The sequence below is a fragment of the Rattus norvegicus genome, chromosome 11, assembly GCF_036323735.1.
Source record: "Rattus norvegicus strain BN/NHsdMcwi chromosome 11, GRCr8, whole genome shotgun sequence".
Classification (NCBI taxonomy): Eukaryota; Metazoa; Chordata; class Mammalia; order Rodentia; family Muridae; genus Rattus; species Rattus norvegicus.
The window spans coordinates 34252909-34324997 of NC_086029.1; the positions used below are offsets into that span (position 1 = coordinate 34252909).

The following is a 72089-nucleotide window of genomic DNA, read 5'->3' on the forward strand; positions in this document are numbered from 1 at the left end:
AATGTCCCTTACAAGAGTTGCTTGGGTCCTGGTGTCTCTTCTCAGCAATGAAACGCTACCTAAGACACAATTTAATGAATAAAACAATTTATAATTTTAGGAGTTGATATATGTTTAGGTGATCCTCATGTCTCCTGTGGTTTCTTAAAATGGAAAAATAAATTGACTTGGTCTCTGAATCTTGAGGGCTACCTCCTTTTTCTTACCAATCCTACATTCACCACATTCATACATGTTGCACTATGACTAAAAATTGTTGAAAGCAAGAAGAGCTGAAACATATTATGCCTTAAAAATGATTTCAAGTGAAAGTGTATAGGCAAAGTTATATTAGGAAAATGCATTGAAATAAATCTTCCCATAAGACTCAGTGACCAATGGTAGGATAAGACATTTGAGGAAAAAATAATAACCAGGGAAAATGATCAAACACCCTGTTTAGGGGTACTAACTCCTTAAAAGAGCTGAAATTGAAAGCCTTTGGAAGGAATGTATAGGGAAGTTGTTAGAAATGACAGGAACATTATAAGAGAGTTTTGTGGATAAAAAATTCTTCTATAATTAGACATATTTTCTCAGGTAATAGAGAACACTGGAGTTTACAAAAGTATGTAATGACTTAATTGATATTTTAGAAATAACATTTCAAGAAAGGGTTATAAAAGTCAGAAAGATTGTTTTATTGACCCAGAGAAGTGATGACTGTTAGAAAAATATTCAAAACATTAAAAGATTACAACAGACTGGAACTGGTTGTTATTATGGTGGGAAGGGCAAGGATAAGAGAGTTAAAAGATATTCAAAATGGATGAACTGCCTGAGGGTCATTATTTCAAGCGTTCTAATTTGGACCAGGGTAGCACAGCTGTATCCAGAAAATGAGTGTGGAAAGATTAGGTAACAAATCAATGTGGCCTAGTTTGCATCAGGTGACGTTCCTCTGCTCCTCTAGTTTCTCAGAATCAAAACCCGCCCTTACCTTTATTTCCCTGTTAAACCTGTTATGCAGAATATAAAATTCTGTTTGAAATCCAGGATTAATTTTGTCACCCTCACTGATGTATCTCAGCTCTCAACTGAAAATGGATAAATTGATATGTGTTTGAGTGTCCTGCCCTACGCCATCAAGTCAGTGTGAATATAATTTAGTACATAAGAAAATCAGACGGCGGACTCTGTCAGGGACATAATCAGCATTGAGCCCTTTGGCTTTACAAAATGTGAGGAATCATTTGTAATTTAGCTAACATTTGAAAAGAAGCTACTGGGGTCTGTAGAGTAGCGAAGTGAAAGATCTGACAAGGTTTTCACACAAACATTGACCTTTAAATAGGAGAACTGTGTGGCAGGGATAGAGTGTCTAGGATACTCTGTTGAAAATCCTTGAAACCCAAGGATTGAGTTCCTTTCTGGTCTTAGGAATAAAATTTCTTCAAGTTTCTGGATATTTTTACTGTTATTTTGTTTTTTTGTTTTTGTTATTTTAATTAGTTGATTTTCCTTCTGTTTTCACACAGCTTAACCTTGGTCATAGGGTCCATTCCCATGAAAACCGCCTTCTTGCAATATTGTTCAAAGGAGCTTTGCCTCTTTCAACGAACTGACTAATAAACCTGCTTTGGTTGTTCAAGGCCCACACAAAAGTATTGTTCATTCGTGTTTCAGTTCTGTATTCTTACATTAGAGGATAATCTAGAAAGGCACAAAATACAGTTCCTTTATTGCTGCACGGTCCATGATGCCCAGCACAATGTGATACCATGATATACATTTATCACATTTGTAGCCAGATCAACAAATGAAAATAAAATGAGAGGTTCCTTTAAGTGAGGAACTATTTTGACAATTGAGATTAAAGAACAAATGATTTGTTCTGGACTTGTTGAAAAGGGGGAGAACTTGATATGCATTGGCAGTAAAAGAAAGTTATAAGTAGAGAGACATTCTGTAAATTATGATTAGAATAGAAATTAGCTAAACATATATATCTTAGTTATGAGAAACTACATTTGATAAAATGTAAGTATTCATAGAATAGAAAAAAACACATGTAAAATACAAAAATATAATCACCAAATTCAATTTTGTTCTTAGCATTCATAACAAATCCAAAGTTATACATTTGTCAAAAATATGATTTCTTGAATATATTGGCCACTAAACTATGAAATCATATGTCACACAGTTTTATGTTAACTGCCTCAAATGAATCTAGATTTCACTAATACTGTTTTTTTGTTCAGTTCCAGGGCTCCTGATGTTCATACTAGATAACCACACTTATGTCACCAGATCATGAAGAAAGCATCAAACTTTATGTTGCAGAGACACCTTGTTCCCAGTGTCATTACCATAGCATATTATAATGCCTTATGCTGTATCAAACTGTAATTCAGACAATTATTATAATTTGACAACTATTCTAAATCTAAAAAGATTGTATTTTTCTCCTCAAAAGCAGTTATGTACATATTTCAGAATAAAAAGTAGTTTCACTGCAATACCAACCAATTAAGATTCATCATCATTCAGAGCCTGCCCCACATGTGGCCCATACATATACAGCCACCCAATTAGACAAGATGGATGAAGCAAAGAAGTGCAGACCGACAGGAGCCGGATGTAGATCGCTCCTGAGAGACACAGCCAGAATACAGCAAATATAGAGGCGAATGCCAGCAGCAAACCACTGAACTGAGAATAGGTCCCCTATTGAAGGAATCAGAGAAAGAACTGGAAGAGCTTGAAGGGGCTCGAGACCCCAAAAGTACAACAATGCCAAGCAACCAGAGCTTCCAGGGACTAAGCCACTACCTAAAGACTATACATGGACTGACCCTGGACTCTGACCCCATAGGTAGCAATGAATATCCTAGTAAGAGCACCAGTGGAAGGGGAAGCCCTGGGTCCTGCTAAGACTGAACCCCCAGTGAACTAGTCTATGGGGGGAGGGCGGCAATGGGGAGAGGGTTGGGAAGGGAACACCCATAAGGAAGGGGAGGGGGGAGGGGGATGTTTGCCCGGAAACCGGGAAAGGGAATAACACTCGAAATGTATATAAGGAATACTCAAGTTAATAAAAAAAAATTTAAAAAAAAAAAGATTCATCATAATTCCATTGAACATATTATAAGTGAAATTCTGGAAATAAATAAATAAATATGTCCCTGAAGCATGGAATGAGCAAAGATTTTCAAGTTAATGTAATGTGAGACATGAAAATGTGACTTCAACAATATAGGATGGATTTGACATTTCTTGCATTTCTTTTTTTTTTATTATTAACTTGAGTATTTCTTATATACATTTCAAGTGTTATTCCCTTTCCCGGTTTCCAGGCAAACATCCCCCTTCCCCCTCCCCTTCCTTATGGGTGTTCCCCTCCCAACCCTCCACCCATTGCAGCCCTCCCCGCAACAATCTAGTTCACTGGGGGTTCAGTCTTAGCAGGACCCAGGCCTTCCCCTTCCACTGGTGCTCTTACTAAGATGTTCATTGCTACCTATGAGGTCAGAGTCCAGGGTCAGTCCATGTATAGTCTTTGGGTAGTGGCTTAGTCCCTGGAAGCTCTGGTTGCTTGGCATTGTTTTACATATGGGGTCTCGAGCCCCTTCAAGCTCTTCCAGTTCTTTCTCTGATTCCTTCAACGGGGGTCCTATTCTCAGTTCAGTGGTATGCTGCTGGCATTCGTCTCTGTGTTTGCTGTATTCTGGCTGTGTCTCTCAGGAGCGATCTACATCCGGCTCCTGTCGGCCTGCATTTCTTTGCTTTATCCATCTTGTCTAATTGCGGGGCTGTATATGTATGGGCCACATGTGGGGCAGGCTCTGAATGGGTGTTCCTTCAGTCTCTCTTTTAATCTTTGCCTCTCTATTCCCTGCCAAGGGTGTTCTTGTTCCCCTTTTAAAGAAGGAGTGAAGCATTCACATTTTGATCATCCGTCTTGAGTTTCATTTGTTCTAGGCATCTAGGGTAATTCAAGCATTTGGGCTAATAGCCACTTATCAATGAGTGCATACCATGTGTGTTTTTCTGTGATTGGGTTACCTCACTCAGGATGATATTTTCCAGTTCCAACCATTTGCCTACGAATTTCATAAAGTCATTGTTTTTGATAGCTGAGTAATATTCCATTGTCTAGATGTACCACATTTTCTGTATCCATTCCTCTGTTGAACGGCATCTGGGTTCTTTCCAGCTTCTGGCTATTATAAATAAGGCTGCTATGAACATAGTGGAACACATGTCTTTTTTATATGTTGAGGCATCTTTTGGGTATATGCCCAAGAGTGGTATAGCTGGATCCTCAGGCAGTTCAATGTCCAATTTTCTGAGGAACCTCCAGACTGATTTCCAGAATGGTTGTACCAGTCTGCAATCCCACCAACAATGGAGGAGTGTTCCTTTTTCTCCACATCCTCGCCAGCATCTGCTGTCACCTGAGTTTTTGATCTTAGCCATTCTCACTGGTGTGAGGTGAAATCTCAGGGTTGTTTTGGTTTGCATTTCCCTTATGACTAAAGATGTTGAACATTTCTTTAGGTGTTTCTCAGCCATTCGGCATTCCTCAGCTGTGAATTCTTTGTTTAGCTCTGAGCCCCATTTTTAATAGGGTTATTTGTCTCCCTGCGGTCTAACTTCTTGAGTTCTTTGTATATTTTGGATATAAGGCCTCTATCTGTTGTAGGATTGGTAAAGATCTTTTCCCAATCTGTTGGTTGCCGTTTTGTCCTAACCACAGTGTCCTTTGCCTTACAGAAGCTTTGCATTTCTTGCATTTCTTTTTTCTCTCCATCTTACTTTTTCTCTTTGTTTTTCTTTCCAACTTAAAAAAATGACAATATCTTATCTCATGGAAACAACCGTTTGACTGAACAACTGAGATAATAGGCAGCAGTGAGAATCAAAGTTACTCAAGTCAAAGTCGTTTGTCATTGCTAAGACTGAAGAGGTACAGAGTTCAGTACCACAGTCCATATGTGAACAAACATGTGCTCAAGTGACCATGGAGGGATCTAAGTAGTCTAGAAAGTGGGACCTGTATTTGTGAAGTGACTGTTGAAGCTGATGTGTTAGAGTGCTGTAAAGTATATGGATTTAGAGGATAAAAATCTGAATGATTACTAAATTAGAAAAAATGAGAAAAGGTTTCATTTTTGTTACACACACACACACATAAACACACACACATATTTTACAAATATATAAAATACAGATGAATGAACAATATAATGTTAACCTTTTGTGTGGATGTTGAACAGTCAAAGCAAATTTATTAGTCAGTTCATTGCAAGCGGCAAAGCTTGTTTGAAATGTATGTGCAACAAGAAGCCAGTTTGGTGGGAATGAACCCTATGACCAAGGTTAAGCAGTCTGAAAATAGAAGGAAAACCAATTAACTAAAATATTATATATTTTGTAGATATATTAATACACCCACATATGTTGTGTGTGTACATGTGTGTTTGTCTCAGTTTTTTAGTTACTTGAGAATTTCATGCATGTTTACATCATGTTCATTTTCCCCAGCTCAACTTTTCTAGGATCAAAGAGTTCACTCTTCTTTTCACACCAAATTTTGTTTCTTTTTTTCCCCATTTAAATCATTTTGTGATGTCCAAATACTCTGTGTGGTATGACTTTCCACTGGAATGCAGTAGACAAGTCACTGACTATACTCTTAGAGAAACCTTCCGTTCCTCTCCCAGAAGCTTTGTTTTGTGGATAGTTCCTTTGTTAGGGATGGAACTTGGTAAGCAACATCTCTCTCCATGTTAGGATAAACTACAAGGAAGATATCTTCCAGGCAAAGCAGGGCAGCAGCACATGTGGAACCACACTGGTCATTATGACATTCACAAGATGTATGAACTCTGGCTATAGCATAAACATTTCTGTTTCCATTTTTCCTTTGATCCATCTGACTTTTCTCTAAGCAGAAAAAGAAACATCAAATTGCATTATTTGTGTCATTCAAAGTTAAACTTGAAAACGAAAGTCAATGTCAGCTATACAGTTACCTTTATTAATACTGATTTTTCATTTGGCACAAATCAACAACCTGAAGTCCATATAATGTGCATTCTAATGATGAATTACTATTTTTAAAGATTTATTTAAATGTTTATTATGTGTATATGTATGTCTGTTTGACTGTATGCTGCATGTTTGTGTATGCTACATGAGGAGAGAAGCAAGCGCTCATAGGAAGCTGGAGTCATGGGTGGTTTTGAGCAAACTAAATGGGCATTGTGAATACAACTTGGGTTCTCTGCATGGAATTAACATTAATTTTTGTTTCATATAATATATTATGGTGATAGTTTACCATACATACCTCAGCTTCCCCCAGAGCTTGTACACTGCCACACCCACCCAAATCTATGTACTCTCTTTTTCTACCTTATTAGAAATAAAGAGGCAACTAAATGGCAATAATAATAAGGAGAAGAAGAAGAAGAAGAAGAAGAAGAAGAAGAAGAAGAAGAAGAAGAAGAAGAAGAAGAAGAAGAGGAGGAGGAGGAGGAGGAGGAGGAGGAGGAGGAGGAGGAAGAGGAGGAAGAGGAGGAGGAGGAGGAGGAGGAGGAGGAGGAAGAAGAAGAAGAAGAAGAAGAAGAAGAAGAAGAAGAAGAAGAAGAAGAAGAAGAAGAAGAAGAAGAAGAAGGAGAAGTAAGATAAAATATGGACAATTCTTGATAGAATGAAACAAATAAACAAAAAATGGCAAAGATAAAGTACAAGAATCACATATAGATATTAGCACATACAGAAAACCCATTAAAAATACGAGAAACTACAATATATAAGAAAAGTATCTGTAAAGTTTAGAAAAAAACATAGAAAAGGCATTGAGAGCATTTTTGATTAATGGGTTTATTGTAACAATCTTAGTTATCTGAAAAGAAAACTAAAATGATTAGCATTATCAAGTTCCCTCTCTTGCTTCATGACTGCCTCGTGACTGCTTCATGGATTCCCTTCTATAATGCAGTATGAAAGCCCACTCCAGACTCTATCCCAAAGCTTCTGTAAACAGTCGTTCTTGACAGGAACGACTTTCTCTCATCTACTGATATCTCCAGTCATACTGAACCCATAGCTATGCCCAGCTCTTACACGCTCCCAATCCCTTCATTATAAAAGTCTTTTAAAGGTCATAGAAGTGCATTTGTAAAAGATCTCAGTAGAAAAATTGGTACCAGTTTAAGTAAATGTCAAAATAAAGTATCTTTCTATATTAATTAGATTTAGCTAGAACAACTGGAACCAAAGTGCCTACCCTTGAGAAATTCACAGGTAGCAAGACATATTTGGCAATCCAGGACTCTGTTCTATTATTTGTAGAATGTATAGTTAAGAAAGTTTACAACTGTAAAGTACATTTATCCATTTAATTTGGAATGTCAGTTTACATTTTGTTTTGCATTTATTTATTGAACGAAATTAAAAATATTTTAAATTAAATATACTTTACTTGTTAATTTTACGTTTTTATTAAATGTGTGTGAGTAGATGTGTATCAAATCATATATTATATATGCAAATATATGCGTGACACTCCCAGACAGAGATGGGGAGAGACAAAGAGACAGACAGAGAGAAAAACAGACAGAGAAACAGACAGAAGGAGATACACTCCAGGCTCTGCTTAGGCATGATGAACAAAACAGCCTAAGGAGATCTAAAATGCTTTTGCATTGTAAAGGAATGCTCACATTTATCCCGATTATTTTTTAATTTATTATTATTTTTTAATTTTATTTAGTTAGATCTCAGAGGCTGTCCACCCTGCCAGTAGCCCCTTCCCACAGTTACTCATTTCATTCCTCCTCTTCCAGAAGGCCTCCCCCTTCCCTGGGATCTCAAGTCTTTTCAGCATTAAGCACATCCTCTTTCAATGAGACCAGATCATTGGACCACCTTTCCTTCAGTCTCTTTTCCATTTTTTTTCCCTGAAGTTCTATTTTAGACAGGAACAATTCTGTGTCAGAAATTTTGACTGTGAGTTAGAAACCCAGCTCCTTCACTTGGCGTCCTACATACTCGAGGTGTTCTCATCGAGTTCTCTCTTCCCAAAGTTGGGCATTTTCTCTAAGGTCAGTCCATTGAGTCCTGAAATTCTCTCATTCCCCTGTCTCTCTGCCTCTAGTACTTTCTGGAGAGTACCTCCATCTCTCAACCCCCCAACAAACCCCAAAGGTGTTTTTTCCATTCATTCTACTGTCTCTGTGGGCTTTTCTCCTGTTCCTGCTTACTCCCCCATACCCGATCCTGTTTCCCCTTTCCCTTCCACTTTTTTTCTCCTTCTGTCTCCCTTGATTATTTTCTTCGACTTTCTAAGTGGGATTGAAGCATCCTCAGTTGTGTCTTTCTCCTTTTTCACTTCGTTCAGTCTGTGACTTTTATCCTAAGTATTCTGTACTTTTGGGCTAATATTCACTTATCAGTGAGAGCACACCATGCATGTCCTTTTGGGTCTGAGTTACCTACTTCAGGATTATATCTATTTGAATAAGAAATTCATGATGTCCTCAGTTTTAATAGCTGAAGAGTATTCCATTGTGTAAATGAACCATATTTTGTGTATCCATTCTTCAACTGAAGGAAATCTGTGTTGATTCCAGGTTCTCTTACAAATAAGGCTGCTATAAACATAGTTGAGGGACATGTCCTTGTGGTACCATGGGCTTCTTTTGGGTATAGCTGGATCTTCAGGTATAACTATTTCAAATTTTCTGAGGAATCTCCAGATTGACTTCCAGAGTGGTTGTACCAGATTGTAATCTGACCAGTAATGGAGGCATTTTCTTCTTTCTCCTCCTCCTCACCACCATGTTCTGTCACTTGAGGTTTTGATCTTAGCTATTCTGATTGGTATGAGGTAGAAACTATGGCTTGTTTTGAATTGCATTTATCTGATGATTAAGGACTTTGAACATTTAAGTGTTTCTCAGCCATTTGAGATTCTTCTATTGTGAATTCTGTTTAGATCTGTACCCTATTTTTTAATTGGGTTATTTGGTATTTTGGAGGTTAAATTATTGAGTTCTTTGCATAGCCCTCTTTAAGATGTAAGGTTAGTGCAGATTCTTTCCAAATCAGTAGGTGGCTGGTTTGTCCTATTGTCCTGTGGTTTGTTGTAGAGAAACTTTGCAGTTTTATAAGATCCCATTTGTCTATTCTTGATCTTAGAGCCTGAGCCACTGGGATTCTATTCAGGAAATTTCCCTGTGTGCCAATGAGTTTAGAGTTCTTTCCCACTTTCTCTTTTATTATATTCAATGTATTTGGTTCTAGGTTGAGGTCCTTGAACCACTTTGGACTTGAGCTTTGTACAAGGTAAAACATATGGATCTATTTTCATTTTTTTACATACATACTGTCAGTTATATTGGCACCATTTATTGAAAATGCTTTCTTTTTTTACACTATGTTTTTGGCTTCTTTGTCAAAGACCACCTGTCCATAGGTGTATGGGTTAACTATGGATCTTCAATTCTTTTTCATTGATCAACCTGTCTGTCTATATAAGAATACTCTGTGGTTTTGATAGCTATTGCCTGGTAGTATAACTTGCAGTCTGGAATGCTGATTCCCCGAGAAGATCTTTTATTGTTAGGGATTGTTTTCGCTATCCTGGTTTCTTCATTTTTCCATATGAAGTTGAGAATTCCTCTTTCCTCTTGGAGACAGGGAAGGAGGAATGGGTGAGGAACAGAAGAGGGTAGGCTGGGAGAGTGATAACTATTGGACTGTAAAGAAAAATCAAATGATTAATAATATTAATATTAATGTTAGTAAATGTGTCTAGAGAGATTGCTCAGTGTTTAGAGTCACTGATCGTTGTACTAAAGAAGCCATGTTTAATTTCTAGCACCCACCTGGCAGCTAATTACTGGCTGTAACATCAGTTCCAAGGAATCTGGACTCTGCAGACACTGTGTGCACAGTCATGTATGTAATAAAACATTAATACACATAACAAATAAATAAACAATGAATAAATTGTAAAAAAAAAAAAACCCTTGCAATTACTCAGTACAATCTCTGTCTTGTCAGTGTTAGATAAGACTAAGCAAAATTCTAGAGTTTGACACAATGTGAGTTAAGTCAGAGTTTTGGGAGGTGGTATGTGGTCTGTGACATGTCTGGGTACTTTGACATTCAGCTTGGATAATTTCTAAAGAAAAGACTTTTGAATATGATTAGTATTTTATATGATAAGAATATGGAAAAATGTTAATAGCCATAAGATTTGTAGGATGTGAATAGTTCATATTGAGTTCATTGCTGTAGACATGTGAAAATAATACAAAGAATTTACAAAATACAGAGGGAAGTAAGGATTGATACTTTAACTAGGTTACATACAATTTTCGGTAAAAGAAATCTAAAGATCTATGATTTTTGCTTTTAATCCTTAACTACTCAAACCTGTCAATCCCATCGTGAATAAAAAGTTCTTATTGTACCCAATATCCATTTTAAATATGTTTATCAGTGTGAATTTATATTCATTGTCAAATAGCAGTTAATACTGAGGCCCGTTTTGTAAATTATATACCAAATGAACAGTTCTAAACTTACTGAAACTTAAGTACAGTGACAAATTTTTACAGCAATATCTTCATATGCTTTTTGGGATGCCATTTTAAAGGTTTCCTTCAACATTCACACAACATCTGTTAAGGTGTTTTTGAAATAAAATATAAAACCAATGTGAAATAAAACTATTTTGTTTAACATTTATTTTGTTCAAATGTTTAAATAACTTTAAAAATTACAATCAAATTTTACAAGATGACAATTAAAATTTAGTTTTTAAAATGCATAAAATAGAAGCTGTTTTCAAAGATTAATACAATTTATTCACTAATGTAGTTTAAATATCCATTTATTGACAAAAGCAATAAAGGCAAACGAATTACTTCATTTCTGACTTCTTTGGCAAAATAATATGAGCTACTTTCTTCAGCTCTCTAGGCCATCTTTAAAATTCAGTTCTACTTTTTTTTTGTAAAATAATCCATTTCCTTACTGTTGTGTTTGCATAATTAATGTCCCACTCCACAATTTTCATGCACTGATTTTCAAAGACTAATTTCAAAGCTTAGCATTTTATTGCTTCTTGTTCAAGTCTTATTCTGTCTGTTTGCAAATATAATTTGCTTCTGATTAACCTCATTTAAACTCCATATTCTAGGAAGTGATAATTTATAAAAGATGAGCTACATGTAGCCTTTGAATGTAGAATGGCATTGTTAAGGTTAATAGCAAAAGTGCATTTAAAGAAGGTCAGAAAATCGTGAATCCTGGCAAACTTACTCTCAAGATAAATGTTTGAATATAATTCTCTACATTTGGCACCAAATATACAAATGGAAATTCACTATATTAACTTATTAGCTCTAATACTGAACATAATATTAACATAAATTAAAGTTATGATGAATGCAGGAGCAATTATTTAGCACTTAGCTAACACAGAAGTACAGATATGTCAGAACTTTTTTCTCTCCTTCTGAAATCAGAACCTTTAAGTTATATTGCATAATAGGCCGATATTAATACCTGAATGATACAGCTGACCCATGCTTTTCCTTTTATACCTATGGTTTTTATTTTGACTCACCCACCTTCATGAGTACCCAGATTCGTCTTGCTCAATCGCACAGATTTGTGTCATTCCAGTCTCTGCGTTCACTTGCAGCAATGGTTCACTGGTAAAGTGATCCAACTTTTGATTTACAACCGAATGACGGCACATGAGATTCTATACGTTTTTCATTGGGATATGTTACGGTAAAAATAAAAAGCAGCGGAACCAATTCCTGCGCATACCCTGGAGGTCGCTAGTTCCAGCTCCAATGGGCCATTGGAACATTTATCTCAGATTAGTACCTCTACGGCTGTCTGCTAGCCGAGAAATCTCTGCTTCCAGCTACTTGGTAAAATCATGGTTCTAGTAGTCCAGAAGCAGCTGGCCTATAGGGGTTTCCTACAACGGACTCTGCCCACATTCCTGCAACTGCCCCCTGGTAGTTAAAGCAGAAATTCCCAAATACCCGGTAAAATCAAGATGGGACAAACTGTAACCCAGCAATCAGATTTATGTGTTAAATTCTCAATCCACAATATACCCACACAATAAACTTACAACCAATTGTTAAGGATATAAACCGTCCACCTAGATAAGAAATTTGCCTACAGAAATCCATCCCAGCTACCTTAATAATTCAAGATTACCAGGATCTGGGTCATTCTTTCCCATCTCCATCTAAATTCTTCCCTCTTCTCTTTCTCTCCCACCTTACAGAAGCTTGGTCCACACCTTATTTTTCACTGCCCAATCATGGCCTTGACCTAAATTGTCTGCCTTCACTGGCATAATAACATAAGCCTACAGGAATACTGGAAAAATTTCTCTGAAAACTTTGCTGACATATGTATATAAGGTATTTCTAACATAAAATTATTTATATTTGTTTTTATTGATAAAACATTTTAGTAAACTTTCTGAAAACATAAGACTTAAGCATAAAATTATGAACAGCAATCATAACATATTTGAAATATAAAAATCATTAAGCACAAAACACACATATATCACACAACACAAAATGCCAAAACAAAACAGAAAACAAAAACAAGAAAAAACTGTTGTGTGAAACTAACATCTCTCCTGTGTATAAGACAAAGTGAACCATTTTTAATAAATTTGAAATAGAGTTGAAAAGTTGACCACTACATCCTGGGTAAAGCAAGTAGGAAGCTTTTCAATATTCTTTATCTAATTCTGTGGCCCATACAATTATATTGTCTGCTTAATACCATATTTTATGTAACTACTAAAGAAGTCAATAATAAATAAGAAAAGTAAGTGTGAGTATGATGAGAGAATGCAGGAAAATTATTTTAAATGTTGCTTTCCCTTTCTTGGTATTTTCACTGATTCTGGAAAGTTTGCTATTGAGAAAAATATGCTTAGCATTTAGAAGATGAAGGAAAAACACCACACAATCAGGTCAAGGTGAGCTAGTAGATTATCCGGCTTTTGAGGAATGGTAGCAATGCTTTGTTCCCACAAGCAAAGGAGAGTTTCCTAACAAATATTTAGTATATGAACATAGTTGAGCAAGTGACCGTGTGGTGTTGTGGGGCATTATTTAGTTAAATGTCCAGGATTGGTACAGTGGGTCTTGAGTAGAACTATTTTCAAATGTCTTATAAACTACCAAATTGATTTCCAAAGCAGTTGTATAAGTTTTTGCTCCCATCAACAATGTAGGCGTGCTCCCCTTTCTCCACATCTTCCACAGTATGTCGTGCCACTTGAGTTTTTGATCTTGGCCATTCTGAGATATATAAGATGGAATCTCAGATTCATTTTGATTTACCTTAGGATGTTGAACATTTATTTAACTGTTTCTCACCTATTACAGAGTCCTCCATCAAATATTCTGTTTAGCTCAGAACTCCATTTTTAGCTAGGTTATTTGGTTTGTTTGTGTCTAATTTATTGAGTTCATTATACATTTTGGATATGACTCCTCTGTGAGATGTAGGGTTGGAGAGCTTTTTCCATTCCATAGGCTGCCATTTTGTGCTATTGATGATGTCCTTAACTTTACAGAAGCTTTTCCGTCAGACTTAATAGTCAGAAACTGGAGAAACAACATATGTGCCTCAACTGAAGAATGAATATGGCACATTTACACAATGGAATACTATCCAGCTATTAAAAACAAAGACACAATGAATTTTGCAGTCAAATATATGGAACTAGAAAAGATCATGCTGAGTGAGGTAACATAGAATGAGAAAGAAATATATGGCATGCACTCACCTATAAGTTGATATTTGCTATAAAGTACAGGATAAGAATCCTACATTCTACAGATCCAGAGAAACAACATAACAAGGGTCCAAAGGAGGAAGCTTGAATCTCACTCAGAATGAGAAATAAAATACAAATAAGAGGTGGGTGCAGGGAGGAAATTGAGTTGGAAGATTGGATTAGGAGTGGAACAGGGATATGGATCAGGTGGTGGGGTGCTGGGTATGGGTACGGAGATGGCAGAGAGAGAGAGCAGAAATCCATGGACTGAGCATCTCCGTGAAGAGCCACAGACCTGGGACAGGGAGACTCCTGTAGAACCTATGGGGACGACTCTAGCTGAGACGCCTAGCATCTAGGGAAATGGAGACTGAAGTGGCTACCTTTTATAGGCAGTACTTCCAGTGGTGGGAGGGCCAGGGATAGCAAGCCACCCATACAAACTTCAACCCAAAATTTGTCTGGTTTACAAGACATGCAGGGATAAAGATGGAGCAGAGATTGAGACAGTGGCCAACCAATGACTGGCCCATTTGGGATCCATCCCATGGAAGAGAGGCAAGCCGTGACACCATTAATGGTATTTTGCTATGCTTCTTGATGAGAGACTAGCATAACTGTCTCCTGAGAGACTTCAGTGAAGCTAATGGAAACAGATTCAGACACCTACAGACACATATTAGGGGAAGTATGGTGGGGGGGTCTTGTAGAATACTGGTCTATAAGACTGAAGGATCTGAAGCAGTCAAGAAGACCCTCAGAGTCAACTATCTTGGGCCCTTCGGGCACACAGAGACTGAACCACCAACCACAGAGCACACAGAGACTGTGCTTAGGCTCTCTATAACTTTGTAGCAGATATGTAAATTAGTCTTCATGTGGACCACTTAACAATTGGACCATGGGCTATCTCTGATTCTGTTGCCTGTCTTTGGATCTGATTCCCCTTACTGGACTGCCTTGTGGGGCCACAGTAGGTAAGGATATTGTTATTCCTTCTGTGACTTGATGTGCGTGGACAGTTAATACACATGGGGCACTTACACTTCTCTGAGGAGAAAAGGAGAAGATAATGCAGAGAGGGGGTTTTAAGCATGGGACTGGAAGAAGAGGGAGCTGGTCTTCAATCTGAATCTAAAGTAAATAAATAAATTAATTAATAAGGAAAAATTAAAAGTGTTTAGTGCAGTTTTCATTATCTGGTTGTATGTATATACCAATTTTATGAAACTATGTATTTTGTGTGTATTCATTTATCTAAATGGTGAAAGAAATGGTAATATTTGAGAGTTTCTAGATTTGTCATAAAACAAAAATTAACATATTCTGAGGTTAAGAAGAAATTGCACTTTTAATTTTAAAGATTATGATAATTAGCTAGGAGTCCAGGATAGCTCTGAAAACATGAATATAAAAATATTACACAGACTGAGCAGGTTATACTTAGGAATATATATATATATATATTTATTTGTTGAATATATACACACATATTAACACTGATTCAATATTTATAAAAATCTTTGGAAATGAAATTTTCTTATTTCACATTTGAATCATTTCAAATTAAAAAAATCAAAGCAACTATAGACTTTCTGAGGTACATCTACCCCTTATCACAAAATTATTTAGGAAAATATGTAATAGCACCTAAATAGGATTAATTGATTCTTTTTAAAATCTTAACAAAATATATGAAATTGTGTTCACGTTATACATTTTAATATGTACAGATATAAAAGTAAATACACCCACTCTGACCAACAAGTTATGTCGGTGGTGATGGTTTTGCTTCAATTTAAAAACATTATGGCTTGATTTCTTAGACACAGAAAAAAGCAGGTCTTAGCTAGGACCAGTGGAATTTTCCTGATGAGGTAGTCTGGTCTTCGAAGTGTTTTAGAAAACAAGTAAAGTGCAAAGTTTCGCTAAGTCCCTCAAGTAAAAATGATGTAAGCCCACAGATGACAGTTTAATGGGCTCAGGCAGGAGGATGGGGATACATGCTATCAAGATAAATGGTGCTGAATTCCATGGACAGATTCAGTTACTGATGCTACAGATCAATAGTGGCCATGATGATGAGAATTTACTGTTAGGGAATCATATTTTGGTAGTATCTGTGGCTGCCTGACAATGCATATTCCAAAGACAAATTATGTGCCCTGGAATGTTAACCTTGTCACTGATGAGTTTGGTAATTTTTTGAGGTATACTAAAAACATTGATCCCTTTTTTTGTTTAAAAATTTACTGTAGTGATTATAGTATTCATTCTTAAAGAATTCAGTATCCCTCAAATTATGATCAAATAATTAATAGTTTTTAACTCACAATATAATATTAATATTCGATTTGTTCACTTATCTACTTATAATCTAAAGAGAAAAATGCTGATACCTGTATTTAATATTTGCAAAGACAAAACATGACATTGAAGGATATGCACTGAAATAGGACTGAAAATGATATATTATATTATATTCAGGGAAGGTGTCAACCTTGCATAAACTGGGCAACACTGCATCTGTTAGCAAAACAGTCATTGACAACTTTGCTTTAAGAAAAATTGCACTTATTGGTATGGAGATTAAAAAAAAGAACAATTAATCAAGTGTCAGTTTCTCAGTTTGTAGTGTCCATTCTTTCTATAAAATAACAAAGTTATTCAGAATCTTATTCATTCAGATTGTCAGTTCCATTTTTGCGTGCATTGGAATTATGTGACACGATCATACTGCTGTATTAAATAATATTGCTTTCATTTGAATTTGAAATGTCTTCTGAAGATTTCATGGAATGAAGCGTGGGTTATTAGTTGGTGGTGGGATTTGGGGGCACTGATTGAATCCTGAGGTCAGAATTGTAATCAACAAATTCTTTCCTTGGCAGATTAAAACCGAATGGTTTTCCAGAAAGATGATGAATGTCAGCTGTAGAAAAGAAGTAAATACAGCCATGGTTTGGGGAGATCTCCCATGTCTCTGGGTAATTTGGAACTGTTCTAAGCTGCCTGTTCCTCCACATACTCTCTACCATGTTTTGTTATTGTACATGTCTTTTATTTTTTGTCGGTTATTTTATTTATTGATATTTCAAATGTTATCCCCATTCCCAGTTTTCCCTCCACAAACCCTGCATCCCCTTCCTTCTCTTTGCTTCTATGAGGGTGCTCCCCCACACACCTACCCACTCCTGCCTCAGCGCCCTAGCATTCCCTTACCCAGGATCATCAAGTCTCCACAAGACCAAGGGGCTCCCCTCTCAGTGATGTTCGACTAAGCCATCCTCTGCTACATATCCAGCTGGAGCCATGAATCCCCGGTGTGCACTCTTTTTGGTTGTTTAGTCCCTGGGAGGTTTGGGGGTCTGGTTGGTTGATATTGTTCTTCCTATGGGGGATGCATCCCCCTTCAGCTCCTTCAGTTCTTGCCCTAACTTTTCCACTGGGGTCCCCGCCCTCAATCCGATGTTTGGCTGCGTTCATCCTTATCTGTATTGGTCAGGCTCGGGCAGAGCCTCTTAAGAGACAAAGCAAGGGCTTCTTGGCATCAGCAATAGTGCCTGGGATTGGTGTCTGCAGATGGGATGGATACTACATGTATCTATCTATAGCACGAGACCAAGTGACCACAGCCTGAAACATCTGAAGCCATGAATCTAGGAAACTTTCCTCATTTTCTCTTAGTTTATGTTTCAAAGTTATATAAAATGTGATGAATATTAATGTAGAGACAAGTTGAATACGCCCCATGAAGCAAAATCTTTCTCATCTCATATTCATATGTAGGCATCCGCTGTTACACTCACAGATGATCGATAGCAGAACACATAGCCACAATGGAGATCTTGTGCTTTGCCTTACAATGATTTTTCAAAAATAGTTCTCATAACCCAAACCTGGACATGTAGCATTTTATTTTATGTGATTTTTTCTATAATTACTGATGAGGTTACCTACTTGACAAATTTCATGGGCAAATTAAAGGAAACGTCTACTATCACCTTAGGGTTGTATAATTGAAAAAGAAAATACAAGCTGATTATAATCTTTGTTAAGCTGGATAATGTGGATTTTTCTCCTACTAGTGCAACATTTAATTATTACTTATATTAGTTTTTATGTTTGAAAAATTGTCAACAATTATACATTTGTATCATAAAAAACAGTTATATTGTCAATGTTTGTAAAATATCCCTATTGTCTTCATTATTCAGACTTTTCCCTTGTGATTAATGTCAGGATTTAAATTTATAATGAATGTATATACTTTTTCAATCATGTTTTTTGATGTATCAAACACAGATTATATTAATGTCACACATTTTTTAATGCCTCCTCACTCTATTGAAATTTTTTTAAGATCTGTGAATTTAGCAATAATTACAATTATTCTCTTGTCTATGTAGCCATAAATGTTTTCAATCATTTAAGTTCAAATATTTTGAGAAATTTAGTTAATCTCTACATCCCAAGATTATTTTCATTAATTAATATATTAATTTACATACTTATAAGAGACCCCCGTCCTTCCTGTCTTCACAATCCCATCCACAAAAGCACCCCTCCATGTTACCACCTGCTCTTCTCAGAAACAGGGAAGTTCCTTCATGGGTACCAAGCTACTCTGGCATATCAACTAACAGGAGAACTAAGCAAATCCTTTCCAATTGCCATCAGAGGAGGTAGTCCAGCTAGGGGAAGGGGATTCAAAGTTAGGCAACAGAGTTAGAAACAGCCTCCCCCCCATTGTTCAGCTATAAGGAAACCCACATGAAGACCAAGTACACATCTGCTACAAATATGTAGGGAGCTTAGGTCCAGCAAGAGCTGTATGCTGTGTGGTTAGTAGTTCAGTCTCTAAGAGCCCCTCTGGCCAAGGTTAGTTGACAATGTGTGTCTTTCTGTGATGTCATAGAAGAATTCAGCTCACTCATTCCTCTCCTTGACTCTTCCACAAGACTCCCATTGCTTGCCTGATGTCTGGGTGTCTGTCTCTGCATTGGTTTCCATCAGACACTCAGTGAAACCTCTCAGGAGAAAGTTATGCTAGACTCCTGTCTAAAATCATAGCAGAGTATTATTAATAGTGTTAGGGTTCTCTCTCTTCAAGAGGATGGGTCTCATTTGGGGCATACATTGGCTGGTCCTTGACTCAATCCCCGTTCTGTCTTTATTATTGTACATCTCATAAGCTTGACAAATTTGAGGTTGAAGATTTTTTTAGTATGTTGTCTTCCTCCCACCACTAGAAGTCCTGCCTGGCTACAGGAGGTGGTCACTTCAATCTCCATACTGCAGCTGCTAGGAGTCTCAGCTATGGTCATCCCCACATGCACCCAGGATCCTCTCTGTCACAATTCCTTCTAGCTCTCTTCTGCACTTCCTCTCCACACTCTGTTTCCCACTCTCTCTTGCACACAGTTCCTTCCCTTCATTCATCTCAGGTGTCTTTTATTTCTAAGTGAAACTCCGGCATCCTCCCTTGAGACCTCCTTGTTACTTAGCTTCTTTAGGTCTGTGGATTATCAGGGTGATCTTGTACTTTATGGTTAATATCCACTTATTGAGTACATACTATCAATTTCTTTCCGGGTCTGGGTTATATCATTCAGAATGCTACTTTCTAGGTCCATTGATTTGCCTGTAAATTTCATGATATTCTTGTTAATCTGAGGAGTGTTCCATTATATAAATGTGCCACATTTTATTTATCCATTCTTCAGTTGTGTGGGATCTAGGATGTTTCCAGTTTGGGGCTGTTATGAATAATGCTGCTGTGAACATAGTTGAGCAGATAACCTTAGAGTATATGGGATATCTTTTGGGTGTATGCCCATAAGGAGTATAGCTGGGTCTTGGCATAGAAATATTTTCTATTTTATAGGAAACTGCCAAATTGATTTCCATACTGATTATACAAATTTGCAATCCCATCAGCAATGAAGGAGTGTTCCCTTTGCTCTACATCATCACTAGCATGTTCTGTCACTTGGGTTTCTGATTTTAGCCATTCTGACTTGGGTAAGACAGAATCTATGAGTGGTTTGCTTTGGTTTACCCTGAACATTTCTTTAAGTGCTCTTCAGCCATTAGATATTCTGATGAGAATACTCTGATTAGCTTTCTATCCCATTTTTTCAATTGGGTTATTTGGTCCATTGTTTAATTTATTGAATTCTTAACATATTTTAGATATTAGTCCTCTATCTGACATAAGGTTGGTGGAAACCTTTTCTCATTTTGTACAGTGCCATTTTGTCCGACTGATGATGTCCTTAGCCTTGCAACAGTTTTCGGTTTCATAAGATCCCATTTAATGTTTACCTGATTGCCTGAGCTATTGGTGTTCTGTTCAAGAATTTACTTCCTGTGTGAATGTGTTCAGGGCAGGTCCTCGCTTTCTCTGTTATTAGATTTAGTGTGTTTGGTTTTTGTTGTTGTAAAAATATAAAAAATACTAAAAGTATGGTTGTCTTTTACCTCGCCAGGTCCAGCACCGCGGTGCCCCAAGACATCTGCTGGATATCTTGGCGGAAACACATCCCAACTCCACGGAGGCCCAGTGTCTCCAGCCGCCGCACACTTTGCTACACTCAAATCGTCACATAAAAGAACACACAACACAATAATATATGACCCAGTTGATAAGATATAATTGCACACTTAAACATACAAAGCCCGGTATCATCCATTCCTTGAGAACATTAATAACAACCTGTAAATACACAGAGTGAAATCTTTATGTCAGACTCCATCATCCTGCCACGGCTTCTCCCTCTCCCTCCCTGTCTCCTCCTTTCCATTCCAGTTTCCTCCTCTTCCTTCAAACTTCTCTCCCGCCCATCCTTCCTTCCCCTCCAATGACAGGCCTTCTTCTGTCCTGTACCTGCCCCTCACCTGTATTTTACAAATTCAGTGGGGAGAAGGTTCTGGTGAAGTCACCTGATTCCTGAGTATATGACTAGGCAGCTGTCCTTGGGGCAGTGAAATTAGCATCAAAATACAGATAACTCCAGGGCAAACCACAACAGGTTTTATATTGAGTTATTTAATCTATTTGGACTTGAAGGTTTTTTTTTTAAATGTGATGGGTATGTGTCTATTCATATTCTACATGCAGCCACTTAGTTAAAATGTCACCATATGTTGAATATGCTTTCTTTTTTCTTTCATTATTTCGGCTTTTTTTTTTTTTGCCAAATTCTAATGTCCACGATTGTGGGGATTATTCGTGGGGTTTAGATTCCATTACACTGATCAACCCGTCTTTTTTATGCCAATACCATGCAATTCTTACTACTATTACTGTGTAATATAATGTGAAATCTAAAATGATGTGAAACCTCCACAAGTTTTTTTATTATACAGGATTATTTTTAGGTATCCAGGGTTTTTCGTCTTTCCATAAGAAGACAAGAATTGCTCTTTCAACATCTGTGAAGAATTGTGCTGAACTTTTGATGAAAATTACATGAGCAGATCTTTTGATATTCTTATATATTCTTCAATTTCTTTCTTCAGAGACTAGAAGTTCTTGTCATATAAGTCTCTCCTTTGCTTGGTTAGAGTTATACCAAAGTATTTTATATTATTTGTGGCTATTGTAAAGGCTGTTGTTTTCCCTAATTTCTTTCTCATCCTGTCTAATGCTTGTATAAAGAAAGGCTATTGATATTTTTTGAGTTAATTTTGTAATCCACATTGCTGGATGTGTTCATTTGTGTTATTGTCTGGTAGGAGTTTTCTGGTTACTTATGTATACTCTCATATCACCTGTGAATAGCTGTACATTGACTTCTCTATGCTCTTTATCCTGTAGCTATCTATAACTTCAAATACTATAAGGAATAGATATGGAGAGAGTGGGCAGCCTTGTCCTGTCCTTGATTTTAGTGGAATTGCTTTGTTACTCTCCATTTAATTAGATGTTGTCTATTGGCTTGCTGTATATTGCTTTTATTATGTCTACGTATGCACCTTTTATTCCTGATATCTCCAAGACTTTTAACATGAAGCAGTGATGGGTTCTGTCAATGGATTTTTCAGCATCCAATGAGATGATCACATGGGTTGGTTTTACACCTTTTTGATATGGTGGATTATATAGATGGATTATCATATATTGAACCATCTCTGCAGTCTAGAATGAAGCCTACTTAATAACAGGGAATGAAGTTTTTGATGTATTCCTGGAATTGGTCTGTGAATATTTCACTATTTATTTATTATCATTATTCATAAGATAAATTAGTTTGAAATTCCCTTCTTTGTTGAGTCTTTGGGTAGTTTAGGTATCAGTGTGACCACGGCCTCATAGAATGAGTTTGACAGTGTTCTTTCAATTCTGGGAGAATTTTGCACTAAAACCATTTGATCTGGTCTTCCCATTGGGAGACTTTTAGTGACTGCTTTTATTTCTTTGGGGGATGTAAGGTTGTTTAAATAGTTTCCCTGATATTGATTAAACTCTGGTAAATTGTATCAATCTAGAAAATCATTTTCAGTTTTGTAGAGTATAGTCCTTTGAAGTAAGATGTAATGATTCTTTGAATTTCTTCAGTGTCTGTTGTTATGACTCCATTCTCATATCTGATTTTATTAATTTAGATACTTGGTCTTTTTCTCATACAGCTTTAAATATACTTTTTGTTCTATAGATTTAGTGTTTTGATTATAATGTGGCAGGATTTGCTTTTCTTTCTTCCTTCTTTTCATGCTTTCTTTCTTTTTTCTCCAATCTAATTGCTGTTCTAGCAGTTCTTTCATGTTTACAGACAATTTGGGAAATTTTCATCTGTGATTTTATTTAAAACATTTTCTAGGCCTTGGAGTTGGGAATTTCCTTCTTTTCTATTCCTATTATTCTTAGGTGATGTCTTTTCACAGTATCTCAGATTTCCTAGATGCTATGTGTTGGGTTTTTTTTTTTTGTAAATTTATTTATTTATTTATTTATTTATTTATTTATTTATTCCTTTTACATACTTAAATTAGCTCCCCCTCTCCTCCCAGTCCCCTCTCTCACAGCTCTTTCTCCCTGCCCCCCTCCTCTATCATGTCTTCTATGCCTGATATTCTCTTTTACAACTCTGGTACAGTCTTGGTGATGCATACATCTGTTGATTTTTTTTTCTATAAGTTTTGCATTTCCAGTTTTCCCTCTGTTTGTGTTTTCTTCATTGTTTCTGTTTCAATTTTAGCTCTTAAACAGTTTTATAGACTTTTCTCCTGTTTATATGTCCCTGCATTTCTTTATATGAGGACTTACTCATTTCCTCTTTAAAAGCCTCTCTCATCTTCATTCCCTGGGCATGCTCAGTGGCCCAAGCTCCATGTTGCTCCACTCCCTGCTCCATTGTCCTACCACCACTCTGCCAGCCTTCTCCAGGTTTGCTGCAACAGGCACATCCAGGTGAGATCATTTCCCACCTAATCAGCTTCTCAGGAGTACTTTGTGAGATGCCCAGATCCTCTGAAAACCAGCATCTAGGCCCAAGGCTGCTCACCCAAGGACTGTGGCACCAGGAACACCAAAGTTCAGTACAGATTTAAGGTAATTTTCTTGTGTTTTGGTTTTGTTAGCATAGCCAGGACTTGCTGTGGTTGGATAACTATGTTCTGGAAGTGCCACATTGCCCTGACTTTTGTTGAGTATGTTCTTGAACTGGCCTGAACCATCTAGCTGTCCATGGATGTTCCGGGTTTAGTAGATCTCCGAGAAGGTAATCTTAACCTAGTGTTCCCAGTGCTACAGACCTTGTGTGAGCAACCTTGGGCTAGACGATGGTTTTCAGAGTATCTGGGCACGTCCCAAAGTGCTTTTGAGTAGCTGATTGCGTGGGAAATGGTCTAACCTGGACGTTCCTGTTGCAGCAGGCCTGCTGAAGCCCAGCAGAACAGTGGCCGGACAACCCAGCTAATGACTTTTACAGGTAGCTTAACATGAATGGAAAACAGGGTTTTTTTTTAAATGCCCTATTTCCATTATCAGCTTTTATTTTTCAATCTTTATCCACAGCTAATTAACTTGACTGAAATGTGTAATGTACCGTATATAATACACATTCTATTAATAAATATATATTTTCTTACAAGTTCTCAGATATTTTTCTCTCAATTTGATGAGTAAATATAAAATCCTTAAATAATAAGTACTAAAATATATTCGTAATCATTTTGCATGAGTTAGCCTTTTCAACTTTTGTGGAAGGTGCAAGGCATCCCAAAGGAGCAATAGGCAATAATTTCTTTCTCTAAGGGAAGTCATATTTCTTAGTATCAATCACTGTTGAAATGACTATGTTCAAGTAAATCACTTTACATGCATACTGATTCAGGCAAATTCCAATTAACATCAGAAAATATTCATAAAAATATACATAAAAATAGGGACTTGTTGAGGAAAAGAAGGAGTTCGTTGCATCGAGGGGGAAAAGAAAATATGAGGGAGAATATGCTCAAAGTACATTACTCAGAAATGTGTCTGTATGCACTTTACACATAAAAGTTTGATTTTTTTCTTTCAGTTCCACTGCTTAACCATCAGGCATATGACTTGCTCGATGTATTGACATTGTTGGTTATTGGAAGAATGTTCCTTTCATTCCAAAAATGCATGATTTCCCACACATACTAAATAATCACTCAATGCATGTCAGGTTGAAATATCAGGTTACTAAATTTAACTTTTTACCTATTAGCTACAAAACACCTTGCGGTTCTTTTTAATCCCTTCAAGATTGAATAGCCTGATATTCATGATAGTGTCATTAAATTGTAAATTTTACCAAAATAACCTGCTATTTAACAAGATCATTATTTTCTGGATCCAGAAACCCATTTGTTTATGAAGAAAGTGAGGATATTTTCCCCTCAATTCTCACTTACAGAGAAATGGAAGTCAAGAAGATAAGAATTGTCCAAGGTTACAAACCTGAATTATTTTGTATTTAATAATGTTTCTTGAGATTTTTGTTTAGATTAATATAAAACCTTTCGTACAAGCTAGGAATTATTACTTCATGTGTTATTGAGAGAGGCAAAAATTATAATTGAAAATGTTTTTTAACTCAGACAACCTTGATTCTATTTGACATTTTAACTGTCCTATCTTTATCCCATGTAATGAATGGATTAGGTAATTACTTTACCCTGGAGATTTTGTTACATGGCCTGATATTAAAATTTGGGGAAACCAATTTGGCTGGTAAATTAGAAAAAGAAGTTAGGTGAAATAGCCTAAGGAAAATGAAAAATGGGATTCCTTTTATGTTAAGACACAGGTTACAAAATTAAACATTGTTGAGTTTTAAGAATGATGTCATTCATATTATACACCTAACTACTTTCTATACTGACTCATTGTAGGGTGTCCTATTTTCCTATATTATTACTTGATATGGCATATCCCTTCCTATAATATTATTAATAAAGGGGATGGATTTAAGAGTTCATGTCAATTATTATTTTATAGTACCCTATTTCTTTAGAGTGGAGATAAAATGAAGTGTACATGCTAAATACTTTCCTCTGTGTGAATACATTCTATAGAAATAGAGGTGTCCACTTGTCTTGACACTATGTATACAAGAATGTTTCAAACAACAATATGCATTTGACAGGGGTTGAGTAACCCATGAAGAATTCCCTAATCAGTGGAAATGAAAAGAAATTAAGATCACTTTGTCATGCTTTATATCTGCCACTGAATATGAGTGACTATGCTTGTCCCCAACTTGAAATAACTTTTATATTTTTGTGTTTCAATGATGAAAGAAGAGAACCAAATCACAAGTTGTCCTCTGACCTCCACAGTTAACCCAGGCATGTGTATAGATACAATATCATAAGTGTATACACACAATAATAATTATAATAATAACTTAAAATGTTTCAATATTCTAACTGAAATCAGAATCTAATAATAGACATTCTGTTCTTTGAAAGTATGATATTTTAGGATTAAGCAGCTACCTTTAGTCTTTAAAAATGTCTAATACTTGAATTTTTGTTACTTCTTATGAAAAAAGAAATGAACCTACATAATGAAATTAAAGTATAACTGTGTGACTGTGTGAGAGATTGGTTTTAGAACAGTAAGCAAGGGCATGAAACAAAAATTTGTTATTTTTCAAATATATTGAAGTTAAAATAAAAAAGTCTTTCATTTTTTACCTGACTGAAATTTGTAATGGAATGTCTGTAATGAAAATTCTTCTTATAATCATTTATTATATTTGGCATTTTTCCATAAAAGGTATGACAGGCTAAGCAATATTATTCAATGATAATAGTTATTGTCCTAATAGCCCTCATACCTATTTTACAAAAAAAGTTTTCTAAGTTTTATCTGTCTTTAGGACAAATTTTGAAATATAATGTTATTTACAACAGTTCAGAAAATGTTGAGTGCACATTTACATCCTAAATTCATAAAAATCAAAGATTTTCATTTAAAATGAATTCTGATTTACATTCACACAGAGTGCATTTGATAAAATTACCCCCTATGTGATAACGCATAAGATAACTGAGTTAACGAAAAGTATACACAAACCCTGTCTAAAGGCACAAATATCCAGACTTGTCTAAAGTCCATGTAAAACTTAATTCAAAGTATTGAATATTTAGGCATCAGTAAAGAACAGCTGGCCTAATTAATTTATAAAGGTGATTACTCTTTAAATATTTACTGTTTGCTTAAGATATTGATTGTTCAGAACACATTTATGAATTAAAATTATTTCTAAAATATGGACTTCTGGGAAGTAAGCCAAGGTCATGAGTTTGATGCAAACCAAGTAGGCTAATAATAAGAAGTCTTATATTACCTGAACTGAATTATTCAGCTGTAATCAATAGTGTCTAACTTTTTAAAGTTCATCAAACATCTACAATATTCTATTATGTTCAAAATTCTTCTTCCAGAAGAATTGCTATGTATTTTCATGATCTGGTAATAGCACTGATCATTGTTGAATTACATGCTTGGATAATATTGACAACTGGCTAGCTGTGAAAGAGAAGACAGTTTTGAAGTCTTCATAAAGTAAGGAAATATACATATACATTTTACATATTTATTGCTTTTGTTATGTTATATTGATAGTTACTAAATGCATTTGCTTTTCCTTTTCTCCCCATGATATATCCTCAGTTGGTCTAGAATTCATTTTGTCATTGAGGATAGCAATCTTTGAATACTGGGATATAATCAAGATTAGGATCACCAAAACATGGATCATTTGATTCACGTATCAATTGCTGTTGGGTCTTGATAATTTATCAACATCTTAGAAAATTATAGATTTCTACACATTTAAAGGAATGAGCTATACTTATTGACAAGATGGAATTGTTGTAGGACACAGGACTACTTTATAGAATTTTCTGCTTCACTAAAATGTTTCAATAAAATAATGCAAATAATTTCTAATGCAAATGATAAAGATGTTTTTAAAACTCAGGTTAACTTGTATGCAATCATCTGATAAGAAAGTGTAATTTGGGTTTTACCGGGAGTCCCACACCCCTGGATCCGGGCCACAGCAGCTCTCTGCTCCCAGACCCCGTGGGAGAGAGACCTCACCGCCTGGTCAGGTGGGCACTCCTGAGGCTGCAGAGCGGAAGAGACCACCAACACTGCCCACCCCTGCTCACATCCCTGGCTCAAGAGGAAACTGTATAAGGCCTCTGAGTTCCCGTGGGGGAGGGCCCAGGAGCAGCAAGACCCCTGTGCCTGAGACACCGCCAGAATGTGAAGGAACAGATCTGATAAACAGTTCTCTGCACCCAAATCCCGTGGGAGGGAGAGCTAAAGCTTCAGAGAGGCAGACACGCCTGGAAAACCAGAAGAGACTGCACTCTGCAGACATTACTGATTCGGAGGAAAACACCAAACACCATCTGGAACCCTGGTGCACTGAAGCTCCCTGAAACGGCGGCGCAGATCTTCCTGGTTGATGCCGCCACAGAGAGCTCCTGGGCAGCACCCCGTGAGCAAACTTAAGCCTCGGGACCACAGGTAAGACCAACTTTTCTCCTGGAAGTGACCTGCCTGGTGAACTCAAGACACAGGCACACAGGAACAGCTAAAGACCTGTAGAGAGGAAAAACTACACGCCCAAAAGCAGAACACTCTGTCCCCATAACAGGCTGAAAGAAAACAGGAAAACAGGTCTACAGCCCTCCTAACACACAGGCTTATAGGACAGACTAACCACTGTCAGAAATAGCAGAACAAAGTAACACTAGAGATAATCTGATGGCAAGGGGCAAGCGCAGGAACCCAAGCAACTGAAACCAAGACTACATGGAACCATCGGAGCCCAATTCTCCCATCAAAACAAACATGGAATATCCAAACACACCAGAAAAGCAAGATCTAGTTTCAAAATCATATTTGATCATGATGCTGCAGGACTTCAAGAAAGACGTGAAGAACTCCCTTAGAGAAACACAGGAAAACATTAATAAACAAGTAGAAGCCTACAGAGAGGAATCGCAAAAATGCCTGAAAGAATTCCAGGAAAACAAAATCAAACAGTTGAAGGAATTAAAAATGGAAATAGAAACAATCAAGAAAGAACACATGGAAACAACCCTGGATAGAGAAAACCAAAAGAAGAGACAAGGAGCTATAGATACAAGCTTCACCAACAGAATACAAGAGATGGAAGAGAGAATCTCAGGAGCAGAAGATTCCATAGAAATCATTGACTCAACTGTCAAAGAAAATGTAAAGCAGAAAAAGCTACTGGTCCAAAACATACAGGAAATCCAGGTCTCAGTGAGAAGATCAAAGCACAGGATAATAGGTATAGAAGAGAGTGAAGACTCCCAGCTCAAAGGACCAGTAAATATCTTCAACAAAATCATAGAAGAAAATTTCCCTAACCTAAAAAAAGAGATACCCATAGGCATACAAGAAGCCTACAGAACTCCAAATAGATTGGACCAGAAAAGAAACACCTCCCGTCACATAATAGTCAAAACACCAAACGCACAAAATAAAGAAAGAATATTAAAAGCAGTAAGGGAAAAAGGTCAAGTAACATATAAAGGCAGACCTATCAGAATCACACCAGACTTTTCGCCAGAAACTATGAGGCCAGAAGATCCTGGACTGATGTCATACAGACCCTAAGAGAACACAAATGCCAGCCCAGGTTACTATATCCTGCAAAACTCTCAATTAACATACATGGAAACCAAGATATTCCATGAAAAAACCAAATTTACACAATATCTTTCTACAAATCCAGCACTACAAAGGATAATAAATGGTAAAGCCCAACATAAGGAGGCAAGCTATACCCTAGAAGAAGCAAGAAACTAATCGCCTTGGCAACAAAAGAAAGAGAAGAAAAGCACACAAACATAACTTCACATCCAAATATGAATATAACAGGAAGCAATAATCACTATTCCTTGATATCTCTCAACATCAATGGCCTCAACTCCCCAATAAAAAGAAATAGATTAACAAACTGGATATGCAACCAGGACCCTGCATTCTGCTGCCTACAGGAAACACACCTCAGAGACAAAGACAGACACTACCTCAGAGTGAAAGGCTGGAAAACAACTTTCCAAGCAAATGGTCAGAAGAAGCAAGCTGGAGTAGCCATTCTAATATCAGATAAAATCAATTTTCAAATAAAAGTCATCAAAAAAGATAAGGAAGGACACTTCATATTCATCAAAGGAAACATCCACCAAGATGAACTCTCAATCCTAAATATCTATGCCCCAAATACAAGGGCACCTACATATATGTAAAAGAAACCTTACGAAAGCTCAAAACACACATTGCACCTCACACAATAATAGTAGGAGATTTCAACACCCTAGTCTCATCAATGGACAGATCATGGAAACAAAAATTAAACAGAGATGTAGACAGACTAAGAGAAGTCATGAGCCAAATGGAATTAACAGATATTTATAGAACATTCTATCCTAAAGCAAAAGGATATACCTTCTTCTCAGCTCCTCATGGTACTTTCTCCAAAATTGACGATATAATTGGTCAAAAAAAGGGACTCAACAGGTACAGAAAGTAGAAATAATCCCATGGGTGCTATCAGACCACCATGGCCTAATGCTGGTCTTCAATAACAATAAGGGAAGAATGCCCACATATACGTGGAAATTGAACAATGCTCTACTCAATGATAACCTGGTCAAGGAAGAAATAAAGAAAGAAATTAAAAACTTTTTAGAATTTAATGAAAATGAAGATACAACATACCCAAACTTATGGGACACAATGAAAGCTGTGCTAAGAGGAAAACTCATAGCGCTGAGTGCCTGCAGAAAGAAACAGGAAAGAGCATATGTCAACAGCTTGACACCACACCTAAAAGCTCTCGAAGAAAAAGAAGCAAATACACCCAGGAGGAGTAGAAGGCAGGAAATAATCAAACTCAGAGCTGAAATCAACCAAGAAACAAAAAGGACCATAGAAAGAATCAACAGAACCAAAAGTTGGTTCTTTGAGAAAATCAACAAGATAGATAAACCCTTAGTCAGACTAACGAGAGGACACAGAGAGTGCATCCAAATTAACAATCAGAAATGAAAAGGGAGACATAACTACAGATTCAGAGGAAATTCAAAAAATCATCAGATCTTACTATAAAAGCCTATATTCAACAAAACTTGAAAATCTGCAGGAAATGGACAATTTCCTAGACAGATACTAGGTACCGAAGTTAAATCAGGAACAGATAAACCAGTTAAACAACCCCATAACTCCTAAGGAAATCGAAACAGTCATTAAAAGTCTCCCAACCAAAAAGAGCCCGGGTCCAGACAGGTTTAGTGCAGAATTCTATCATACCTTCATAAAGAACTCATACCAATATTATCCAAACTATTCCACAAAATTGAAACAGATGGAGCACTACCGAATTCCTTCTATGAAGCCACAATTACTCTTATACCTAAACCACACAAAGACCCAACAAAGAAAGAGAACTTCAGACCAATTTCCCTTATGAATATCGACGCAAAAATACTCAATAAAATTCTGGCAAAATGAATCCAATAGCACATCAAAATAATCATCCACCATGATCAAGTAGGCTTCATCCCAGGCATGCAGGGATGGTTTAATATACGGAAATCCATCAACGTGATCCATTATATAAACAAACTGAAAGAACAAAAACACATGATCATTTCATTAGACGCTGAGAAAGCATTTGACAAAATTCAACACCCCTTCATGATAAAAGTCCTGGAAAGAATGGAAAGAATTCAAGGCCCATACCTAAACATAGTAAAAGCCATATACAGCAAACCAGTTGATAACATTAAAGTGAATGGAGAGAAACTTGGAGCAATCCCACTAAAATCAGGGACTAGAAAAGGCTGCCCACTCTCTCCCTACTTATTCAATATAGTTCTTGAAGTTCTAGCCAGAGCAATCAGACAACAAAAGGAGGTCAAGGGGATACAGATCAGAAAAGAAGTAGTCAAAATATCACTATTTGCAGATGATATGATAGTATATTTAAGTGATCCCAAAAGTTCCACCAGAGAACTACTAAAGCTGATAAACAACTTCAGCAAAGTGGCTGGGTATAAAATTAACTCAAATAAATCAGTAGCCTTCCTCTACACAAAAGAGAAAGAAGCCGAGAAAGAAGTTAGGGAAATGACTCCCTTCATAATAGACCCAAATAACATAAAGTACCTCGATGTGACTTTAACCAAGCAAGTAAAATATTTGTACAATAAGAACTTCAAGACACTGAAAAAAGAAATTGAAGAAGACCTCAGAATTGGAAAGATCTCCCATGCTCATTGATTGGCAGGATTAATATAGTAAAAATGGCCATTTTACCAAAAGCGATCTACAGATTCAATGCAATCCCCATCAAAATACCAATCCAATTCTTCAAAGAGTTAGACAGAACTATTTACAAATTCATCTGGAATAACAAAAAACCCAGGATAGCTAAAACTATGCTCAACAATAAAAGGACTTCAGGGGGAATCACTATCCCTGAACTCAAGCAGTATTCCAGAGCAATACTGATAAAAACTGCATGGTATTGGTACAGAGACAGACAGATAGACCAATGGAATAGAATTGAAGACCCAGAAATGAACCCACACACCTATGGTCACTTGATTTTTGACAAAGGAGCCAAAACCATCCAATGGAAAAAAGATAGCATTTTCAGCAAATGGTGCTGGTTCAAAAGTAGGTCAACATGTAGAAGAATGCAGATTCATCCAGGCTTATCAAAAGCTGTACAAAGCTTAAGTCCAAGTGGATCAAGGACCTCCAGATAAAACCAGACACACTCAAACTAATAGAAGAAAAACTAGGGAAGCATCTGGAACACATGGGCACTGGAAAAAATTTCCTGAACAAAATACCAATGGCTTATGCTCTAAGGTCAAGAATCGACAAATGGGATCTCATAAAACTTCAAAGCTTCTGTAAGGCAAAGGACACTGTGGTTAGGACATAACGGCAACCAACAGATTGGGGAAAAGATCTTTACCAATCCTACAGCAGACAGATGCCTTATATCCAATATATACAAAGAACTCAAGTAGTTAGACCGCAGGGAGACAAATAACCCTATTAAAAATGGGGTTCAGAGCTAAACAAACAATTCAAGGCTGAGTAATGCCGAATGGCTGAGAAACACCTAAAGAAATGTTCCACATCTTTAGTCATAAGGGAAATACAAATCAAAACAACCCTGAGATTTCACCTCACACCAGTGAGAATGGCTAAGATAAAAAACTCAGGTGACAGCAAATGCTGGCTAGGATGCAGAGAAAGGAACACTCCTCCATTGTTGGTGGGGTTGCAGACTGGTACAACCATTCTGGAAATCAGTCTGGAGGTTTCTCAGAAAATTGGACATTGAACTGCCTGAGGATCCAGCTATACCTCTCTTGGGCATATACCCAAAAGATGCCCCAACATATAAAAAAGACACTTGCTCCACTATGTTCATTGCAGCCTTATTTATAATAGCCAGAAACTGGAAAGAACCCAGATGCCCTTCAACAGAGGAATGGATACAGAAAATGTGGTACATCTACACAATGGAATATTACTCAGCTATCAAAAACAATGACTTTATGAAATTCGTAGGCAAATGGTTGGAATTGGAAAATATCATCCTGAGTGAGCTAACCCAATCACAGAAAGACATACATGGTATGCACTCATTGATAAGTGGCTATTAGCCCAAATGCTTGAATTACCCTAGATGCCTAGAACAAATGAAACTCAAGACGGATGATCAAAATGTGAATGCTTCACTCCTTCTTTGAAAGGGTAACAAGAATACCCCTCGCAGGGAAGAGAGAGGCAAAGATTAAAACAGAGACTGAAGGAACACCCATTCAGAGCCTGCCCCACATGTGGTCCATACATATACAGCCACCCAATTAGACAAGATGGATGAAGCAAAGAAGTGCAGACCAACAGGAGCAGGATGTAGATCGCTCCTGAGAGACACAGCCAGAATACAGCAAATACAGAGGCGAATGCCAGCAGCAAACCACTGAACTGAGAATAGGACCCCCGTTGAAGGAATCAGAGAAAGAACTGGAAGAGCTTGAAGGGGCTCGATACCCCATATGTACAACAATGTCAAGCAACCAGAGCTTCCAGGGACTAAGCCACTACCTAAAGACTATACATGGACTGACCCTGGACTCTGACCTCAAAGGTAGCAATGAATATCCTAGTAAGAGCACCAGTGGAAGGGGAAGCCCTGGGTCCTGCTAAGACTGAACCCCCAGTGAACTAGACTGTTGGGGGGAGGGCGGCAATGGGGGGCGGTTGGGGAGGGGAACACCCATAAGGAAGGGGAGGGGGAAGGGGATGTTTGCCCGGAAACCGGGAAAGGGAATAACACTCGAAATGTATATAAGAAATACTCAAGTTAATTAAAAAAAAAAAGTGTAATTTGCTCATATTACTGCCAAATCTTTAATGCAAAATACCACTTCTGTTTTGTATGTTGTGTAAATTTTATTTGTTTATCCAAAACACTGATGCTTTTATTCCATAAAAAGATAAAAATATATTTTTTACAAATTTTCTTGAGTTTGAATTTAAAATAAAATATATTACTTCATAAAAATTAAAGAAAATATTATTTATTGAAGCACTAAGTGTACCTGGTAATGGTTAAAACTCTTCCTACAGGAATCCATAACATATGAACATATTAAAAATGTTATTGACAATACATTTATGATTTCACATACATGTCTCAATTCATTCTTTTTCACTTTCATGAAACTATTTATTAAACCTCTTCAATTTGCCAAGAAAATCTGTTTGGGCTCAGGAAAGTGAATAAGAATGTGTTATTGTATAGCTTTAGAATACAGCAGAAGAATTACAGACTGAATAGAAACAAAGTCAGATGTCCACAAATCAGACAAAAATCATCAAACATGACGCTATATTAACGAGCAGCGGGAAGGCATCTGAAGATATCATGTTGAGTGAACGACTCTGTGAGTGACTAATATTTTTCAACACACACTCTTTCCTTTATATCCTTCTGACAAGCTGCCTCATAGTGCAACTACCTTTGTTCTTTAGGTACTCATACAATTCATAATGCATCTTATATTTTGCATAGCTGAGAAATTCTATTTTTTGTGTCTTGTTTTCAGAGTTCTTTCCCACAGTCTTAAGGGCTGTCTTGAAGATCACAGCAATTATAATTTTACTTGCAGACACTATACAAACCCTTACCTCCTGAATTCCTCCTATTTCTATTTCTAATTATCATGGAGTACTTAACTTTGGCAGGGAGAACATTCCCAGATAACCTTGGCAGGGGGGATATTTCCTAAAGGAGGAGCCTAAAGTAAATTTTCCCAGAAAGGGAATTGTACAAGCCCAAGGCCCTCAACTATAGAAGTAAAAAATAAGTTTTTAGATATGTGGGACAAGCTGACCCATCATTTAGACGAAACAGACCAGAAAAGAAAACAAAATGCAGAAACTAGACTAAAATATGGGCATTGCTCCATGGGCCACCTGGCGGGGAAAAAGAAACAGTCCCTGACCCCCCGGGAAGCCCTGACCACCATGTACTTTTTGCTAACTCAACTGTTATGATTATAGCCAAAATAGGTAACATACACGTATGCCTCATTTACTCCACCAATCACATCCCTGTAACCATGCATCTGCTTCTGTAAGCCTGCTTCTGCTCCCCAATGCCCTATAAAAACCCGTCCCTGGTTCTGCTAGGCGCGCCAGTCTTTCAAATTGACTGGGACGCCCACAGATATCTGTGTATCCTGATCAATAAAAATCCTCTTGCAGATTGCAGCCTGTGGACTCGGACTGGTCATTGGGGCTTGAGGATCTCCCTCCTGAGGGAAGATTCTCTCTGAGAGTCTTACATATGGGGGCTCGTCCGGGATCGGAGATCCTCTGCCTAGAGACCACCGACCACCCACCGGGAGGTAAGCTGGCCAGTGTTTGTCTTGTCCTGTCTTGTCTTGCTTTGTGACTTGTTCTGTAAATGCTTAGTTACTTGGCTTGGGTCTATACCGTTTGTATTTGGGCGGGCCAGAGAAGGAGCTGACGAGCTCGGACTTCTCCCCCGCAGCCCTGGAAGACGTTCCAAGGGTGTTTAGAGCCCGGTTTTTCGGGGCTCAGCCTGTATTGGAAGGATACGTGGTTTTGGGTTGGAGGAGAGAGGAGAGAGCTGGATCCACTGAAGGATCCAGACCCTCGTCACCTCTGTCTGAATTTTTGGTTTCAGTTTGACACCGAAGCCGCGCGGTGCGTCTGTCTGTCTGACTGTTGAAATTGTTTGTCTTCTTTGTGTCCTAATTTTCTTTGAACATCTGTGGAAATTGGTTATAGGATGCTTTGTCTTGGTTTTGTTTGTCTGGTTTGTTTTCTGTGGTATTGTCGAGTGTCTTTTTGGCTTTTGTTTCGTTTTTGGACTTTGGACAGACGACTGTGTTTAAAATCTTGGACTGACGACTGTGTTTGAAATCATGAAACTGTTTGCTTTGTTTGTCAAGGAGTTTTACTTGATCCTCTTGGTGCTTAACTTGGAAATAATTTGCTTGAGAAAAATTGTTTTCTGCTAGGGAGTTTTATCTTTCTCTCTTAGCCTCCTCCCCAAGGAGAGATGCCCCTCCCTTTGCTCCCCTTGTCCATTCTAGCTGCTGTTAACAGTTGTGTATGAAGAACTCCAGGTTAGTGAGTGACCCTGTCTAAAGCAGGTATTAACAAGAGCCTGAAAGCTTTACCTTAGATCCTGAAGAAAAATTCTCCCTGTTGCTTAAACATTCACAGCTTCTAAGGAAGGGACAGCACAGAGTAGGAAAATATAGGGGCTGAGGGTGACAAGCATGCAGGCCTGCTAGCAAGCTGCAGGCTGCGCGTGGGCAGTGGCGCAGCTCAGGCCAAGTCAGCGTAAGAGGAGTTTCAAGGTGATGAGGCTGGCCGGGGTTGACGCTTTGACAACAAAAAGATAGGTATAAAGTTAGTGGTTGTTTTATGAGACTTTTGGCCCTGAAAAAATAATAATTCCAGTTGCTGCTTTCAGTGGCCAGACCTTCAACACTTGCTCACAGAAGGAGAGTGTTCATTAAGAGAAGTTCTTTAAGGGAGCCTGCCTTATCTGCTGGCCCTATTCCAAGAGAGGAGTTGATCTCCAACATTAAGTAACCTTCCCTGTTAGTCATCATTGACATGGAGAGTGCCTTTGATCCTATCCCCTCAGGAGCCAGTTCCTGCCCCTGTGGTCAAAATGCCCCAGGTTGGGGGGCAGAGAAGCCCCTAAAATAGTTTCGAAAAGAATCTGCAACAAACTGTGAAGAACTTTGTTTTGCCAGTCAAAATTTAGAATTCAAGCTTTGGCTGTGGCCAAGGTCAGTATTAATGTTTTCTTTTCCATGGACCTTTAGCCCACTGAGACAGTTTGGTAAAGGGCTGCTACTGAGGTCCTGAAAGTCCCAGGTGAACTGGTTACAATTCTTTTGTCAGCCACTTGGCATCTAGCACCCAGGTCCTAACCATCTCTCCATCCTTTTGTTATTAGTTCTTAAGTCCAGAGAGATAGTCGGTAACAGATCAGCTCCCTCTCTGCTTGCCGTTCTGTTTCACAGACACAAAGCTTGTGCTTATTTTTACAACAGCCTTTTTGTCCCAAAAAGTCCTCCTGGTTTAGCTGTGTGACTAAATGCTATTTGTCCTCTTCAGTGGACCTCTATTCTCTAGATTCTCTTCTTGTTTTCTCACCATCCCACTTGAGATGCTTGTTAGTAACTATTATAGGTCTTCTTTACCACCGAGGAAAGACGAAATCCTACTAGAGGCCAGAAAATAAATGTTCCAGACATGGATGGAAGGCCCTCACTCCTGACTGTTGACTTGAATACCCCTGAATGTAGGGAGTGCTCCAGGTCTGCCGCCAGACTCCAAGGGTGGGTCTCTGAGGGGCTGGAAAATGCCCCACCAATCTGGCTAAGATAAGGAAAAGATATAAAGAGAGAAAGTTACAGAAATTTGAAGGGTTAAGCTAAGTTGCTGAGGGTTAGTGTAAGTTGCAGAGAAAGTAAAGTTGAAGTGTAGTTACATAAGTGGACAGCATCTAATAGCTGTAGAGGAAGATGCAGGAAGAGAAAGAGGAAAGAAGGTAAAAAGAGCAGGAAGCTAAGGAAGAAAAGAGACAAAAGGAAAAAGAAGCTAGAGAGCTAAAGAGAGATAAAAGACAGGAGAGGAATATATACTGGCCACAGTAGTTAGGGAACCTAGGAAGACAGTACCTGGCAACAGAAGAGAATTCCTAGCTAAAGATCAGTGTGCCTATCGCAAGGAAAAAGGACACTGGGTCAGGGACTGCCCCAGGAAGAACAAGAGGGGCCTCTCCAGCAGCCCGGAAGGCAAGTCTCTTGGTCCTAGAGTGCTGGCTATCCGCCAAGATAGAAGGGAAGCCTGCCCAGTTGTTTTGTGAATACGGGGGCCCAACACTCTGTGCTCCTACGCCCAAATGGGCTAGTGTCCAGCAAAAGACCTTGAGTACAGGGGACTACCGACAACAAATGATACTCATGGACTACCCGAAGAACAGTGGACCTTGGCGTGGGCCGGGTATCCCACTTGTTCCTTGTGATTCCAGACTGCCCCTACGAGTCTAAACCCTGCAACCCTGCTCCCGGACCCTGACCTAGACACCCCCCTTCATGACTGTCAGCAGGTGCTCACTAAAGCACAGGAGTGGCATAAAGATCGGACTGATCAGCCAACAGAGGGGGTAGATGCCATCTGGTTCATAGATGAGAACAGCTTCTTACAGAAGAAAAAAGATGGGCTGGGACAACAGTGGTAGATAGAAACAGAGTCATTTGGGCTCAGGCCCTACCAGAAGACACCACTACTCAGGGGGTAGAGCTCGCTCCCCTCACCAAAGCCCTTGAGCTGGGAAAGAGACTTAACATTTATGTGGACAACAGGTATGCCTTTGCTACAGCCCATCAGCAGAGGGGCCTGCTGACATCTGAGGGCAAGAAGAAAAAAAGAGATTCTGGCTATGTTAAGGGCCCTCCATGACCCAGCCAGGCCGAGGAAGAGACTCTGGTACACCTCAACGAGAAAGAAGATCCTGCTACAAAAATAGGCAGAGGCCATGATAAAACAAATGCATCAATAGACTCACTTAGGGGTAAGCAAACTCATCCAGACATTTTCAAAAACTAAATATTATGTCACAGGTCTCAAGTATCTCATGGAACAGATAGTGCACTGATGTATACCATGCCAAAAGGTAACTGTTTTCAGGAAAGTTGACTGTGGTAGGAGGCTCCGTGGGGAACGGCCTGGATACTACTGAGAAGTGGACTTCACAGAGATAAAACCAGGAAAATATGGTTATAAATGTCTCCTAGTGTTTATAGATATCTTTTCAGGAATAGGTAGAAGCTTTCCCCACCAAGCAAGAGACGGCCTCAATAGTCATCAAGAAGATACTAGAAGAAATCTTCCACAGGTCTGGAGTGCCCAAGGTAATCTGGTCAGACAACAGCCCTACTTTCGTTGCCAAGGTAAGCCAGGGTGTGGCCAAGTATTTAGAGGTTGATTGAAAATTACGTTGTATTTACAGACCTCAAAGTTCAGGACAGGTAGAATAAATAAATAAGACTCTAAAAGAGACCCTGACCAAATTAACCATGGAGACTGGCACAGACTGGGTGACACTCCTTCCCTCTTGCTCTCTTCAGAGCAAGAAATATTCCTTCCAGATTCAGCTTTACCCCCTTTGAGATCTTATATGGGGTTTCAGCTCCCCTGACTATATTAGATGATGTTACTGAACCAACATGTCATAGTAATAATGATTTATATGCCAGGCTAAAAGACCTACAGGTGATACAGAAAGAAATCTGCTCACAGCTGACAGCAACCTATGCCCCGGAGACCCCTGAGACATGTCATCAGTTCCAGGTCGGAGACTACAGCTACACTGAGCCCAGACACTCGAGCCTCGCTGGAAAGGACCGTACCTGGTGCTGCTGACCACCCTGACAGCCATCAAGTCTCAGCCCTCACCAGCAGCGTACTAGCTGTTGGGGCTGAGAGCTGGGACCTAGAGGGACACTCAGATCTTCAAAAAGCTCCCTAGACTTAAGTGATTGAGAGGTTGCTATAATGCTCACTTGAGGAGTGTGTTTTAGAAACAAGAATTTCATGTTTGCCTGTTTGCCCTGGGTTCCCTCGGAATAGGTGTAAGGATAGGCTTGATTTTTATTACAAATGATGTAACATTACATATGTTAGTACTCCTAACACTTCTTGGGACTGTGCCTCAGGGATCACAATCTATATAAGTTTAGAAGTTCTAAAAGACCTTGGTATATAGGTTCAGATAGTGTCCAGATTAGAATCCTGATGCTAAAGACTTATAAGACACAAAAGAGAGTTGAGAATTATTTAAGGCTATCTAGGTGCTACAAGGGCAGCACAAGGACATCTGCTGTTGCCCTATAATGCAAGGCTTATAGAGAATTCAGAACTGCCATTGACTCAGATATGAAAAGAGTAAAAAAAAAGACTTTTTAGCTGACCTCCAAGAACACCTAACCTCCCTCTCAGAGGTAGTCCTTCAAAATAGGAAAAGATTAGACCTGATATTCCTTAAAGAAGGAGTCTGTGTGCTACACTAAAAGAAGAATGTTGTTTCTATGCAGATCAGACAGGAATAATAAGAGATATAGTCTTTCAGTCATTCAAACTTTTGTGCTGAGACAACAGTATCAGATGGTAAAACAACAAAAAACAGAGGTACCTTAACCAAGTTGAGTGGAAGATTCCACTCCAGGACAAAAAGAAAATGGGGGAATGAAAGACCCCCTCCCAGAAAGGGAATTGTACAAGCCCAAGGCCCTCAACTATAGAAGTAAAAAATAAGTTTTTAGATATGTGGGACAAGCTGACCCATCATTTAGACGAAACAGACCAGAAAAGAAAACAAAATGCAGAAACTAGACTAAAATATGGGCATTGCTCCATGGGCCACCTGGCGGGGAAAAAGAAACAGTCCCTGACCCCCCGGGAAGCCCTGACCACCATGTACTTTTTGCTAACTCAACTGTTATGATTATAGCCAAAATAGGTAACATACACGTATGCCTCATTTACTCCACCAATCACATCCCTGTAACCATGCATCTGCTTCTGTAAGCCTGCTTCTGCTCCCCAATGCCCTATAAAAACCCGTCCCTGGTTCTGCTAGGTGCGCCAGTCTTTCAAATTGACTGGGACGCCCACAGATATCTGTGTATCCTGATCAATAAAAATCCTCTTGCAGATTGCAGCCTGTGGACTCGGACTGGTCATTGGGGCTTGAGGATCTCCCTCCTGAGGGAAGATTCTCTCTGAGAGTCTTACAGTACATTATTATACAAACAAGCCTTACGCATAGCAACCATCAGTACACATAGAGGTTCATGTCTGCTAGATATACTCTAGGATGAGGATTTATGGCACGACATCCTTTCCAATTGACCATGCTGAACTTCATGTGTGTGTGTTCCTGTGTCTGTCTATTTGTGTAGATAAATACCAATGGTATACTTTAGGGGGACCTGTCTGCCTCATATAAAATTTTATATGTGAATTAATGGAGAAATATAAAATTGTAGCAGGAACTTCAGGGCTGACTCTATGTGAACACCGTGGGCCATGCAACTGTAAAAGCATCTTCTGAAGGAGGACGTAATTGAGGACTACCTGTGACACCAGCATTCCTACAGGAGGACCCAATTGAGGACTACTCAAGAGCTAATCAGAAACTGCTGTTAAGTTATGTCGAGATGCTTTACTGGCACCAATGGGGGCGCAGGTGGAGGGTATTAAGGAGCTTGAAGCAGTGATCAGTTGAGCTTGCTGCAGCATTTCTCACCTGCTTCTGGAATCTTTCATTGACTCTGTGTCAACTCATCCCCAACCACCAAGAGCAGGTAGGGTCGGGCAGAGAGCTGGGGCACAGGCAACATAAAGTAGATCAGTACAAATAAAGGCATTAATGGAAACAAAGTGTAGAGCACAGACTGAAGGAAAGACCATCCAGAAACAGCCTCACCTGGGGATCCATCCCATATTCAGACACCAAACCCAGAAACTACTATGGACACCAATAAGTGCTTAGTGAAAGGAGCCTGATATAGCTGTCTCCTAAGAGGATCTGCCAGAGCCTGACAAATACAAAGATGGATGCTCACAGCCAACCATCGGACTAATCATAAGAACCCCAATGGAGTAATTACAGTAAGCACTGAAGGAGCTGAAGTGGTTTGCAACCCCATAGGAAGAACAACAATATCAACCAACCAGATGCCCCTGAACTCCCAGGGACTTAACCACCAACCAAAGAGTACACATGGAGTGACCCATGACTCCAGCCACATATGTAGCAGAGGAAGGCCTTATCTGGCATCGACTGGAGGAGAGGCCTTGGTCTTGTGAAGGCTCAATGCCAGGTATTGGGGAATACCAGGATGAGGAGGAAGGAGTGTATGTGTGGGTGGGTAAACACACTCATAGTAGCAGGGGGAGCCGGTATGGGATAGGGAATTTCCAGAGGGGAAACTGGGAAAGGGATTTAACATATGAAATTTAAATAAATAAAATATCCAATTTAAAAACTATGACTTATGGGAAAATAAAAGAAATAAGAATTGAAAGAGTTGACAAGGATAATCCAAATATTTGTCCAGTTAAACATACATTATTATTGTTGAATATTTTGTTTGGAGAATTAAAGAGTTTTACTCTAATTCCTTTGTGAGATTTTTCATAAGAGTGCTTTATAAAGCCATACTTTTATTCCATGACCATGAGCATTTTCATTTTCAGTCGAATTACATAATTGCTTCAGAATCATGATTAGGTTGCTTTTCCTCTTTAGTTTAAATGCATTTTGAAGAAGTTTCATCTATAGAATATATATTCTGCAAGAAATGCAAAAGAACATACAAAAAGTTTAATTATGGAATTATATATAGTACCTTGTAACTATCTACACGATCTTCTGACACAATGAGAATGCATTTGTGATGGCACCCCATTGAAAATCAAGTCTTGAAAATCATTCATTTAGGCAAAGACTGTGGTTCTTTTTGCATATCAGTTAGTCATCTTATTAATGGGAATAGTAAGAGTAATTGGATCTGAAGTAATAGAACTAAAGAAATTTGACCAATGGGGAAATAAAATAAAATAAAATCCAGAAAGAAAGCAAGTCTAACAAAAATGAATAATAATAAACCACATTTAGATATTGCTATAAAGTAGAATAAATAAAAAAACACAAGGAAAGCCAGGGTTATAGGAAGCTGATCAAAATTGTTGGGTCTGTCATCAACAGAAGAAAGAAATCTAAAATAGTGACCCTATCACCAAGTCTATATAAATCTCTGAGAGACAGATAATAACAGTTATTCAAGTACTATATTCATCAATATTTGACAAGTATATATTTGAAACAAAAGCAGACATTTACAGTATTAGATTATTTTTTGTAAAAGTATTTTTTATTTGCCTTATGAAAATGCCATGTTGGTGGCTTACTGTTGAATAAGTTCACCCTTTCTAGTAAATTCTGGCTGATTGGTTCAACTCAGCTACTAGCATAAAGTCCTCTCCAAGATGACTAATTCAAAATGACTTCTCTAACCTTCTCACTGAATTGCTTAGCTTATCCTCAAAATAACTCTAGCTATCTGTTCTAACCTTCCGGCTCCTCAATTTCTGGTCCGTTCTGTCTGTACCTGTGTCTAGCTTGTTATCACTGCAACCTCTCTCTCTAAACCTGTCTCTAAAAGCTGCCTGTGAAATTTATGAACTGAACTGCTATAAACTCTATTCTACTGCACTGCCCTTCAACTCACTGACTAAACCGAACTGACTCTCTGTTCTGTTCCAAAACATCCTCCTTTACCTGTTTTTCCTCTTGAGAGTTGTGAGTATCCTGTCTTAGAATCCTTCTGTCAAATATTTCTCTGATTTATCACTTTGTCTGCCCTTAATTAGATATCACTTTAAAACACAGTTGCATCCCTTAGTCTTGCCTACATTGTTTGAGACTAAAGGTTGTACAAAGACAGTGTGTATATTCCAGCCAGAGCATCCTAATATTGTATTGTTCTAGATGATGAAATTCAGAAAAAGGGAAAATTGTGGTAGTGTGTTATGTTCCACAAAAAATGAAATTTGTGAGAAAAGTAGTCTCAAGGTACTTATCAAAAACTGAGATTTATATCGTTTATATATTTGACTTTATAAGTTAAAGATAGGACAGCATTCCCTGGAAGACTTCTGTGAAAATTTGGTGTCTACATAACAAGTAAGAAATACATGAAAAGGCTGAAATTGGTATCATGAAGCAATATTCATAGTGCATAAGGATACCAATGATCTCTCCAGGTAAAATTTTCTAAATAGTACCATCTTTCGGACCAAGCATTCAATAAATGTAACTTTAGGGAGATGTCTAACTTCTACACCATAATAATAGGCACTGGTTATTTTGCATATAGGGGAGACAAGTCATCCCAAATGGGAGTGGTTATTAAATATGTCAAAAATGATGGTAGACTATAGAGAAAATTAAGTGAAATTTCAGAGCTTATAATAAAACAGAAAAAGGTGCTAAAATGTTGCAGAAGCTGATAACAAATTAAGCCTGCAGAATTGGATGGTAGAAATCTCAAACACAGACCAAAAGAAAGATGGGAGTTGAAGTAAAAAGTTCTGTAAAGTGTGTGTCTCACAATCTCAGTCAAGAAAGAGTCATAACCAAAGTACTGACTAATAGTGAAGATGGCGTGGGAGGACAAATGTGTGAATTTATAAATAGTCTTGCTTTTATTAAAAGCATGGAACTTCTTTTCTCAAATATAATAAAACACCTTGATAGGCTTTCCTTGTTTATGCTTTGTTTGTTGAGAAATGTCAATGTGTAAATCAGGATGTTAGAAATATTTACTGTAGTGGTAATACTTCTGTGATTTAATGTTACAAGTTATGAATGTTTCAGTTCCGTTGTTATATGCAATAAAACATTTCATAGCTCTTTAATGGCAATTTGCATCACAAAAGAAAGACTATAAATGTGCTTACTGGTTTGCAAATTATTTTTGCAAGTAGTCACCCTCTTTTCCATTTTTGAATAAAGCTATAGAACTAAAACCAAACCTTTTATATCCTAGGTGACCTTGATGGGATACCTGATTATAGTTATATTGTATAATCAATGGAAAATAGGAAGCATGAGAGGCTAACATGTACAATTCTGTATGATATATATTCTTGAATAGTCCACCTATGGTTGTTGAAAGTACTTTTCCTACCTAGTTTCACAAAGTCTGAATGAGACTTAGGTCATATTCTTTTTTTGTTTTCGATCATGTAGTGGTTTGAAATGGCTTGGGATCTTATACTTAAGCTCCACCCACAATGGAAGAGAGAAAGCTCCTAGATGCCAGGAAAAGACTCCCTCTTCCTGGATGCCCTCAGATCAAGATGTAGAACTCTCAGATTCTCCAGCAACCTGCTGTTATGATTTTATGACACTATAATGATAATAGAGTGAGCCTCTAAAACTGTAAGCCAGCCCCTATTAAATGTTTTCCTTTATATGGACTGCCTTGGTGAAGGTGTCTCTTCATAGCGATGGAAGCCATAAACGAGATAGAACTTGGTACCAGATACTGGAATATTGCTATGATTGGCTCCACCATGCTTTTGTTTAAAGGAATGAGGATTGTCAAATTTTGGGAAGTAGTAAAATGCTTTCAGTGGGGCTTAATGATCCATCTTAAAAGAAATATAGAAGTCATTGGTGCTGAGGATGACTTTTAACTCTGGGGACCTGGTTCAAGAGTTTTCATAGGAGAGGAATGTTAGTATGTGACTTACAGACTGCTTTTGTGATATTTTGGTAAAGAATGGCTGTATTTTGCTCTTCTCTTAAGAGTTGGCCTGAGGCTAAAGTGAAGATATTGAGGTTAATTATATTAGCAAATGAAATAACGAAACAGCCTTTTATAAATCCTGTATTTTCCTAAAGTTCACTTGCATGTAGAACATTTTAATGAAAAAGAGCAAGCTGAGGAAGAAAAAATACAAAATGTGGTTCAAATATTAAAGTAGAAGTGGCATGGAGCTAAACCTCTGTGGAAGAGGTAAACAGATTATGGGAGTGGTGAACAAGATCCCACAAAGCTAAGCTTGTTGTTTATGTGTTTGTAATTGGATATCAGATAGTTGTCTCTAGGCATTATCATAGCATATTTGTTTATTTTCATTTGGGCATAAAGAAACATGTTTGTGTGTTAAATTGACCAGGGATAGACTTATAAGGCTATTGTCAGTTTTCAACTTGACTATATATATAGAATGAACTAAAATAGAGAAATGGAGGGCACATCTGTAATCCATATCATGAGACTGGAAGATCCATACTCCTTACAAAATAGTGGCCATGAAAATCTTAGATCCAGGTACACACCTCTAATCACAGTACTCAGGAGACAGAAACATGTAGATATCTGAGTTCAAACCAGCCTGATATGGAGCAAGTTTCAGGTAAAGAAAAGCTTAGGTCCAGACATGATGCTACATACCTCTAATCATAGCAGTCAAGAGACAGAAGTGTAGGAGCCCAGAATATTGTCTGTGGATCACAGACATTGACGTGAAGACAAAGCAGAGAATGTGAAGTTTCCTTGGGGAACTCAACATTTCAGATTCCTTAGGATACCTGTCAAGAGAAGCGGCTAACTGGGAATGGAACCAGCACCAGTGAAAGAACTATGCTATAAGTCATCAAAGCTGAAAGGAGTTGGACACTAGACATGGTGATAGAGTTTGGAGTTTGCCTAGATGAGTTTTGGTCTTGCTTTGGTCAGTATTTCTTCACTATAATGGAATTACAATGAAGTATGTAATCTGCTTTTTTATTTTGATTTTTAAGGGACCACAGTTAAGAGATCATGTGAATCTCAGAAAAGGCTTTCAAATTTGGACTTTTAACATTGTTGGACTGTCTATAGACTGTGAAGTCTTTTGAAGTAGGACTAAATATATTTTGTATTTTGCTATTGCTAGATATGGCCCACATGGTCTCATGTGTTTGAACAAGCCTATGGGAGCCAGGTAGTGGACTGTGGTGATTTGAAAATCCTTGTCCCATAGGAATTGGCAAAATTGGGGGGGTGTGTCCTTGTTGGGGTAGGTGTGGCTTTCTTGGAGGAAGTTTGTCACTGGTTGGCCTTTGAGGTCCTATGCTTAAACTCTGACCCATGTGACAGTCCCCTCTTAACTGTTTTTGTGATATTTTGATGGTGTTGTAAAAATATATAAAATAGAAAAGAGTATTGGTGTCTTTTACCCCTCTGGCTCCAGCACCTCAGTGACCCAAGATATCTGCTAGATATCTTGGCGGAAACACATCCCAGCTGCACACTTTCCTACACTCAAACCCTCACATAAAAGAACACACAACACAATAATCTTTGACCCAATTGGTAAGATATAATTGCCCACTTAAACATACAAAGCCCAGTACCATCCATCCCTTAGGAACATTGATAACAACCTGTAAATACACAGAGCAGAATCTTAACATCACCTGCCATGGCTTCTCCCCCTCTCCTCCTGTCTCTTCTCTCTACTTTCTCTTCTAGTCTCCTCCTCTTCCTTCAAACTTCTCTCCCGCCCATCCTTCCTTCTCTCCAATGACAAGACTCCTTCTATCCTGTACCTGCCCCTCACCTGTACTTTACAAAATCAATGGTGAGAAGGTTCTGGTGAAGTCACCTGATTCCTGAGTACTGACTAGGCAGCTGTGCTTGAGGCAGTGGAATTAGCATCAAAATACAGATAACTCCAGGACAAACCACAACATTTTGTTGAAGGGTGTGGCTAACTGGTCCTCACCGAAACCTGACTAGCAGTTATACTAAAGTAAAAGCTATGTCTTGCAAATTTGGAGTACATAATTTTTCTTTCTTTCTTTTTTCCAAAAAATATTTTATTTCATTGTTACCAACATTATATCAGTTTGAAAATTATTATTTAACAAATAAATTTGTTCATGCGTGTGACAAGTGCTAGCAATTGTAAGTGAAGGGTTCGGGGGTACCTGGAAAAGAATGGGGGACAAGGGACACGAAGGATGCCAAGACAAGAGTCTGATCAAGGTGACAATTTTATTTTTCCCCAAGGCTGAATTTATACCATAACATGGGTAACAGAGGGAGAGGGGAAGTAAGAAACATTTACACAGACCAAGGACACAATATTTGTGTGGTCAGGGAGTAGGCTGATGTTGACAGGTTGTCAGAAAAATCACAGGTTTGTCATATCTATTAGTAAGCAGGATGTTGGTTTTTTCAGAGAGGTTACAAGACATCACATTGGTTATCTTTATCATATGATTATTATTTTGACCACCAGATTTGTATTAGTCTTCTGCAGCTGGCTGGGGATTTTCCATGAACCCAGTCATACTTAATTCTAACCATAATAATAACATCAACAATGGAGGGCTTCAAAGGCATTGTTCCCAACAAGCAATAAATTACAGGATGTTAAACTGAAAAGCAACAGTGAAACTGTAACTGTATATGTAGAGTGAAACTGTAAATATATATATATGTATATATATGTATATATACGTATATATATATTTGTTACAGTTATTAACTGTATTGTAAAAATCTATTTTAATAATATATATTTTAATTTTTAGGAGGTATGTGATGCATTATCATTCATTCTAACATGTTATAGCAGTATGTATTTCTCTTGTTAGACATACAGTTTTTCTTTGCATACATTGTGTCTTGTAAACAAGAGAGCACTTTATACTCCCAAGTTCACACTTTCCATTCACTTGCACATTTAGGCCCACAATCACTCCACTTCGCTCACTGCTTAAATGTTATCATTCACAATAGCTAGTGTCCTCCAATTTTTTCTTTTTCTGTATTGTATTTTCCATCCTTTGTTAAGTTAGACCTCAAAGGTCCCTTTTCCAATTCAGCGGCTTCTACAAGTATAGCATTCTAAATAAGCAAAATAAATAGATTAAAGTTTTAATCATTGTGAGAGAAAACATGCTACATTTGTTCTTAGGGTCCAGGATCATCCCGCTTACAATGAATTGCTCTCAATTGTGTAGACATGAGCTAGTTCTACTATTTTAGAAAGCTTACAATAGCACCTCAGTTATAGACAAGCTGGACACGGAAGAAGACAGAATAACATAGACCCAAAAGATTAAAACAGATCGCTAGTGTTAGTTTGTGTCAAAGCTGAGTATTTGTCATAAGCTGGGAAAAGCCAGTTTGAATCAGTCAGCTTAGAGAGGAGTTGGAGCCAGAATAGTTGAGTTGAACCAGTGAGCCAGAAGTCAGAAAGAGCAGTTAAGTGTCAAAGGCTGTGAGCATTCTTGGCCTATGTTAGAAGATCGAGGCTGGAGATTGAAAAAGTATCTGTACAACAAGAAAAGTTATCAATGACAGTACAAAGGATTGAGAGACAAAAGACAGGAAAAGCTGGAAAAGAGGAAGTATTTAACTGTAAACCTATGGTTACCAATGAAATTCAGAATCACATTAGTCAACCCATTGAAACCATAGTACCAACTCTTAATGAAATTGAGAAAAGACCACTCCACTAGCTTTCCTGTTACCTGGGAACAAATGCCAGAAAATGTTGAAAATTTACAAAATGCACAAGTACTCTATTAAATCCACAAATATAAATATTTTCAAGAATCAATAATAACTTATAAATTAAACACACCTTATGTAAGACATATGTAAAATACCTGGGCGACCCAAAACAGGACTATCTCCAAGACAGAAAGATTTAACTACAGCTGGCCTGGAAAGTTGTTTCTCAGTTACAATTGCTGACATCTTGATGAGAGGAAGCTGCAAACATGGAAAATGGTAACACATCTAGAAGTGTTAATATTGTGAAAGAGCAATTGTTAGCTGACATTCAATGTACTGATTTAAGATAACAAATACAATTTGATAACTTTACTATTGTACAATGTCCTTTAGTAGCTTTAAGAGCCTGTCATAATGAGGAAGAAGTGGGGGGAAGCTCTTTCGCAAAGATCATGCAAAACCCCAGAGAAATATTTACTGATATCTCACATAAATTAATGTCCACTATACACAGGTACTAATTAAAATTTAGCTTTTGAAAATGGAAATGCAGAATGTCGCAAAAGCTCTTAGACCTTTAAAAGATGAATCAGCACCCACGAATGAGTGTATTAGAATTACTACTGTTATTGGCTTTAATAACAATATAGTCGGACAAGCAATGCCTAATAATCCTCAATGTCAAGATGTATGTTATTTTATGAGAGACAAGGTCATAGGCAAGGCTTTCCAGGATTTGTAGAGAGTGTGGTAAGGTGAAACATTGGACTAATGATACATATCAGCAAGGGATATTCGAGCTAATCCCGTAATGAAGGCAAATTCCCTATGAGGTAATCTTTCAAACACAGGCAACTCCTTAGTGTGCTTAGTTCACACCCTGGCAACAAACAATACTAGCCAGGCATTTCCTATCTGGAATGGAATAGCTCATCAAAATTGGGTTTTTGGTACTTAATGCCCATTTTAGAAGGCAATTCTGCTCTAGACTTAGACATAAGTAGCTCATCAATTAAGGACAGTCAATCCACTAGAAAGACCAAGAAACTCTAGAGATAGCGGAAATCAACAGCCTTAACTTCAGAGTGGTTAATTTACAAACCTTTATAGGTAGATCATCGCCCCTTGAGTAAAGAAAAGATTAAGGCACTTGAGCAACTGGTGCAAGAGCAGCTGACAGCTCAGTGCACAGAGCAGCCTACAGATCTCTGGACTTCCCTGCATTCCGTAATGAAAGGTAATTTGGAAATTGGAGATGTTGACTTCCCTAGAGTCTGTTAATAACTTGATAGACCTGTGGCTCCATTCCAGACTGGAATCCCCTTACATTCTCTTTTACAAAAACAATAATTATTTATACACAGTTTTTCTTCTTTCCTATTTTTCTACAGGCTCAAAATAAAGAAAATTTCTCATTTTACAGTACTTATTCATAACAATGTTTAACATGTGAAAAGATAGCAATGCAAGAGCTGAAACAGAGAAAGAGTTGACTTAAGTAGAGTAAAACCTGCAGGACACACACGTTAAAAGCCTACGTACCAAATTGGACTATATTTTATTAATATTTACTTCTATTCATTCTCTTCTAGACTCATTATAAAGGGATATGACAATATTTTAGAATGGATATTTTTATCATATATACAGAAGGAAAAAACAACTATAAACTTACGTTGGGAAAGTTCCTGATCTAATTGTGAAAGGGATAATATAATTTTGTCACTTATTAGAAAATACAATTTAAGTAATGCAAAGTCCATAAACATTTATTCAAAAATCAGAGCTATGTTCAATTATTAGATTTTTCTGAAGTTATTACTAGAATTACTAACTCACAACATACATTGAGGGTTGTGATACATATAGAAACTTCTATGCTTATTCCTGATAATTTAAAATTAACATCACTTATAAAAATGCAGCAGACAATTTAAAATAGAAATTATCTCTTCTCTATAACCCATATTAAACTTATACGGAATTGTCTCATGTAAAAGTATCTTTAATTTGCCTGAAGAAATCGTTGTCTTCGAGACTTACAGCTGAATAAGATCAAACATTCTACATCTTTCTGAACTATCCCTGCCTTCTGCAACTCAGCCGTTCTGGCTCGAATTCCACTGGAAGCTGCCTGACTCAAACTGGCTTTCACATTCTGACTGAATGGCTTAGGTTGGCCTCAAATTAACTCTGGGAATCTGTTATAATCTGACTTTTTTCTCTTTCTCTGGATCATTCTGTCTTCACCTACATCTAGATTGTTTAACGTTCAACCTATTTTTGTAATTAGTGGTGAATGTATTATATTTATTAAATAATCTTTTTATTTATTATGAGATGGATGCTTGTAGGAAATAAAGACATACTTATAATGAAATTAACAGGACTTCAATTAATTTACAATTATATAATAGACACTATTATTGCCAAAGGAAAATTTTACATTTTTTGTCTTTCCGTATAAAAAGAAATGAATGAGAAGTAAGAGCGAGCCAGCAAGTATACAAGCAAAAGGAATTCGATTCTGCCCAAAGGAAGCTGATTATACTACTACCAAAGCTGCAAATTAAGAAAACTCTATAGATAATGGTTTCAGTATCCACATCAAATCTAATATACATGAAATAACTTTTTCTCAATCATCATAGAATGCAGTGAAGGTTTATAATATTGTATAACAAATATTCAGTTTTGTTGTCTAGGTGTTTGCATTGGATGCATATTCCTAGTGTAATTTCTGACAGCTAAGAGCATGTCAAAAAATGAAAGAGTTGGGAGGCAGTGACCAATGGGTACTAATTCCACTTGGAGAAAAGAAATAGTGTACAACTCTAGTAAGTTGTCCACAGATAACAATAATATTCTGAATATATTGAAATCTATGTGGTTTTTAGTGTTTAATAATAAATGGAAATAACATTGCTATCCAGCTAAGAGCAACAGTCTGTTAGCCTATAGAAGATACTTCATATTCATACCGCAATAAAAATTTTATCCCTTGGGATGCTATTCAGGCATTATGAACCTGCAAATTTGATTGCAGATTTCTCTAACCAAAAATGGTAGTAATAATACATTATTTTAATTATCAATTATTATTATTTTGATTTTTCAAAATAGTTACTATACAGCCCATTCTGTTCTTTAATTCATCCTTTAGTGTAGGTTGACCCCAATCTCAGAGATCTGCCTGCCTGTCCTGCATGATTGAAGTCATTAAAGGTATGTTCTATAACTGAGTATTCTCTAAAACTTCCAAAACTACATTTCTGTTACTTTGCAGAAATGTACCATATTCATTCCTTTTTATGAAAAGGAGCCCTTGGTCCTGGGAAGGCTCAATGCCTCAGTGTAGGGGAATGCCAGGGTGAGGAGGGGGAAGAGGGAGTGGGTGGATGAAGACCATCCTCACAGAAGCAGGGGAAGGGCGTTTCCTAAGAGGAATATTGGAAAGGGGATAACATTTGACGTGGAAATAAAGAAAATATCCAACAACAAAAAGAAAAAGATTAAAAAGAGAATTTTTTCTTCCTACGATAGTCGTGAATTTTTCAGCCACATAATATTTAAAGGATAAAATAAGATAAGGTAGGCTGATGTTAAAGCCTCATCTGTGCACAGAAACAAGTAAATTAATCAAACTATGTTAAACATGAATAACAAAACAACTTGTGGGAAAGAAGCAAATCAAGAACTGTAGCATGCATACACAGTGCATTACACTATTTGACAGTCATGATCCAGATGTTAGGGCGAACTGTGGGAAAGTCTCTAAATGTAACAACATTTTTCATGCTGATATGGATTGATGACACTGCAAGTACATTTAGTTTGGAATGTAACCTGGATAAAGGTGTCTGTACTGCAGTGACAAAAGAACTTGAGTTTTCTAAGAGAGAACCTTGTGAAAAAGGGTCAAGGAATAAGGGAATCTATAATTTGGGATGGAGATAAGAAGAAATGTTTTAGGTAGTACATACTTACACAAATGCATCACTATACTGAGTATGCTCTTTTTAGGTTGAATGCAATATTCCATGGAAACACATAAGTGATTCAAGATTTATTGTGACTTATATTTTCAGAACATTCTAGTACATCATGGCAGGGGTCAGTGAAGCAGTTTAATGAATCGCAGCAAAAAAAAATGTGCAGAGGAGGTTCCTTACATTCCGTTTAACAAGGAAGAAGATAATTTGGACATATTTATTGCTCAAAGATTGACAAGAAATGACCTATTTTATCAGCCTGAAGACACCTCCTGAAGCTGCAAAAGGTTCCAAAGTTATGCCATCAGATGGGGAAGAAGCATGCAGAATATATGCTATAACACTCTAAATTCAAGTCAAGCCTGCTGCTATGATCATCTGCTTTCTATATTACCTGCCCAAGTGTCCTAACAATCTCTCCTCAGAGATTTATTGAAATATTTATAACTTTTTCCATCATGACATCAGTTTAACTTGGATTTCAATACAACCTCATTGACTACGTACATTTTTTTCCACAAAATTCATGCTTATATCTTTTGTTTTCTCCTTTCCTTTTTATTTTAATTTTTAATTGAATATTTTATTTATTTACATTTCAAATGTTAGCCCCTTTCCCTGTTTTCCCTCTGCAAATCCCCTATCCCACCACCCTTACCCTGCTTCTATGAGTGTGCTCCCCCACCTACCCACCCACTCGTACCTCACCACCAAAGTATTACTCTACACTGGGGCATCCCAGGACCAAGGCCTCCCCTCCCATTGATGCCAGATAAGGCCCCTTCAGCTCCTTCAGTCCTTCACCTAACTCCTCCAATGACGTCCCTGTGATCAGTCTGATGGTTGTCTTTGAACATCTCATCTGTCTTGGTCCGGCTCTGGCAGAGCCTCTCAAGAAACAGCTATACCACGGCTATACCAGGCTCCTATCGGCAAGTGTTTCTTGGCATCACAATAGTGTCTGGGTTTGGTGTCTGCATGTGGGATGGATCCCCAGGTGGGGCAGTTTCCTCTGGAAGGCCTTTCCTTCAGTCTTTGCTCCACTCTTTGTCCCTATATTTCCTTTAGATAGGAGCAATTCTGGGTTAAAATTTTCTAGATGGGTGGGTGGCCCCATTCCTCAAGGGAGGTAGGGGTCATGCCTAACCTCTGAATATGTTCTCCAGGTCTCCCTTCCCTTCAGGGATTATTTCAGCCAATCTCATTCTTCTGGGCGCCTGGGAGGCTCTTGCTTTCTTGGCATCTGGGACTTCCTGGTTGCTAGCCCCAGCTCCCAGCTCCTATTGCTATACAATTTCCTAACCCTCTGTACATTTCTTCCATCTCCTCCCATACCTGGTTCTGCCCCCTTTTCCCCCTCCTTTCTTCCTCTCAAGTCCTTCCCAACTTCTACTCCCCTTGTTTTCTCCTTCCTATACTTTCAGTGAGTTTAGTTTAACGCGATCTTTAAATTTTATTTCAACAAATGTTACAAAGAAAATAATTACACATATTTTTAAATTGCATCATATATGACAAAAATAGAAAAATAAATCATATAAAATATTAAACCTACATAGAAGCTAATACATATTAAATTTCTGTTTATGAAAATAAATATTTTCTTATTTAAAAATTATGATAAAAAATAGCAGGCTTTTGAACACAGCCATCAGAGTTTTTTTTTTCTACCATTCACATTTTAAAGGGAAACTTTGACTGTATAGCAACAAAAATAATGAAGATTATCCGAGCTTATGTTTGGAGAAAATAAATAATTCTTTGAATTTATGATGTGCTGTCATTATGATGTGAATTATTGCTATGAGTTTGATTTCTTTGTCATGTAAATCATTCTAGATGGACAAAATGGGATGCTGAGGAAACCTTAATTTTGAGGGTTAATGTTTAATCACCATTATTACATGCCTCTTCCTCATTAGATCAATAATTCAAGAGGTCTAATGCAGTGTTAAAGCAATTGCATTCATCAAATTGGAAATGTATTGTGGCTATTGTCAGTACAACCCACCCTTTAAAAATACTACCGAAGAGGCTTATTGAACCAATGAATACCTACAGGAGATTGGGTCTGGCATGTTAAAAATGCAAGAAATATATGAATAATTGCTTAACATAAATGAAACAGACCATTATGACCATGGCATATAAAGCATAATTCACATGTATAAACCTGTGATAAATCTCAGCTTCTAGATAGATTTTAATCTATTACAAATTAATAAGCAAATGTGTGTTCATAGTCTGTTGATATTTCTATTAATTTTTACTTATAGGTTAGGGAATAACCCATGCATCCTATTCAGTGTGAAGTGATTACATGTCAAACATGTTTTCAAATATTTAAAACAGAAGACATTAGGTCATTATTATACAATATTTTCAACAATGTGCTTATTTCCTTACCATGATTACTGTAGTGGTATAACCATGAGAAAATTAATATTTTCTAAGTAAAATAGTTTTCCTTAAGGAGGTAAACAATTAGTAAATTTCTCTGTTTTTTGACTAAATAACAAGTAATTGATTTACTATGTTTTTAAGTCAGAAGATCTTTGCAGAATTCATAAACTGTGAAGTAATTTAGTTAGAACTGACATTTTGTATAATCATTTAACATTTAGAATTTCAATAATTTATTAAAATAACTTCTAATTTATGCAACTGACATGTCTAGGCTTTCGTTAGTTGCCAATGCACCCCTTAAGAGCAAATAAATTCATTAATTAATGAATTGTTAATTAAAAACACAAAAGATGCCATGACATACTGTTTTAAATGATTAATATTTTAAAAAGATGATTGTACCAAATACTGTGAAGGTTTGATTGGTGCTAGAATTTGCTCCCACTACTGCTGTGAATACAAAACAGATAAACTTCTTTGAGAAACCATTCTGACAGTATGGGGTTGTCCGAGTTCTCGTCATTCCTGCAAAGCTTGCGGGAACCAGATGGTGCAGTTATACTACTCATATGCTTTTAAAAGTGAATTGGTAAAGGATATATATGTCTAGATGCTGCACATGGATCCTACTTTTGATGAAATATACAATTTCCAAAAACAGTTCTAATGTCAATTAACACGTGAATATGACTAACCGTAGTCTAATAGATTGCTAAATTAGTCTATTATTATGAGTTGTATTGGCAACATAATTGGAATTATTTATGAAAACAAAATAATAATTGAGCATTAAAAGTTTTATATAAAATACTAGAGCCTATGACTTCAAATAATACACACTAAAAGACTGTATATAAATTTTCTGAACAGTTTAAAAATTACAGCATGCTGTGGAGGGACAGATGAAATGAGACCAGCAATGGAGCAGATTGAGTAGGAGAATGAAGGATTTCACTGAGTAAAATGTTGATCAACAATGAGCATAAGGAAGGAAAGGGATAACTAGGGAAGCACAGTATGTCAATTTTCCACGGTAATCATTGTTAATGAATGAGGCACCTTGATAACTCATCAAAAACATTTCTCTAGCAAATGTATTTATGTTTTTTTTCTAATTTTTCTTTGAAAACTTCACACAGGTAGACAGTTTATTTCATTTATAGCCTCTATTCACTTTCCCTCCAATTTCCCCTAGGAATTAATTTACTGTATTTGCCTCTGAATGTCGTCTTAATTTTGTACATTTTCATTTATTAATCTACCAATTTCAGTGAGTAGTGCCCACATTCACTTGACCTTGGAGTCAAGTCGTGGGTGGCCAAACTAGACAGAAATGACCCTTTCTCCCCTACTGTATATCAACTGTCAAAAGCTCCTCACATACACGTGTGGCTTCCATGTCATCTCACCCACTCCGTGCTACAATTTTGCCTAGCTTGGTCTTCAGCAGATCTTTGTGTAGCCATTTGGTGCTTCCTCAAGTTCATGTAAACAGCAAGCATACCATGTTCAGAGAACAGAATTTCATCGAATTTTCACATCCATCTTCTTGTTTTGTGTTACTTATTCTCTTCTCTTAAAAGGTTCACCAGGTCCTGGTGAACTTCTGGTGATAACTAGCTGTTCTCTTGGTTGGATTTAAACTCTGTTGACAGGAAGCAATTCATACTTGGTACTGAAATCATGTTCAAACCTCAAACCCTATTGCTTTTTTGTGGTCTTGGGGGCTAGGAGAGGAGATATTGATGTTTTCCTATCAATAATTCAGTATCATTATCTGGATGGTGATAACATTATCACAGACCAATAAATCTGTCAAAATTACTATTGTTTTCTTTTAAATTTGTAGAGTCTATTGCGTGTCAACTCTCCTACAGGAAAACTCTTTTAGGGAAAAAGAGAGATGCATTGTTTTACTTCCAGGTAGGGCCTGCGGCAGTTGAAAACTTTCTGTTTTGACATTAAATTCCATAACTTGTCTTTCTAAAGCTTTTTTTTTTCTCACCATAATTTTTCTGGCTTTCACAGTTTGGGTCTGAGAAAAACAGGAGGGAAAGTAGTACAAAGCTGCTTCAATGGTCAGACACCACCATCAGTTGCCCTGAACATTCATTCTCTGTAGTCATATTATCCTTCCTGTGTACCTTCCATTGTATTCTTCCTATTGTATTCTGCTTCTCTTCATCTCCTCATTCTCATCTGGGATACTACAGTCTTCTTTATTCACATTCCCAAGTTTGTGATAGTTAAAATATCCATGCCCTAAATATGCATCTATAAGTCGTATTGGTATTTGAAATATGCAAATACCTCAAAACGAAAGGTATGGTTTATCATTATGATTTGAACATAAAGTTTCTATCAAAAGCTGCATGCCTGGTGATGCATGACTTTAATACCAGCACTCGTGAGGCAGAGGCAGGCAGAAGTCTGTGAATTCTAGACTAGAGTGGTCTACAAAGTGAGTTCCAGGACATCTAGGGCTGGAACTCTGTCTTGGAAAAAAACAAAACAAAACAAAAAAAGAAGCACAATAGTTGGAGAATATAGTTGATTCATGTGTTTGTTAGACCATGCCTCTCTTTAGCTGCTGCTTAACCCTTAGGTGAGATCTCTTTCCCTATGTCTCCTTTTTCCTTCATGATCCTCTGGATTAGCATAAGCCCACATACAATCAAACAAGGTGACAGAATTAAAACCTCTAAAATTATTGGTCAGTCTTTCTAAATTGTTTTTCTCAAATGCTTTCCTAACACCAACTAAAAAATGAATAACACAGTCATTTTATAATGATGCTTGCTACAGACAGATATCACCTTTGCATATGTTAGCAATGAGGAGATTTTCTAGTGGTTCCAAAAAACTGCAAAATAATTGTTTAGCATTATAAATTATTTTGCATAATGTAATTCTATTAGTTTTATATCTCAAACTAAAGTGAAAATTTTGTATACTTGCCTTTAATAATATGCTATTGTCTTATAATATGTTGAGTGTGATCATTGATTCCATGATCAGTCTGATCAAATCATAAAACATATGAGCAGATCATAGGACAGCTAGTCCATTTAATGGAACTGAAAGGTCACTCCAGTTGTGCTTGTCAAGACCAGGCTCGTACAGGCTTGATCCTGTAAAAATTTCTTTAAAGGTGGGCAATGGACACCTGAGTCTCCATCATTCCTTGAGGAGGAAATATAGTTATGATAAAATATTTTGAGTATAGTTTTAAAATAACAATAATACTTTATTTTAGAAGAAATATCTATGGCATTAATTTGGCTGTATATCTGCACAAGATTTCTGAAAGTATGCAGATGAAGAGAAAAACACAACATAGAAGCTGCTGCCTCAAGGGACGAAGTCCTGACTGACTGAAAAATGAAAAACTTAGAAAGCCTGCTAGACACAAGGGCTTCCTTGATACCGCACTCTGATTGTCACCATGGGCTAAGCTTTTTGCCAAAATACCTTCTTTCTCATGAAAGACTGAATTTTTCTGAACTGGAAGCCCAAGTACAGCACTACTCTTTTAATCTGCTTTTCTCCCTCATTTTTTTTTGGCAACAGTTATAAACAAAGTAATGAGGTGAATATGTAATCTAGGTGGTTTACTGAACCAGAAGAAAAGGTATGATAGCTACATAAAATATTTAAGTATCATTAATGTTATCTGATAAGGAAAGCCAGTCATATAGGAACATGAGTATAACCAAAAGGAAACACAACGTAAACATGATACAAATATACTGCAAGTGGAAATTGTAGGCAGAGAAGATGTTCTCGGCAGTTTTGGGATAAGTGCCAGTGAAAGGAAAAAATAATATGCTCAGTTATAATGATTAACTTTGATTATCAACAAAATATGATTAAGCATGCAGCTGGGGGCATATGTGATGATATTTCCAGTCACAGAGCATGAGGGCTCTGATGACAATTCTTCAGTGTTTTCAAAGCTGGTGGAATTTTTGGAGGGTGGGGAAAGTTAGGAGATGAGGCCGTTAGATGAAGAAATTCGCTGAGATTATATGTCTTCTTGGGTCCTTCCTATATCTGCAATCTTCCATCTTCTTATTCACCACAATGCAAAGTACTTCAGCAACAAACTCACATGATCCCACAAACATAGGAGTACGAGACAACATAAACCTCGCCTTATGTTCTGTCACGCATTATGTGAAATGACAAGAACCTAATGCACAGGGAAAGTCTGTGTACCTGTCAGATTAATGAAATATATAAGATGATACTATAGAGATTAAATTAAATCATGTCACAATTATGTCTCATTGGAACTTAACACAGCCATTCATATTTAATATCTCAGACTTCAAAGACATTGTTGTATTTTAAATATATTTGTTTTCTGTGGATGACTGAAATGCAGACATGAATTGTAAGAAACAAGAGAATTTCATTTATAGTTTATTAGTGAGTCACATCCTCTATTTCCTATTTATTTTTAAATTGATGCAAATAAAGCACGGATATAAATTATAGGTACAGTTTTAATTGCCTTAATAATATTTTGATTTTTGTGCTATTATATAAGCTTTGAAAAAATTGTAGACAAGCTTTCTCAGGGCTCCTACTTCACAAAAAAACAGGCTTTGCTACTAGTATGTTGCTGTTATAAAGGTGACAGTCAAGAAGAATGAAGGTTTTCTCAGGATGGCACTTTAGAGCCCATCATTAAAAGCAACCAAGAAAGCAACTCCGGGTAGGAACCCAGATGCTAATTTGATTCTCTGCTTTTTTCCTCTGTTGTTGTTGTTGTTTATTCTTGAGATTGTATTTTAGTTACATCTTCCCTGTGTCTTTCCTCCCTCCAAATCATACCATGATCTCCTTCAAATTCATTATTCTACTTCAAATCCATTACATTTTGTTTGCTTGCTATTGCATGCATGTTTGTAAGTCTATATTCATGATATATTTAATATAATATATTAAGAACATTAAATGTTACTTGCATGTACATTATCAGGGCTGACCATTTAGCATAGGATAGCCAATTGACATGCTTTTCGCTATGGGGGACCACCTCTTCTGCTTTCAGATATTCTCAGTGGCTTCTAGTATTTGTGTAAGCATGAGGCCTCTTAGACTTTTACCTGGGCAGTTTGTCATGTTTGTGGGTGTCCCCTTTGTTCAGCTCATGTTTGGGTAGTCATGTTTTTCAAGGCTTTGCAGGTTTCTTAGATAGGATTACTATATCTGTGATGAAACACGATAGCCAATGCCACGTGGAGAAGAAAGGATTTATTTGGACTACACTTCCACATTAACGTTCATCAAGGATGGAAGTCAGGACAGGAAAGCAGTTACCAGGTACCTGGAAGCAGAAGCTGATGCAGAGGCCATGGAGAAGGTTGGCTTAAAAGTTTGCTCCCCGTGGCTTGCTCAGCCTGCTTTCTTTTAGAACCCAGGACCACAAATATAGGGGTGGAACCACTCAAGTGAGCTGAGCACTCTCTCATCAATCACTAAGCAAAGGATTTACAGTTTTGTCTATAGTAAGATCTTATGGAAGCATTTTCTGGATTGAAATTTCCTCTAATAAGATGGCAATAGCTTGTTTCAAATTGACATAAAACTAGCCAATACAACAGGTATAGTTTCTGATGTTAGTAGGAGACGTTATCTTGCAATAAATTACCTGATATCCTAGGAGTACTAGAAAAACAATACAAATAAAAATGAAGTAAATAATAAAATTCATCTGTAAAAAATGGGATGAAGGACATAGAGGAATATCACCACAGAAAAAAAAATATTTAGAGTCCTTAGGCATTGGGTACAGGGGCATGATGTGTAGAACAGTGTATAAGATCTGAAGTTTTATGAAATGTTGTGCATTGTGTAATCTAGGACTTCCACATAAAACCAGATACACTCAAACTAATAGAAAAAAAAGTGGGGAAGAGCCTTGAATGCATGGGCACTGGGGAAAGTTTCCTGAACAGAACACCAATGGCTTATGCTCTATGATCAAGAATCGACAAATGGGATCTCATAACTGCAAAGCTTCTGTAAGGCAAAGGACACTGTCATTAGGACAAAATGGCAACCAACAGATTAGGAAAAGATCTTTACCAATCCTACATATGATAGAGGGCTAATATCCAAAATATACAAAGAACTCAAGAAGTTAGACTCCAGAGAATCAAATACACTATTTAAAATATGGGGTACAGAGCTAAACAAAGAATTTTCAGCTGAGGATTATCGAATGGCTGAGAAGCAACTAAAGAAATGTTCAACATCCTTAAACACCTGGGAAATGCACATCAAAACAACCCTGAGATTCTACCTCACACCAGTCAGAATGGCTAAGGTCAAAACCTCAGGTGACAGCAGATGCTGGCGAGGATGTAGAGAAAGGGATCCAAACCCAAACAATATTTTGGATGCCAAGAAGAGCATGCTAACAGGAGCCTGATACAGCTATCTCATAAGGGACTCTGCCAGAGCCTAAGAAATATAGAATCTGATGCTCTCAACCAACCATTGGACTGAAAACGGCTCCCCAGTGGAGGAGTTAGAAAAAGGACTAAAGTTGCTGAAGGGGTTTTCCACCCCATAGGAAGAACAACAATATCAATCAACCAGACACCCCAGAGCTCCGAGAGACTAAACTACAAATCAAAGAATACACATGGAGGGGACCCATATGTAGCAGAGGATGGCCTTACCGTGCATCAATGAGAGAAGATGCTCTTGGCCCTGTGAAGGCTCAGTGGGGGAATGCCAAGCAGGGAGATGGGAGAGAGTAGATGGGTGTGTATGGGAACACTCTCATAGAGGCGGGGGGAGTATGTAAAGTTTAGGGGGATAGGGTGAATCCAGAGGGGAAATTGGGAAAGGGGATAACATTTGAAATGTAAGTAGAGATATCCAATAAATAAAAGAAAATTAAAAGATATAAACAAAGGGCTGGGGAGATGGTTCACTAGACAAAGTGTTTGCTAAGCAACCATGAGGACCTGAGTTCAAATCCCCAGGCATGGCGATACATGACCTTAATCCTAGCACTCAGGGTGCAAAGGCAAGAGGATCTCTGTGATTTAAAGACAACCTGTTCTATATTACAGACTACATAGTGGAACCCTGTCTTCTCAAAATAAATAAAATAAAATAAAATAAAATAAAATATAAAAAACACAAAAAGTAGTCTTCATCAAAGGAAATGGTCAAATTTCAAGGTACTCTTCAGTTCTTTCTGGTAACCGATGTGGAAGAGAGACTGCTTATATATTCACATCCAGGCAAACAAGGTTAAACAAATGTAGAATGGCCAGGCCTAGCATATCTGGATATGGTGAAATCTCCACTGAAATGCCATGATAAAACATAATCCAATAAGATAATAAGTAGTATTTAATAAAATAATTATCACAGAAATGGAAAACAAAGTCTGATGTTCTATGTCAATCAAGTTTTATAATTGTGTCTAGTTTTAGATACTGACCTTTGGGGCAGAGGAAAGACTAAATCACAGGAGATGGCCAGAAGAGAGAAACAGGCTTAATTAACCTTCTGGCAAACAGAGGTATTAAAGGAATTAGATTTGTTTAGTTTAGAGGCCAGGGAGAAGAATGGGGATGTGATTACAGCAGTGACTCACAAAGTAATTAGAAGGGAAATAAGTTTTTCCTTGCTCATCAAGGACTGACTGAAACCCAGTGAACTTTAATAAGGCACTAATTTTATTTTCATATATAAAAATTTAAAAAGTACCCTATTTTCAAAACAATGACTGCTAATAAGTTACTGTGCTAGTGTGTGGTGAGTTCTGGTAGGACTTCCTTTGCATGAACCTGCTACTTATCTGATGGACGAATTGATGTACTGTTAGATCTGTGAGGAACGAGTTCCTCAAAGCTTTCATAGATTCCTTCCTTTTCTGAAAGGTTACTTCAAACGATGTAAATTCGCTCCTATAAAGCCAAAATTTTCTATACAAATTGTGATATAAGCTTCAGAGAAATTGAATAAAAACACTTTAGGTGGCATTGCTATTGTAAAAAACAAACAAACAAAAAATTACCTCAGAGGTTCAAAATGAACCATCACTAAAGAGAGAGAATTTTTTCAACACATTTCTAGGTAAGTTGCTAACTCACTTTAGATATTTACCTGTATTTTCCTCAAAGTTGTGGCTTTTGTTTTATTTTGTTGTTTGTTTTGGTTGTTTATTTTTTGTTTGTTTCTTATTATCTATGTAGAACAAGACACTCAGCTAAATTTACTAAGCGAAAATGCTGCAGCAGGTTTCCTTTTACCTGATGCAAATGTACTCCATCTTCTAAAAATAATGTTTATATCCGAAAACTCCTGCTGCTTTCACCATGGTGGGAGACGTTTCTTCTTCTCCTACTGTCTTCGTCCTCCTTTCCCACTTCCTCTTTGTCTTTTGCAATGTGAAGTAGTTTGTACAGAGAGTCAAAGCTTTTCTTCATGCTGAAAGCAAGTGCCTGCTGACTGTGCAGCCATAAATCAGACACCTATGTGACCTTCTCTCGTTCACAGAAACAGTAGTGGAGGAGAGAGCATGGGGAGACTGTAAGGCTTGGATCATGGAGAGAAGTGGTTTTAAATAACATCATCTGAGGATGAACATACCTTGGCACTCATGTACACGGGGCAGATAAGGTTACTACTGCATTCAGCCTGCACAAATAAAGACCTGGCATAGTAATAGGACTAGGTAGAAAGGAGAAAACCATCCTGAGGAACTGGAGGAAGTAAAAGAAGAAAATGGAGTTGAATATCATCATGATAAACTGTATATAGGCATCTTATTTTCAAAGTGAAAAAATATAAGTTTGTCAAGTCACACACATATGATGATCTTTAAGGAGATGGACTGATGAGTGTGACTGGTATTAAGAAAAGCCTCTTGAGGAGACTTTTATCCATTGCAGAGGAAATTGAGGTTCCAACTAATTTTGACTGACTGGAACGGTTATTGTCAGTCATTATTGGCCTCAGTGGTGTTTTCTTTGCTATTGCTTCATTTTTATGATGTAAATAATATTAGTAAAATCACTATTTCAGGAAAACTTAATTTAGATTGTGTGTGATCAGTGGGATCATCTTTAAAACACTGAGGTATTTTAATGGAATAGTCAAGATATGGCAACGGAGCTAAATAGAATAATAGTATATAGCATATAGTAAAGAAAGAGAGGTCTATAGAAAATGATGATTTAATAGAGAAATTGACTGGTTTAGTTCATTTGTTAGGTGGGAGGTGTGAAATCGTAACAATCAAGTAACTGATTGTCGTTTTATTAAGTACTGTCATTGAAGGGTAAAATACTTATAATTATCTGAAGTATAATTGCTCCTGATTGTTAGATAATGCAGATAATTTTACTGAAAGGCAATTTGTGTCTCATAGGTATTAACATTTTTCTCTCTTCTACAAGATACTTCAGTTGCTGAGTATCCCTTGAACATGATAAATATTAATGTCTGGATGGCCTTGCTTTTAGGCTTGTCATCAGTTAGCTCTCTTTATTATCTGCATTACAAATTTAGGATGATATATTAAGGGCTTTTTATCTTTCCCTCGGCCTGCATTCATTTGACTACCACTTGAGTAGTTCGTGTTCAGCGAAAGAGCAATTGAACTTGAAAGTATGGTGTGGAATCTTTGTATATGTTTCTCCCTACGACACATATTGTGTGGTTGTCAGCTTTTTTCACTTTTTATCTTATTTTATTAATTTTTTGAATTTTTTTTTAGTTCACAGTTTAAAGTAAGACTAAATTAGATTAAAAGAAATTCCAGAAATACTCATGAGACCCTCCTTGGACTTAAAGATTTCTTCCCCAAATTCTCCATGCATGAAAATTAAAGCCGTAAGCTGAAAATATATTATTGTGTCCTAAATGAGTGCAGAAACATCCCACCTTGGTGGCAGGTTTCTTATGAGACAGGACATTGTCAGATGACGTATTCCTTGCATGAGGGAAGGAACTGAGTTGTAAGACTCAGGAAGTGAACAAGTCATTGGTCTCAAGATGTTTCTGAACCAAGATGCACATGAACTCTGCTCAGGTTTACGAGGAAGTAGAAATTGTGTTTTAGAAAAGAGGAGCTTCAAGATGGAGAAACCAAACCCAAAGACCAACTTTCCTGCAGGTGACTCTCAGACCCGCACAGCTTCTTCCAATTTATGCTGCACGAAGGTTGCAGAAATTTAGCGATGCAGCCTTTGTGTTCTCTTTGCTTGCAAAAATAACCCCTAACCCATACACTTATAAATACCCCAAATCAATGCATTGGTATGCCAAGGTGGGCTTTGTTGTGAATATCTGTTGTTGTAAAAATATAAAAATAAAAAAATGTATAGTTGTCTTTTACCTCACTGGGTCCGCACTGCGGTGTCCCAAGATATCTGCTAGATATCTCTGTGGAAACACATCCTTACTCTGTGGCGGCCCAGACCAGTCGCCCCACACTCCATACACTTAAATCTACACATTAAAGAACACACAACACAATAACCTTTGACCCAATTGGTAAGATATAATTGCCCACTTAAACATACAAAGCCCGGTACCGTCCATCCCTTGAGAACATTAATAACAACCTGTAAATACACAGAGTGAGATCTTTACACCAGCCTCCATCATCCTGCCACCGCTTCGCCTCTTCTCTCCTCCTGTCTCTCCTTTCTGATCCAGTCTCCTCCTCTTCCTTCAAACTTCTCTCCCGCCCATCCTTCCTTCTCCTCCAAGACAGGCCTCCTTCTGTCCTGTACCTGCCCCTCACCTGTACTTTTCAATGGGGAGAAGGTTTTGGTGAAGTCACCTGACTCCTGAGTACACTAGGCAGCTGTACTTGGGGCAGTGGAATTAGCATCAAAATACAGATTACTTCAGGGCAAACCACAACAAATATCTTTTGGGTTTGTTGATGTTTGGCAGTCTGAGATGGATGGAAACCTGTTTCTTTTTCCCAGTAAGAGTCTAATAAAACAAAGTAAAATATACATAGTTGTGTTTTCACAGTGAAATTTAATACTCTATTTGTGAAGGATAAACTCTCATCTATTATGCATAACGGAAAACAACCCAATAATTTAAAAATATTTCTTATTCCTCATTTTTTAAAAATTTTGTGTTCACACTCCAGATTTTATTCCCCTCCCAGTCTACCATCTGACAATTTCACATCCCATACAGTCCCACACACCAGTCTCCACAAGGATGTCCTGGCCCTCAAACCCCATCCCTCACCTCATGAGACCTCTAAGCTCACTGGGGCCTCCAGTCTCTTGAGGTTTATGTACATCTTCTCTGACTGAACACAGACCAGACAGCCCTTTTCTGTATAAATGTTCGGGCCCTCATATCAGCTGGTGTATGCTGCCTGGTTGGTGGTTCAGTGTCTGAGAGATATCAAGGATCCTGGTTAGTTGAGACTGCTGGTTTTCCTATAGGGTCACCCTCCTCCTCAGCTTCCTCTGGCTTTCCCCTAATTCAACCACAGGGGTCAGCAGCTTCTGTTCATTGTTTGGGTGCACATATCTGTATCTGACTCTTTCAGCTGCTTGTTGGGTCTGTTGGAGGGCAGTCATGATAGACCCCTTTTTGTGAGCACTCCATAGCCTCAATAATAGTGTCAGGCCTTTGGGCCTCCCTTTGAGCTGGATCCCACTTTGGGCCTGTCACTGGACCTCATTTTCCTCAGGCTCTTCTCCATTTTTGGCCCTGCAGTTCAATCGGAGAAGAACAATTCTGGGTCGGAGATTTGGACTGTGGGATGGCAATCCCTTTCCTCACTTGATGCTCTGTTTTTCTGCTGGTGGTGAGCTCTGCAAGTTCCTGCTCTAGGGCACTTCACCTAAGGTCCCACCCTTTGAATCCTGAGAGTCTCTGACCTTCCAGGTCTCTGGTACATTCTGGAGGGTCCCCAAACCTCTTACCTCCTGAGGGTATATTTTTCTCATATATATATGAAAGAGAGATTATTGCTATAGTTGATAGATCTCCAACATTTTCTGTAATTTAGAAATACATTTATTGAATGTGGATAATTCCCCCTCTTTCATTAAATTAAATTAAGAATGTAAGCATCTGCTCCAAAAGAATAGCATTTAATGGGTTGTTGTTATAACAATTACCACTTTGATGACAATTTACATAGAAAAATAGAAATCATGAAGATGTAGTCAGAACAGTGGAATCTTGTTTGGAGTTTTCAAAACTGAGTTATCAGTACAGAAAAAGCAAGTAGACAATTCTAAGAAATTTGGTAATAACCTGAGCCCAGATTTTCACAAGATTAAGAATGCATTATTTAATCAAATTTGTATATCGACTGTAGAAAACATATTTCAAAATTGTTACATATTTATATGATATTATATGACAATAAGTTTCACTCACATATGGAGAAAATTTTGTAACTTTCTTTTAAACAGAGAATGAGTCATGTTTTATTCTTTATTTCTATCATAACTATATATAGATTAGCAACTGAGAATATATTTATGTACTATTAATTTACAAAATAATGATTAGTTAAATAGTTACTAGTAATATTCATTGTAAGATCGGACCAGTGAAAAAATTAAACAGAGTAAGATTTTAAAATATTTATCTAGAATAACAAATCCTTAAGCAGTGAAGAAAAGAAAACCAAGGAATAGAGAAAGCAACCAAATGTTGTTCCTTACACCTCAGTCATACACATTATCTTCAATGCATTACTTTTAAACATGTACAGAACAAAAGAAGGCACTCCTTAGCCATGTTCTCATGTTCTACTGTGAGGGGAAATAGAATAGAGTTTATAGGAGGGCTGATAATCTCTGGGGACTGGAGACATGATCCGGTTTTAGAGGCATATGGTAGAAGGACAGAGTGTGAAAGAGATGACTGGAAATAGGTTGGCCTTTGGTGGATAGAGTGAAAATCAAGTGCAGTGGAAATTCCTGCCATATGAAGGTGATCGTAATGAGGACTCCTAGCAATGATAAGCTGATAGAACTAGAATTTAGAGCTATATCACTTAGAGGATGTCAGTAATTGAAACACACAACCAACTGGAGTCTGATTACATTTCCAAGTTCCGACAAAGTAGGTAAACATATGCATTCTATATCCAGTCTAGACTATTGGTTTATGTATAATCATCACTTGTCTTCCTGCCATATATTATATCTTATACTTAACAATAATCTCCTACTGTGTATGTTGTGTGTGTGTTTGTGTGTGTGTGTGTGTGTGTGTGTGTGTGTGTGTGTGTGTGTGTGCGCGCGTGTGCACGCACAGGAATGAGTGCATGTGCATGATCATAAGTTTGTGCCACTAGTATCCTGGGTGGGAGCTTGGCATGCATTAATCATTGGTAGTTTTTGGTTACAACATGATGGTGAAATAGAAAAGCATGAAATAATGGTTACTTCCAGATATTTGTCTGAACTGGAGACTACTCGAATTTCTATGGAGAGGGAGAGTTGAAAAATAAAACTTTAAATTAGAATATAAAACAGAATAATTTCAAAGATGCCAAAGGTGGGATAAATGTTCACAGTAGGCCCATCTTATGTGACAGATAGAAAGTGAGAAAATTTTGTCTTAAAATAATATTTTACAAAATGGTGTAAATTCACAAACTCATCAATAAAGGGTGTTATGTAGAAAGGGAAACTTCAAGGGCTCGAGATAGAGTTCTGTGAAAAACCAACTAGGAATCATTGAGGAACAGTAAAATCAGGAGTCCTTGGGTATTTGATACTAACTGTAGAAATAGCTTCTGAAAATTGGGTGGTCACCCAGTGTAATTGGCTTTAAAGTCAAAATGGTTGAGAACCCATAATTATGGTGCTACAAATCTCAAATGTCATTTAGGGCTCTAACTATAACTTTAATATTACTTGACATGTCTGAGTAAAACAGAGAATGGACGAAGAAAAATTATACTCAACAAGCATAAACAGTTCTTGGGACAATTTTTTTTTATTTTTTTTAACTTGAGTATTTATTTACATTTCAAGTGTTATTCACTTTCCTGGTTTACAGGCCAACATCCCCCTAACCCTCCCCCTCCCCTTCTTTATGGGTGTTCCCCTTCCCATCCTCCCCCCATTGCCGCCCTCCCCTCAACAATCACATTCACTGGGGGTTCAGTTTTAGCAGGACCCAGGGCTTCCCCTTACACTGTTGATTTTACTAGGGTATTCAATGCTACCTATGAGGTCAGAGTCCAGGGTCAGTCCATGTATAGTCTTAAGGTAGTGGCTTAGTCCCTGGAAGCTCTGGTTGCTTGACATTGTTGTACATATGGGGTCTCGAGCCCCTTCAAGGTTTCCAGTTCTTTCCCTGCTTCCTTCAATGGGGGTCCTGTTCTCAGTTCAGTGGTTTGCTGCTGTCATTCGCCTCTGTATTTGCTGTATTCTGGCTGTGACTCTCAGGAGCGATCTACATCCGGCTCCTGTTGGTCTGCACTTCTTTGCTTCATCCATCTTGTCTAATTGGGTGGCTGTATATGTATGGGCCACATGTGGGGCAGGCTCTGAATGAGTGTTCCTTCAGTCTCTGTTTTAATCTTTGCCTCTCCCTTCCATGCCAAGGGTATTCTTTTTCCTCATTTAAAGAAGGAGTGAAGCATTCACATTTTGATCATCCGTCTTGAGTTTCGTTTGTTCTAGGGATCTAGGGTAATTCAAGCATTTGGGCTAATAGCCACTTATCAATGAGTGCATACCATGTATGTCTTTCTGTGATTGGGTTAGCTCACTCAGGATGATATTTTCCAGTTCCAACCATTTGCCTACGAATTTCATAAACTCGTTGTTTTTGATAGATGAGTAATATTCCATTGTGTAGATGTACCACATTTTCTGAATCCATTCCTCTGTTGAAGGGCATCTGGGTTCTTTCCAGTTTCTGGCTATTATAAATAAGGCTGCGATGAACATAGTGGAGCACGTGTCTCTTTTGTATGTTGAGGAATCTTTTGGGTATATGCCCAAGAGAGGTATAGCTGGATCCTCAGGCAGTTCAATGTCCAATTTTCTGAGGAACCTCCAGACTGATTTCCAGAATGGTTTTACCAGTCTGCAATCCCATCAACAATGGAGGAGTGTTCCTCTTTCTCCACATCCTCACCAGCATCTGCTGTCACCTGAGTTTTTGATCTTAGCCATTCTCACTGGTGTGAGGTAAAATCTCAGGGTTGTTTTGATTTGCATTTCCCTTATGACTAAAGATGTTGAACATGTCTTTAGGTTTTTCTCAGCCATTCGGCATTCCTGAGCTGTGAATTCTTTGTTTAGCTCTGAACCCCATTTTTAATAGGGTTATTTGTCTCCCTGCGGTCTAACTTCTTGAGTTCTTTGTATATTTTGGATATAAGGCCTCTATCTGTTGTAGGATTGGTAAAGATCTTTTCCCAATCTGTTGGTTGCCGTTTTGTCCTAACCACAGTGTTCTTTGCCTTACAGAAGCTTTGCAGTTTTATGTGATCCCATTTGTCGATTCTTGATCTTAGAGCATAAGCCATTGGTGTTTTGTTCAGGAATTTTTTTCCAGTGCCCAAGTGTTCGAGATTCTGGCCTAGTTTTTCTTCTATTAGTTTGAGTGTATCTGGTTTGATCTGGAGGTCCTTGATCCACTTGGACTTAAGCCTTGTACAGGGTGATAAGGATGGATTGATCTGCATTCTTCTACATGTTGACCTCCAGTTGAACCAGCACCATTTGCTGAAAATGCTATCTTTTTTCCATTTGATGGTTTTGGCTCCTTTGTCAAAAATCAAGTGCCCATAGGTGTGTTGGTTCATTTCTGGGTCTTCAATTCTGTTCCATTGGTCTATCTGTTTGTCTCTGTACCAATACCATGCAGTTTTTATCACTTTTGCTCTGTAATACTGCTTGAGTTCAGGGATAGTGATTCCCCCTGAAGTCCTTTTATTGTTGAGGATAGTCTTAGCTATCCTGTGTTTTTGTTATTCCAGATGAATTTGCAAATTGTTCTGTCTGACTCTTTGAAGAAATGGATTGGTATTTTGATGGGGATTGCATTGAATCTGTAGATCACTTTTGGCAAAATGGCAATTTTTACTATATTAATCCTGCCAATCCATGAGCATGGGAGACCTTTCCATCTTCTGAGGTCTTCTTCAATTACTTTCTTCAGAGGCCTGAAGTTCTTATTGTACAGATCTTTTACTTGCTTGGTTAAAGTCACACCGAGGCACTTAAAATTATTTGGGTCTATTATGAAGGGTGCGTTTTGCTAATTTCTTTCTCGGCTTGTTTCTCTTCTGTGTAGAGGAAGGCTACTGATTTATTTGAGTTAATTTTATACCCAGCAACTTTGCTGAAGTTGTCTATCAGCTTTAGTAGTTCTCTGCTGGAACTTTTGGGATCACTTAAATATACTATCATATCATCTGCAAATAGTGATATTTTGACTTCTTCTTTTCCGATCTGTATCCCCTTGACCTCCTTTTGTTGTCTGATTGCTCTGGCTAGAACTTCAAGAACTATATTGAATAAGTAGGGAGAGAGTGGGAAACCTTGTCTAGTCCCTGATTTTAGTGGGATTGCTTCAAGTTTCTCTCCATTTAGTTTAATGTTAGCAACTGGTTTGCTGTATATGGCTTTTACTATGTT

At 37.6% G+C, this 72089-nt stretch overlaps 1 long non-coding RNA gene across 1 annotated transcript; it reads left to right on the forward strand.

The window, feature by feature from the left end:
- The first annotated feature begins 34679 nt into the window (after positions 1-34679).
- LOC134480956 (uncharacterized) lies at positions 34680-40680 on the forward strand. The gene is made up of 2 exons (XR_010056022.1): positions 34680-35314; positions 39218-40680. It is a non-coding gene; the product is annotated as an uncharacterized LOC134480956 (long non-coding RNA).
- Positions 40681-72089: the final 31409 nt, after the last annotated feature.